The sequence below is a fragment of the Juglans microcarpa x Juglans regia genome, chromosome 7S (genome assembly GCF_004785595.1).
Source record: "Juglans microcarpa x Juglans regia isolate MS1-56 chromosome 7S, Jm3101_v1.0, whole genome shotgun sequence".
Lineage (NCBI taxonomy): Eukaryota > Viridiplantae > Streptophyta > Magnoliopsida > Fagales > Juglandaceae > Juglans > Juglans microcarpa x Juglans regia.
Genome location: NC_054607.1, coordinates 18,068,845 through 18,131,581, shown reverse-complemented (window position 1 = coordinate 18,131,581; position 62,737 = coordinate 18,068,845). Strand labels below are relative to the sequence as shown.

The window sequence follows — 62,737 nt, the reverse complement described above, 5'->3', positions numbered from 1 at the left end:
ACACCTTGGCCCTTTGAGTAAGAAAAACAAGTATTCGTGACGGATTATTTGCGACGAGAATGACTATTTACGATAAAAACAAACTCATTTTGTCAGGAAATACATAGTCATTTTCACATGAAATAGATTATCACAAACAAACAGTTTTCTTATAGTAACGTTTTTCATTCTTTTGTTGCACCTTAAAAACCATCACATGTTACCTCACTACAAGAAAAACGAGTTTTTGTGATCAATTTATTGCAACCAAAAGACTATTCGCAACCAATTTTAGTTGTAAATAGTCATTTCGCTAGAATTAACTGGTCACAAAAACCTGTTTTTCTTGTAGTGCCTGTCATGTGGTGCTAATTGGAATACATAAATATGTTTTTATTTTTTTATTTTCATTCTCATCAATCACATATATAGTTGTGGAACGATGTATGCATAGATGATTAAATTCCAAATCAAATCATTTTTGCCAATGACCTTTGGACCAAATATGGCACTAGCCCTGGTTTCTGGGAGAGCCAGGGTTCAACCTCCCTCCTCGTTGTACCAAAATAAAAAATAAAAAATCATCTTTGTTTTGCTTGTATATATATGGTACTAGTTTGTTTACGAAAATGGTCTTATTCTTTGGTGTGTATGCACATCATGTGAATGGGTTGTCAAGCTTGTGTATGTGTATGCAAATAATTAGTATTTGCGAGGAAATCTCTCAATAGAATGAATGACTTGTGTGGGCCTTTGGCAAAAAGATTGATGATTTGTTTGCGACAAAAATTGAGACACTTTGCGGTGATAATTAATAGTCGCTGCAAAAAAGCTTACTTACGACCACTTCCAAAAATCGCCAGAATTGAGACGGGGTTATTTTCAGGTATCTTTTCACCGCAAATGCATGGATTGTCGCTGCGATATGATTTTTGTCGCCGCAAAAAGCATATATAATATATGTTGTAGTGTTCACACAATCTACCATAAAAATCGCCTGGTCGATCTTCATGACGATCTACTTGAATATTAATTCTTATGTGTTGTTTTCCCGTTTCCAACGACATATCGATCATGCCCCAGTACCTCTTGATGATCATGGTGCGTTTTGGGCCAGTTTCACCATCAAAATTAGTTGTCTCCGCTGCAAACCCGCCCTTTAATTTCTGACAATCTCCCGATGTCTGATGATCCTGATCTTTTTCTAGTTATTATTCTTCTTTTTCCCTCCTTTTTATTATTCTTTATTTCTTATTTTTCTGTAGGCGCTGTTTTTGTTATAATTGTTTCATGAACTGCATGCATCGACCTATCATGTATTTTCATCATCATGAATTTTTTATCGATCATGATCAGTATTTCTTTTCTTGCATTATAAGAATCCAATTAAACGTCGACGTACGTAATAATTTATTTTTATATGTATTGATGATGAATCCCAACATACCCCATAATACAGGAAAAGACAGTTTTGGACATATCTGATACCATTTGCAAAGTCAAAAGGACGTCAAAGGTTTATGCCTTCCAAAATCTAATAACTATATAATATATATATAGAAGTAGTAGTACAGCAACCTGATCAAATCTAGAAGGCCAACGAAGGAGCAAAAAAATCGTAGATGAATGAAGGAGATCGATAGAATATCGTTGGTCATTGTCATCCTTGTAATAGCAACAACGGCACTGGTTGGTCATTGTCTGCCTTGTGAAAGTTGGGAAACGTCCTTGGTTTCCTACGATCACGACCAACAAAACCCTAGTGTCACGAACCATGGTCGAGTGCATGAAAGGGATCGAGTATTCCTATATATGGGGTCTCTAAGTGGGGAAGAAAATGGTGCCTTTTAGCGGAAAAAAATGAAAAGAAAAAGAGAGAACCAAAGCAGATGTATATCATGCATCGACAAAAATGGCAAGGAGTTAAGACGTCAACTTGAGAGTACAGCTTGGGAAGGTACATCAATCATACAAATGGATTTTCCTATATATATATATATATATATATATATATTTGCATGCTTTTTCCTGTCACATGCATGGATTATTGGTGGCCCTCCAATATCAGTGCTGCATGTAGCATAGTAGATATTTTCTATGTTGCACTGTTGATCGTAATAAACTTCGATCAGAACAACAGTTATAGCTAGCTGTTTTACTGACATTACACAACCACCCATAAAGCATTTTGATAAAACTTATAATAGCTATGTGTGTCTAGACATCTCCCAATTAAAGAGGGCTTAGATAACAGATGTTCCAACGTACGTCGTCTAATAGCCAGAAATTTAAAGACATTATCCACAGGTCTAGATCAAGTTATAATGATTACTAATTTGAGCACTTGCTGGCATGCATGCATGAGTTGCAGATCAGTACCATGGGAAAAACAGCAAAGATATTGTGAAAACATTACAAGAAATTAGGTCTTTTTCAACGTTCAAAATTATCGTAAATACATATAATAATCGTTACATTTGATCATTTCCGACGATTTATAAATCGTCGCAAGTTTGACGAAATCCTAAAGCTATTTTTGATCTATTTCGGCGATTTTAAAAAATCTTCACAAAAAACTACTATTTGCGACGATTTTAATCTGTCGCAAATTCCTAAAAAATCGACAGAAATGGTCTTCCCATTTACCATTAAAATCGCTGAGAAAAATTATTTCCGGCGATATGTATCGTCACAAAAAGCCATATAAATCACTGCAAATAACTCATTATTTTTTCTAGCGATTTTAAATTATCGTCGCTATTAAGTATTTCCAACGGGTAAGTTTCGCCGCAAAAGAATATTTCCGGCGAGTTAATGTAGCCGCAAATATATTTTAGCTATGCAAAAATATTTCCGGCGAATTTGACTAGCCGGAAAAGGTGTTTCAGAAAATAAAAATAAAAAATTCACAAAACAATATAGAGAAAATATTATACACATCCAAGTTTTGCAGGCTTCACAATTTTAACACTATGGATTGCCCTGATATTCTTTTTACATACTCAAAAAAGATCCACAAAGTCTATAGTAACTTAAATAAAGAACCCAAGATCTATAGTAACTACACTAAGAACTGCACCAAAACTAATCTCAGACTTGTTGAAAGGGAAAAAACAAAGTTGAGCAAGATCATTGAACTTAACAACAAAGTACTCTAAAAATACACATTTACAGGGAGCACACTGCAAGGATTGAAGAGTATCACAAGAATGCCAAATAAAATTTGCCAATTAACAACAAAATTAATGTAATTTAGTTAACTTTTTGTAGATTTTATTTTCTTGTCTTGCTAACAATCACATTGCAATAAATCAGTAGATTTAATTCTCTGTTCTCTTAACATTTCAACATCTTACTTTTCATTTTCTCTTCCTTTATTCCATCCCTCCATCTCAACCTCAAGAGGTGACATGAGAAGTACTAAGTGAACTCAAATTTCAACCAAAACCAGCTCTAAGCAACCAAAAACAGAATCCACAAAAAATATTATGCACATCCAAATATGTTCTTGCTCAAAAAAGATATTGCACAAGTGGGAAGCACAAAACCAAACTTACAAATGATCTAAAAACTAATAACAAGTGTCACCAAGCAAGTAAAATATCTGAGTTGTAAAAAATGATATGTAAGAAACCAAACCAAATAACAAATAATTCATCAATGAGTTGTGGTCATGCTCCTCAGTTCAAGGTGTTTGGCGTTCCAGTTCAAAAAAGTAACAAAAAGTGAAGATAATGGAAGTTAAGTTTAGTGAGCTGGTGACTTATCTGGTTTCTATGTTAAGTGAAGATGATTTGGCTATTTTTGCAACGACAGTGTATTAGGTGTGGAAGAGAAAGAATGTATTTGTTTTTGAAGAGAATGATACTCACATTACACAACAATCTAAAATGGTTTAGGTCTCCATTTTTTTCCTATTCATAAAAAACTTTCCAATATTTTACATCCAAATATTCCCAACATTAACTCATACACACAGCTCTCAAAATATGACCCATACTAACAACCTTAGGATGTGACAAATTAAGCTATTGATTGTATCTTTGGTTGTCATATGTCACTGGCACGTACCTACTCCCAAGCTTTGTTATGGTCATTTTTATTAACACGTTATATTTACTAACACTGAAAAAAATATTTAGTCACAAATGAGAACCACTTTATAATACAACAGAACAATATTATGACATTAAAACCATCGATCGAAATATCACATCAGTATTATCCTGTTTAGGATGTGTAACATTCATTCAAATAATTATTTAACTGCAATTTAAAGTATCAAGAACTTCACCGCCATCCCAAGAAACATCAATGTATAGGCCAAACAGCAGATTTTGAATGGTAACAAAGCTTCAGAATTCTTGTTCAGGCCAAATGGTACTAATACAAACAAATGAAAGCAACAAGACATAATAACATCAGTAGCTCACCTGTAACTGGAGTACAAAGGAGAGATTAGGATGTTTAAGGTATTCCTGCACTATAAACAAGAAACAAGTCGATAAAAAATCATTCCTCAATTATAATTGGAGCTATTAAAGTTTTACAAAGTCGAAGGTGGGAAATGAATGACAACTGAAAAAGGATCAATGACATTAATAGTTTCAACCATAAAGTACCAAGGAAGAAAGGAAGATTGCTTACCGCTATTAAAATAAGAATACATAAATAAAAGAATATTTCTTCACAGCCTACGTACAGTGGTCAGTGTATTAATTATATATTGATGCATGCAGTTTTCTTTCCAATCTTGACAGCCTCTATATTATTTCATTTCTTTAGAGCTTTAAAATTATTGATTTTTTCTTTTTCATGAGGAAAGATCCAAAATACATGCAGTACTAAGACGTTTAATGCATTTTGACTTGATTCAAAACTAGACATTAATTCATACCGAACTTCAACATGACTGGATACAGCTTATCGACCGATGATGATATTATATATGTGGGGAAAATACAAGTTAAAACAGATCTATGCAATTTGTCTAGACACATGATCCAGAAATTATTAGACTTCTTTAATATATATCGAACTGATCAAGCATTAATGCTATTATGCTACGTACTAATTAATTAGTTCTATTTGCATGCATGCAGCTTGCTTCATTTCAGAAACCAACCGCTAAAAGTACTTGATCACAAAACTTAATTAAGGAAGGTCCAAGCTGTCATATTTGGATAGATCTATATATACACTATCATATATAATAATTAATTAGTCAATGCATTATATATATATATATATAATTGAAATCATTATCTATATAAAGGATATGAATTCGTTCATCCCAAAAAACATGAGATGATTTCATAATTCATTCACCACGTTCCTATACGTAATTAGGAATATCACACAAATTAAGGGTGCAGTACAAAAACTATTATACATAATTTTTGCTATACAAAAGAATATTATACAAGAAAAATGATGTATACAATTTCTAGAGGCTGGTTCACGCAAGTACTTTATAAAAAAGTGAATCTCATCATGAAAAAGTGTTAAAAACTTACTTTTTCTTGATAGAATCTACATTTTTACCAAGAATTTTGTACAAGACTTGTACATTTAGAACTTATAACTAGCATTACTCTCATTATAAAAAAAATTAACTGTAAGCTAGCTTTAGATGCCACATTTCTCTCACATCTTTCTCATTCATTCAAATGTTGACAGTCTTCCATTCAATACAGTTTCAAACCACCACTTTTTTAGACACCACCAAAGCATGCACATGATCATAAGGACCCAAAATTTAGATAAACAGGAATTCACCGACTTCTCAATATGATAGAGGGAAGAAATAACAATTCAAATGCATCCCGCATGCAAAATTCAAGAAAAATAATATCAACAAAAGAATACAATAATCCATTAACCTTGGTGCAGAGGAAGAGAAATGCAATTATTAACATTTATCAAACAATAACTATCCCACCTTCTAAACACAGATCAAATGTCAACTTTCAAGTCAGTCTCAGTTATTCCAAGATTTAAAGAAAATCTTAAAACACAAAGGACAAGCTTAAGAGACCATCTGAATCAGAGCAACCTAAGAACTAATAAGAATTTCTTCTTGGATACACATATATTTCTATAGTACAGGTACAAAACACAAAACCCAATCTTTGAATAAACTAAACCAAGAAATCAAGCAAAGATAAAAGGAATGAAAAGAACCCATATGTGAAAACCGAAGGCAATATCAGGGGTGGTCGTGGTGGTAGCTTGGCGTGGAGTGGTGGCTCAGGAGGAGCATGACGGCGCTGAGGAGAGCTGGTGGTCGTGGGTTGCGAACAGAGCAAGGGAGAGAGGGAGGGCCTCGGGCTGCTCGGCTAGGCGTGGAGGAAAAGGGGGCTCCATCGGAGAACTGTCGACGGTGCCAAGGTGTGGGTGGTGGAGAACGGCGCCCCCAGCGGCGACGAAATAGAGAAATCCGAGAGAGAGAGGTGAGGCCAGGTTCCGGGAAAAGGCAAGAGATCGGCATGGGGGCTAGGGGAAAAGGAGGGAGTGGCTGTCGAGGTGAGGTGGTAGTGGCGTGGTGCGGTCGTCGATGACGGGCTGTGCGTGGCGGAGGCTTAAAGGAGAAGAGGGATTCGGGAGAGGGGGGGAGATGGCTCGAGGGAAACAAATGAGGGGAAAACCTAACGCGAGGCTTATAAATTTTATGTGTCTTTAGCGGCGATTTTCATTCGCCGCTAATAAGCTCTAATTGCCGCATATTTTGTTATGGCGACAATGTTCGCCGCAAACATCATTAATTACAGTAAGTTTTCTAATCAACGGAACATTAACACCGCTACAGTTAAAAATTATTTTTTGCGGCAACTCTAAAGATGAAAAAGTCACCGCAAAACGTAAAGTCTAAATTGTATACCTCCATTTCCCAACTTCGCACTGGAGATTGAGCGTCGCCTTGAAAATCGCTGGAAATAACATATATTTGCAGTGATTTCTTTAGCGACGATTTTAAAATCGTTGAAAAATACTTGATTTCTTGTAGTGAAATTTGGTACTATGTAGATCACAGCTTGCGTATACACACATTGTTGGAGTATAGCCTCTCAAATTGACAGCATGGAATTAAAGTCCAACGAAGAAAAGCTAAAGGCATAAGAGAAGAAGACTTAGAAGCCGTTATTTCTGTTATAGAGTTATTATGTAGTATAAATAGCAAAGACCTTCCTGTATTATATTATCAAGTATTTTTCATTTTGTTCAATTCAGATTACACAAGCTCTCGAGTTCTTCCAACTTTCTTCTCCGTTTTCAGTTTTCTTCTTCTATTCATTGAATTCTCAACACACATGTCATGCATATTAGAATAAAGGAAGAGGAAGAATAAGGCATTAAGAATTCCATTTGTATTTCTACAGTTGTAGATTATATTGTATTGGTTTTGCTTTCATAGACACACGCAGATGTGTATATACACTCGAGAAGGGAATGCAGAGAATAAAAATACTCATTACACAATCTGTTAATAACAGAACGCACTAATTGTTGAAGAAAATTGTGCAGATACAGTAATCTGAAAAAAATGCCACTTTGAGGCGTGTAGAACACTATCTTTAAAGTGATAATTGCCTCCACTCGAAAGAGTTTGCTACCGGGTTACAAGCAATTCACCTCTAGGATACAATAAAGTCACCAACTGCAGATAGCAATTTTGAAGTTTTTCCTTCAGAGTTTCTCTACAAAATTGTGTAAGTGACTGAAGATATGAGAGAATGAATGAATAAATTCGTGGGTCTCATCCCCTATTTATAGAGAATGAAGTGACACCATGTGAAATGTGACAACTCTTAACTCGTGACTTTTCAACTAGCAGTTATTGGTTTAAAGGTTATGATGTTTCACTTAAAGACCAAAGGATATGTGCCTAGCCTAGTGGTCAGTAGGCACCTCCCTTGAGAAGGGAGGGCATTGATTTGAGTCTCCAGAAGTGCATTTTCAATTAAATTGATTTTTGAAACATTGCACCCTATCAAAGTACCTATTCGGCCCATGTGCAAACACCCAAGTGTTGTGACTCTTTGGCTTACGTGCAAGGCTTGGCCGGCCCAAGCATTGTGTCTGTCCAAGTCCAACATTTCACAAAATTATAAATCAAATTGCACTTGTGTTTCAAACTCCTACTCTTTAATTTGAAACAACACACCATTACCAACCAATGCATCTCTTTGAGATAATGGTTCACGTAAATAAAGAATAACCCATATTCAATGAACTCACATATTTAATATTACAATCTATAATAAATATAACAGCTGTCACTAACATAATGTGATATTCTTGAATCTTGTTGCTGTGGTGGAGCTTTCCAGGTCACCAACTGAGCCATTGTGCTTGCGAGGTGGATTTGTGTAGGTCACGTTGATAATGCATGTGTGACCTTAAGTAATGCCAAAACTATTCATTGGCATTTCCCTACTGATCTTCATGAACCCTAACATCGCAAAGGAAGCTGATCAGAGGTCGTTAATGCATGTGAAACAGGATCACACCTTTAATGTTGAGACAGGCAGAGGGGGCTAGAGCGCCTAGTACTCTGTGTGTGTGTATATATATATATATAGTTATATATATAGCACCTGAAAGAGTCGTGCGTAGCCAGCTAACATAATTAAACTATCTTAATTCCATCCCTAGAATTAGTGAATAAATATATACATGCGCAATGTTAGAAGTAATATATCTTAAATGATTAAACTTTCATTTTCCATTTATAATTAGTTTAATCTTTTGGAATAACTTCATGCTTTAATTAGCTTCTGCGAGTACTATATATATATATATATTGATATAATAAATTCACGAGACCATGAAAATATTGTAACGAAGATAAGGTCAGTATGGGGCTATAGATCATAGAGGACGTGGGACCTTTAATATTTAACGTGACTCTTGGATCAGGATCATATATAGGATATTGAATATATCTGATCATTGATATATTGGACAGATGCATGTACTACTGTGCATTTTACGTCGAAGTGCCTTTAAGAAAACAACAAGCTGGAGAAGCTAAAGCAGTAGGGTCAAGCGCCTGTAGTACTGTACCCCAAAAATGATCATAGTTTGAGGACCCCAATAACAACAAAGTAATTAAGATGATCATCAAGAAGTTTTAATGCAGTGCATGATGCTTGTCCCCACTATGAAAATATCTGCTATATATTTACCCGGAAGGACTAGTAGTACTCTAGCTATAATATATATATATATATATATATATATATATATATATATATATATTGATCATGTCACATGCCATTAATGGTGGTCGATCTAGAATCACATGGCAACAGCCTCAACTATGGCGGATCCATGTTGGCACCTTGTCGTAGTACTACTCTTTACCTTATTAGTCGATTAGATCAATAGCACTTTGGTCGGAGTTGTACGTACGTGACATTTTAACTTATAATAATAATAAAAATACTAAGAAATACCACATGCATGAAGTCATCATGACTCATATATGAAGATGCACGAGTCTCAGTACCCGGTATACCGTCATTAATATAAAATATTGGTGGCATGCATACATGCATGCATGCATGCATGAGAAGATCGATGGAGTCAACGCATGCATTTCTTGTCTTTCACCGGTAGCTGAGGATGTTCTGCATTAATTGCCGGTTTCTGCATATATACATAGAACATGCTATTGAAGTAGTTAGATTAATTATAATGTGGTTGAGAACATAACATCTTGCCAAAAAAACTGTTCGATCTTCAACTGCACATGGAAGAATAATAGGGAGAAATTAAAGAGGCATTGAAGTTAAAAAGACAAGAAGAAGAAGAAGAAGATTTATATTATATATATATCTGCAGTGTTGGAGAAGGGAATCATATTATATATATATATATATATGTATAATATATATGATTGGAATATATATATATATATATATGTAGTAAAGTTGGTAACTCCAATCGCTGATTAATTATGGACAAACCATCTACTTGAAATAATTAGTCATTTAAATATTAATCCATTCCTCTCATCTAATACATCATGAGCAGCTTAGATCTAATTGCACCAGCTGTAAAAAGATGAGTTGATCAGTATATCTCTAATCTCTAATCATTATATATCTCTAATTCCTAGAAAGCTAAAAGCCCCACAACTTTTATATATGTTAATAATTATCAACTTTATGGACAATTAAACTCCGGTTTGGATTGAAAACTCATCTCATCTCATTATTATAATTTTATCAAATTTACACATAAAATATAATAAACAATTCAACTTTTTCAAATTTCAAAACAATAATAATATTAAAAAATAATATTCTAATAATATTTTATTAAATTTATCTAAAACTATCTCAATTAAAGTATAGTGCATGAATTTCATTAGTTGGGTTCCTTTTGGTTCCAATACAGAATAAATCTTTTTTCACATTAATCAAGATTATCATTATCAATTAAGGTTGAATATTTGCCCCCATGATGATTGAAACATGATAAGAAGATCCTAATTGGATTTCTATATTCATAATTATCATTATTTTAGTAGTAATTAAGGCTAGAAATCATTGCTGTTTTTATGATCTTTAATAGTATGGTTGTGTCCTTAACCTACTCCCATTCATCATGCTCATGATCAGTCTATTTAAGAGTTCTTTTAAATCATAACATATTTTATATAAATAAAGATAAAAAGAAAAAAATTTAGCAACTCTCAGTATAATTAAAGGAATGAATGGATTTCTTAATTACTAATGGGTTTCTCGAGAAGTTAGATTAGATGAGAAATTATCATCTCATCTTAAAATATCTCATAATTTTCTTCTCAAATATTAGTTAAATATAAAACATGACTTTTCAATTTCATATTTTCAATTTTTTGAATCTAATCATTACAACTTTCTCAAACTTTCGAATAAAATAAAAAAATAATACAAATTTTTCAAATTTAAAAAAAAAATATATTTAAACAATTTTTTAATATTATAATATTTTTATTCAACTTTTTCTTTCTACTTTCTTAAAATTTAATAAAATATCTTAACTCAAACTATTTCACTATTATTTATAAATTATTTTATTACTATTTATAATTTTTTTTTATCTCACCTCATTATCCAAATATGTCTTTAATCTAAATTGTTTATCGTAGAAGTTACTTCGCAAATTAATGGATGTGTCCAAATTAAAGTAACTTTTTTACTCCAGCAAATAAAGTGCCAAAAGTCACCTACAACCTAATTATCACTGTTTACATGCTGTGTGCATAGAAATACCACACTATAATGAATGATAGAGTTACCTGATCCTAAAGCAACCCTTTTCACCTACCCTACTCTTCCCACGTCCCAAAACCCACTTTTGGTGTAATTCTTTTGATCTACTCTTTCCAGCGACCTTTTCACATCTGAAATTGAATCCCCAACCTAATTCACCAATTACCACTATATCTAGACCTTGATGCTAATGATTTTCTGAAAAATTAATGGTTGATATCCTAAATACACTTTGGGTGGATATATTTTTTAAGTTTGTTGGACTATTCAAATTTATAATCAATAAATCAACCAGATAGTAAATAATCAACACATCAATTTTGGCAATGAAGTAGAAACTGATCATTTGAAAAATATCTTCAAAATCTAAAACCATTTCGAGTGTAAGTCATCATCTAAAATTTACTATATAAATTAAGTTTGTCACAATATATATAGAAATACTAACAAGACCGTTGAAGTAATTAAATTTGACTTGTAACACCAGGAATATCCACTTGATCTCTTCACCTTGGCAGTTGCAGACTATTGACCTTTCTATAATTTCATCACGATTTTTGCATTAATGATAACACCGAAAATCCTTCCGATCAATGAACACGTTCACACCAATAGACTCGACGATATTCTAACACAATTGCAATATGATGGAGGTTTATTTATCAAGAGAGAATCGAACTTCAATGCGCAATGAATCATCTTAGAGCTTTCTCTCAAGAATATAATGAATATTGCAATTCTAGCCTCTCTCCACGACCATGCATATTATTTTATATATATTTACGGCTTGAGTAGACCACTTAAAAAGTCTATATCCTAATAAAAAGGGAATCTTGACATTTTTACTCGGGTTAAGTGTTGAGTGAACTATTTGCCCAATTTTTTGGTCGTGATATTTTTGAACTCTTTTGACCCTCTAAATATTAGAATTCAAAGATCATTGTGAAACATGAATTTGTAGATAATTGAATTAGCTTTCTCATGACGCTATCAAGTTAATCCCATATGGAAATCAAAGTGATGACCGATTTATTCCAGCTAAGTCGATCTCATTGGATCTTGCGAGTTTGTCATTTTTGCACTTTTTGTTTCGATTGCAACCTAAACGTTACTCAACTATTTACAACTCAATTGAATTAATTTTTTTCATAAGAACGTGCGAACATATTAATTTTACACTAACAATTTCTATAATTTTTTTTTTCTTTTTCTGTAGGTCAAAGGAACATTGTTTTGTAGAAAGTATAAATAAATTTGTGTTTTATTTCATAACCTAAAATACAACTCTAATGAGTTTATATTCTTTTTTAATGTATAAATTTTAATTTATAATTTAAATTATATTACAATTTAGGTAAATTTTAGACCCAAAAATAATTTATAGACTCAATGAGTCATTGGATTGAGCGGGGTGCGGTTTCAACCCCACTCCTAGTACCGGGGCAGGCGGCCCGCTCCCGCTGCCCACCTCTAGTTTTAGCATATGCAAACTCTTCATCCTATGTTTGAAAAAAAAAATATAGATTATAGATTTATCTATTTTCTTAAGAGTAGTGCTAAAACTATAAAATGATTCCATAAAAGTAAATTTACAAACTGATATAGTTTAATATAATACATTAGAACTTATTTACAATAAAAATAGTTTTACAATTTAATATACCACTTTAAACTACGTCAATTTGTAAACTTATTTTTGTGAAATTTTTTATGACAAACATTTCTCTATTTTTTTTTTAAAGGAATACGTCTAACAACTATACAAATTATTTCTTTCTCATTTTATATTGAATAAGATAATTTATATATATAAATTATATAACTACAGTTTTTTTTAATTCCTTTTGCTTAAAAGTTTTCATATGATTAAAAAACGATTATGACAATAATGCAACACCAAATATATTACAGCTTAATTATTATTACATATTAAAATATTAATATTTTTTATTTTTAATACAAAATTTCTGTACTTGCAACAGTTTAAAAATAAATAAAATAATAATTTTTTTATATTCAGTTGTAAACAAAGTGTAATATAGCTGTCAACAAAATTTCGGAACTTGCTTCGTTTGGTTATTTAACTATTTTTAACTTATCTCAACTCATCGTTACAATTGTTTTAAATTTTAATATAAAATATAATAAACAATTCAACTTTTTCAAATCTTAAAATAATAATAATATTAAAAAATAATATTCTAACAATATTTTATCAACTCAACTCAACTAAACTCAACTCACTTCAATATCTAAACACATTCTAAATATAATGTTACTGTTTAGAAAGCTATCTCGATTCGCGAAGAAATTTCCGAGAAAGTGAAATCCGCCACGTGTCGGTACCTCGTCCGCCCCAAAGTTTGTAGACGTTGGCGTTACGGCAATCTATATATATTATATTTATATTCAGAAATAAGTCGCAGCTAGCTCTCCCTCTTCCCTCCCTCCTCTTCCTCTTCCCTCTCTCTCTCTCTCTCTCTGTAACTTTTCCTTATTCTCTCTCCGTAACTTTCTTCACAGCTAGGGTTCCTTTTCCTTTACTTCAAAATCATTTCTGGATTGAACTTCTCTGGTACGTCTCTTTTATCTTTCATACTCTATCTTGCGCTTTAATTTTTCGGAAACGAGTCTTGTGTACTTCAAATGCCGTGTTTTGGTCTCTCTCTCTCAATGCGATATGTCTCGGCTTTTTTTTTTTTTTTTTGAGTCATTTGAATGATCTATTCTGCAGAATTTATTATGTTAGTCGGTTTTCGTCTTCCCTCTGCTTGGTTTCCGGGAAAGGTGGAGAGAGCAATGGAAAATATCAGTTTGAATCTTTCTTTTGGGATTCTGAAAGTAGCAATGTCCCGGTGGAGCCATTTGAGTGGGCCAAATAGTTTTTTCTGTCCCAATTTCGTGGAGTTTGGTCTATCTGGAATTCCAAATTCTATATGCAGGATTTTATTTTATTTGATTTTCTCGGCAACCAAATAGAGTATGAGAAAGTAAATGAACCTTTGGGGATTCTTACAAACAGAGATTTATCTACCCGTGGAGTCATTGGAGTGGCAAAAATAGCTTTTTCAGGCTCAATTCGGCGTTGGTTGATCTATCAGGGATTCTAAATTCTAGAAATCTGATATGCAGGATTTTATCATATTTGATTTTCTTGGAAACCAAACAGAGTATTGAGAAATTGAATGGTTAGTTGCAGTGGTTTTTGACTATTGGAATTCAGCTAACTGCTTGCTAAATCTTTGTTTTTAAGGTATTGAAATTGGAAAAAAATATATTATAAGTTTGTTTGATGATTTTGAATTCAAGGCTAGATTAGGATTGAGTATAGTGGAGGTGACTGGTTTTTAATTGCTGCAGAGAAAAGCATAGGACTCAGTTGCCCCTGGGATTCATGCTGGGTGCAATTCCGATTGTGATGAAAATGATGGCCTTGACACTGATGCGGATGCGATGATCAGATTTTAATGGAAACGATCCAATTTTACTTCCTTGGAATAAATGCGTTTTTTATGCATTTCAAGCTAACAGGTTGATTGCTTGTAGTGTCAGATTAGAAGAATGGCTATTGCTGGCCTACACAACGTTACTGTGCTCGACTCTTCTTTCCTTAGGGTATCTCATTCTCAAGCATCAGGGCAGCAAGTTGATGAAGGGAGAGTCAGTTCCCAGGCATCCTCGTTATTGCAGATGTGGCGGGAGCTTGAGGATGAGCATGTGGCGAGTCGCTTCCCGCAAGAAAGAGTTGTCCCACGGAGGAGTGATAGGTTGATTGCTGACCACTCAAAGGGTCAAGGTTCGGATACTGATAGTAATGAACATGGGGGTGGTTGGGAGGTCACAAGTCTGACTGAGAGCGAGTATGGAGCATGGTCTCAAATTCAAATTGGCTCACCAAATGAAAATATTGATTCAAGCAATTTTAACTGTGAACATTCTTCAGATTTTGGGGAAGTTGAAAGGGAGAGGGTGAGACAGATTTTTCGGGAATGGATGAACAGTGGTGTGAGGGAACATCCGTCAAATGTTTCTCATATTAACAACAGCCCAAGGGCAGAGTGGCTGGGTGAAACAGAGCAGGAGAGAGTGAGAATCATAAGGGAGTGGGTACAAATGAATAGCCGGCAGAGAGGTGCTTTTAGTGACATTAGAGAAGAGCAAGCTGCTGATATCAGTACTCAGATTGAGCAAATTCGTGATGGATTGGTTGTTCACCAGAATGAAGGCCGGACTGAGCATAGCAGGAGGGGCATTCGGAGATTATGTGGCAGACAAGCTTTGCTTGATATGATAAAGAAGGCTGAGAGGGAAAGGCAAACTGAGCTTCAAGGCTTGTTGCATTGTCGCACTGTATCACAATTTGCTCACAGAAACCGTATTCAGGTTAATGGCTGAAAAGTTTCTATAAATTTTGCAATTTCTGTCTTTTCCTTGGTTTTTGACTTTTCTGCTCTTTCTACTTTTGCGCATAAACTTAGTCAACTGTTTTTTAAGTATAAACTTTGTCAACTGTTGTCCCATGAAATTGGTATAAAATATGTAAGATATGGGGACTTGGAAAATATCAGTGAAGACTAGATTTTGATCCTAGAAGTTTTTTTTTATTTTTTATTATTCATTTATTGTATTGGAAAGTCCTAGAGTGGAGGGAGGATATCCACGCTTTAATATAAAGATATTCACATATCGACTAGACAAACTTGTAAAATGTTCCAGTTAAGAGTTCCCAACCTTGGATACAGCAAATCAGTTCTGCGGGTCCTCATAAAATGAATGACAACGAGAGATATGAAAGCTGTTAATTTTATAGGTTTTCTTATAAGTAAAAATAAACTTTTGCTTTGTTTCCTTTGTATTAACTAAACTTCAATTTTCTCTTTTAACTTTGGTGACTAAAACAAAAAAGACTTCCTTAAATTATGTATTGTACTTTGCATAAGAGAAAGGTACTGTTCTTTACTATTAAACCAATAGCTATTGCCTTTTCAAAATTGTAGGTTTGCCATCATTGAGAACAGAGAGAATCTTCTGTCTAATTTGTAATATTCACAAGGAAAGAAAATGCAATTAAATGTGTACTGTTCTTGTCAAATGAGTTGCCTTTGAATCAGTCCTCAATGGCTCTGCAGTTTCTGGTGGAGAGAGGAGGGGGGGGGGGGGGGGGGGGGGGGGGGGGGTCGTGAATTGAAGTATCAGTTGTTGCTGTGAATCTCAAATTTAAGTGTTAACATCTTTGAGGGAAATATTAATCCATGATGTGGATATTTCTGTTTAATATGATATTACCTATAGAAAAAATCTGTTTAATGTGGTATTGCTGAAGGACATATTAATCTACGTTTCTTTGACGGATATTGATGTGTATTTTATGTATTCATAAAACAAAAGCTCTGCTATATTTACCAATATCTTAGTTATTAGAAGATCATGGATAATTACTATTTTTTAGTTTTTCTTTTGTCATATTAGTGGGCCAACTTGATTTGTTGATGCTTGCAAAAGGCTAGTTTGCATTGAGGTTTGTTCATTGTTATAGAGTTGCATTTAACCTTTCTGTTCCTTTGCCTGTTTATGGTGCAATTCTGTTATATTGCTTTTGTGATGCTGGAATTTACAGCATTGGAAAATTTGCATACAAAATGTAACACAACCATTTGATTCATTTTTTGCAGTCGTTACTTAGAGGTAGGTTTTTGCGAAATGACCAATTGGTTGAGAATGAGAGACCTGCTTCCCTGGCAGAAACTGAGCTAGGTTTGTTGAGGCAAAGACATACTGTATCTGGTCTGAGGTACCACTTCTTTATACCATGATCATATCAAAGAGCTCGGTCAATTGTTTTTATGTGATATATTGTTTTTTTGCTACTATATTGTGTCAATGTTAACTTCCGTTGAAACATTAAAAAAATGGCTGCAGACTGCTAGAAGTTTATATTGATAATATTCTTGTTTACACGCCAGGATGCAAATTCCATGCAGGTACTAGCTCTGGAAATTTGTTTATACTTTAGTTGTTGACCAGGTGTTAACATTCGCTTCCAGCTCAGTGGCACTGCCATTTAATCCTTGCCTTAAGAGCATAAACCACTATCACTCTTTTTTTGATGACCTCTGGAAGATAATTATGCTAGATTCTGTACGAACTCTCTCTTAAAATCAAACATGAGTTTCTCCCTGTGTACTTGGGCTTTTGCCTATTCTTATGAATAAAATCTCTTGATTACCGATCAAAAAAAAAAAAAAAAAAAAAAAAAAGAAATCAAACGTGAGTTTACGACGCTTCACTTGCACAGGAGAGGAGTTTACCTAGAAAAGCATTTGCCTGACTTCTTTCCTTTATTCCTTGTGTTTAGGGTGGTAATCAAATTAATCCAAGTTATGTGTGTGAAGTATAAAGTATCTCTCTTTCATAAATTCATTTGAAAGTTCCCCTGTAAAAATAGAATCATTAAATTTTATGTAGTGCATATTTTAGGCACATGCTGCAGGTTCCATTCCCATAAAAACTGTTAATTCTTGTTTCTGCTGGGGACTTTATCCGACATTTCTTAAGATTTTAGACTTCTTTGCTAATAAATATACTTTTTGATTAATCACCAATAAATAGTTGCATATAAATGCTTAACAAAGCATGATTGCAGCGGAGACTCTTGTTGTGGCTTTCAAAAGTCCTGCATGATCGGGGGTCTTCCTCAAGTTTTATAGTTTATATTAGGAACATAGATTTTCTTACGTCTTGCAATAATACTGGGACCTGTATTTGCACAATAGCCTGGTAAAGTTGAACTAGTGGCATTGTTGATGTAGATGAATTTTGTCTCTTATTCCCTTCCATTATATAATTAGATATGCCGTGCATGGATTTTCACTGGATCCCAGTAAATGATTTGATATGAGAGGACAAGGTAAGGCACACTATGTTTCTGGTCATATTTGTATTTTGAAAATGGCACTGAGCAGTCCCTATTAAACAATTGAGATTAGATAAGATGACATAAGTGCCATTCTTACTTTGTCTTTTTCTTTCTATATTAGAAGATTAATGCTAGATACAATCATGGAGTGCGCAAGTGCTGCGTAATTTTTTTGAAAAAGAGTGGGGTCCATCATTAAAAAATTAATTTTTTTTTACGTAGGTCCCATATTTACTCAATTTTTTTTACAAAGATTGCGCAGCGCTTGTGCACTCTACGACCTGCAAATATCATTTCTCATATTAGAATTCTACATTAAGGGCTTGCTTGAACACTTAGAATATCTCAGATTATATGTGAATAATAGTGAAATGGTTTGTGAATAGTAGTAAAATGATTTGAGTTAAAATATTTTATTGGGTTTTGTGAAATGAGAGAGAAAAAATTGAATAAAAATATTATAAAGTTAAAAAATTGTTTTGAGTATAATTTTAATATTATTTGTGTTTTGAAAATTGAAAAAGTTGTATTGTTTTTTGTGTTTTGTTTGGGAGCTTAGGAAAGTTGTAATGATTAGATGAAAAACTTTAAGATTTAAAATTAAAATGTGTTTTGTATTTGAGTGATGTTTGAGAAGGAAATATCTGAGAATACCTGAGATCACTTGTGTTCCCAAACTAGCCCTAACTCTTTTATGTGCTGGCAGTTGCCTTTTGAGCTTCAAAATTGAGACAAGTTACTGAGTGATAGCAATTATCAGTTTTATGTAGAACTTTGGGCGTCTAACTGTAGTCAGACTTTATAACGGCTTTTAATTTCCCAAATATATGACTCATACTATGGATAATATTGACTAGGCTTGTGGTAGAAAAAATTTTCTGAAGCCTCTTTTTTCAAATACGCTGCAACTTGTTGGTCCTTACAAATAAGTACTCTCTATGGAGTTTGATTTTTCTTTGAAGCTGTAATTTTAGTGGTTTTATTTGTGTTGTTTGCTTCATTTTCTTTTGGGAGACAAGCATGGCAGTAATATTATATTATTCAGCCCATCAGCGTGAGTCACTGAGTGTATATCTGGGTTTTTTGAGGGAAAATTTTTTATGAGTAATAAATCTTTATTGATAAGCCCAAAAGGCGTAATTCAGGTATACAGGGAACTTACAACTTACAAGAGAAACACCTTTTTAGAAGGTGAAAAGGGTGCTAAAAATGCAGGCAAGTTGAGACCCTTAAAATCAATAGTTACAGTCCAAAGGAAGAGTGTTGATAAAGAAGTTCTTGAGCTCCTCCATTTGCCCGCTAGCAGTCCTTGAAGTGCCTATTGTTTCTTTCATTCCAAATACACCAAGTAAGGCAAATAGGGACCGTTTTGCAATTTGGGGGCTTCCACCTAGTCTTATCCAAGAATAAAAAGGCTCATCAATTCTTTTACATGCTATTATCTTTGAATTACTGCCATATATTTTTAGTTCAATTCTGTTGATCATTTAGCCGATAGTCACCATATTAGAGTTTGTGTGGGGATTTGAACTAGATTTTCTCCTTTTTTTTTTAAGTAATAAAGATTTTGTCCTTTTGTAACGTATTGGCAACCTCCTTGCGAACTTTTAGGCATAACATACTCCATGGACCCTAATTCTAGCCTAGGCATATACAAGGGCATCAGGGTGTTGATCTGAGCTAAGTAGCTAGATGTTGATCCTTCAATTAATATCTTGTTTGGTTCTGATCAAATGGGCTCAAAATTTAACAAAGGGAAGCCAGTGTTTTCTTTTTAAATATTCAAGAACCTGGGTTCAAGTAATTGATTAATTTTAATTTAAGGCTACATGTATCAACATGTTTGAAGAACAGCTAATCCTTTCTGTTCTTGAAACAATTGTGCACCTTGTTGAAAGGATTTTTAAACACAAAATAGAGAGCGATAACGCAGATGTGATTGAATGGGATATTCATGTTCTCAGTGTCTGCCAATTTAGGGCTTGCATTCTTCTAGATGGTGAACCATACGTGTGCGATAAAGTTTAATATTTAGATATATATTTAATTTCTAGCTCTGCGCTGGACTTCTCTCTCGTGGTCTCATGGTTGCGGTAAGATTTTCTGACCTGGACTAGACTGCAAGTAACGTATTTAACTACTTATCTTGGATTTATGGCAAGTGTAGAATTCACTTTTTCTAAGGCAAAAGTATACGTGAGTAACTGTTAACATATTTTCAGATATCATTTAGTTTTATGTTATCACTTGCCAAGTGCTATTGTAGTGATTGTTCTCATACTACTACTGATAAAAAAAAAAAATTGTTCTCATACTATATGTATCTTGGTTTACCTTCCAGTCCATTTCGATTTTGATCTTAAGTCAACAATGATCTTATACAGAGTCATTGCATTCTTTATATCTTATGACTGTTGTCTTTTCTGGATCCTATTGTTACTATGCGACTTTATGCCGAATTGTGCTGAGAATTTTTAGCTTGTTAAATGTATTTTTTTTCCAATTATTTAGTAGGGATGGTTGTTTTACTTCTTTTCAATAACACTATAGAAGCCGTTTCTTGGAATCAGGGAAGAAATTTGCTCCAGATTGGACACTTCTGTATGTGGTCAAGTAAGCTGCAGCCAATCTGATACCTCATATGACAATGAAATTAATGGCAACAGAAACAATCAATCTCAAGCAAACAATGCACAGGACGTTCTAGATAAACCTAGTGAACAATCTGAAAGTAATTATGAGGAGAGTATTAACCACAGGTTGGCAGATATTCAGAATGATTTAGAAGATGGTGCTGTTGAAGGTATTGGATGGCAAGGATCTAGTGCTTCTGAAGAACAGATTTCAGAGAATGAAGAATTTATTTATAGGACAGATGGCACTGATCAAAGCTTGAGTGGAAACTTGCAAGAAAACACTGTTAGTGAGTCCAATGAGTCAGGAGAACATAGTCATATGCAAGAATCTGATACAGAAATTAACGGACAATCTGATCCAGTTATTGTGGGAAGTTTGACTCATGGGTTGTCTGATCATGGTTCTAATTTGGATATTAATTGGCAAGAATCTGCCGCACAGGCGGAACTGTTGCCCGAACAAAATATGGAAACTGAGGAAAGAGACTCACAACATTCAAATGCTGAATATCATGAATGGAGGGATGGAATTAGAGAAGACATGGATGAAAATCTGTTGGGAATTACTTCCAACTTCCAAGGGTTTGGGAATGAAGCTATAGAACAGGTTCAACTGCAAGAAGCCCCAGAAGTGTGGAACGAGGATAATGGTGTTCAAGGGGCTGTGCAACATTGGTTAGAAGGGACTTCTGATCGGGAAGCTGTTCCAGTTCGAGGGGTTGCTACATTTTATTTTCCTGATGATGAAAATGTTCACAATGTGGAACTGAGAGAACTGCTAAACAGGTATGATATTTGCTACAGAAGGGCTTGTGCACTGAAGTGCTTTTAGATAAGCTTGTTATTCATAGAGTTGTGGCTAATTTTTCAGGAGAAGAGTTTCCAATCTTCTTCACAGCGGGTTCCGTGAGAGTCTTGACCAAGTGTTACAATCATACGTGGAAAGACGGGAAAGTAATGCTCCTATTGACTGGGAACTGCCTGGAACATCATCTTCTCATGAATTAGATGAACCAGATCTGGAGCATCAGAGTCAGAATCAGAATGAAGGTCAGGGGGATACTGTTGAGAGCCCACTTCCATTACCTTCACGGGCAATACCTTCTCGTCCACTCTACTATCTGGAGTCATACCATGACAACTGGCCACAGCATGACATGCACCAGCGTTCAGGAATTGTACGTTCATTTTTTTTTTTTTTGGGATGAAGAAATTGTGTGTTCATTGTTCCATAATAATTATTTGAAATTGAATCCTTTCTAAAAGATATGTCCAACCTGGAAAAATAGATCATTGCATGAACCTCATTTTTTTAACTTTTTATTTCTTACGAAGCTTGAAAGTACCATCATATTGTCCTTTTTTCCTGTTGGTCACCTGAGTTGATATCTAAAGTGAAAAAATAGATGGACTTGTGGTATTTGACTAATTAATACCACAAGTTATCCACTATGGTTTCATAACTGTCGACTTAATTTAATTTGTAGTTCACATCATCCATTTGGTGCAGGAGTGGGAGATTGTTAGTGATTTACGGATTGACATGGCTAGGCTACAGCAGAGGATGAATAGCATGCAGAGGATGATGGAAGCCTGTATGGATATGCAACTTGAGTTGCAACGCTCAATACGACAAGAAGTCTCTGCTGCCCTGAATCGCTCGTCTCCTATAGAAGGTCTGTATGGAATATTAATCTAGTTGTTTTTATTTTCTTTATTTTGCTCCTTTTCTGTTCTTTTTTCCTTCTCCCAATTCATTCTCCTACTGTTCCCTACTCCCTGTAATACCCCAGATTGTTTGTGATTTTGAATAAGATGGTGAATGAGAGAATCCCATATTTTCTTGGGAAGAAGAAGGAATTTTAAGAAACTCCGATTATAACGTTAATTAATCATTTTGGAGTATGGGCCCAGATGTGGCTTGGGCTACCTTTGGGTCGTTATAAATGGTATCAACGTTGATCCCAACCAGAAGTATAAGACTTCAGCTGTGCCCCCTATGATAGAATTGGTCTGAACGATGAGTAGTTAAGGGGAGAGATTGTAATACCCCAGATTTTGTGTATGATCGTGTAAACGAAGGTGGTGAATGAGATCTTACATTGCTTGGGAAGAAGTTTTTGCCCTTTATAATGAATTTCAAGGGATTTCAATTGTAACCTTGACTAGTTCTTTTGGATTAGGGGTTCAACTGCAGCTTGGGCCTTCTTTGAGTCATTACACCCCCCTCCAAAATAAGATATTCTTCACTTTCTCAAGGAGCAGTAGTTCATGTAGTGCTCTAGAGTGAGATTTATTGATTTGTACTTTCTTTGGGTGCAATTACCACTGTAGACGTTTTAGCTTAGAGATTGGATTCATTGACGATGTCTCTTAATGAGCTTTAGGAATTACAATAATTTCTTTTCAGATTTTTTCCTTCCATTTTTATATGGTTCTTTTAGCTATGTTGCTGAAATTTATCTAGCGCTAGCAGCCGGTTGCAGTGTCTGTCTTGATTGTCTGTCACTTGACCGCATTAATTGTCATGGGGTTGTTGCAGGAGGGTCTGAGGATGGTCTTCTAGAACATGAACCTCAATGGGATTGTGTGAGGAAAGGAATCTGCTGTATATGCTGTGATAGCAACATTGATTCTTTACTCTACAGGTAAATTTAAGTAGATCTGTATACAAAGCTGAGGTGGATTTACATAGAATGGCAGGATAATATATACTTGGTACTGCTGCTCATATATAAATAAATAAGCTTATGCTGTTTTTCCTTTAATTTCTCTGTTACAGATGTGGACACATGTGCACTTGTTCAAAATGTGCACGTAAGATGGTTCAAAGCAGTGGAAAATGTCCAATGTGTCGGGCACCGGTAGTTGAGGTGATCCGTGCTTACTCTATATTATGATTGGAAGAGTTATTAAGAAAGAAAATGTGGATTAAACACCAAAACCCTTTTTTTTTTTGTATTTTTTGTAAATTATTTCTTGTTTTTTTCTGGCTGGGTTATTGCCATATATGTACGCAACCATGATAAAAGTAATTGGAGTGGAAATTACAATTCTACTAAGGACACTACAAAGATTACTGTATTTTCTTACGGAGTAAATTCTTGACAAAAGATCGGTTTTTCGTGGGAAAAACCTTTTACCCACCAAATCTGTCCGTGGGAGTCTCGTGGCGTATAATTCGCCGTAAAAAGCATTATTATCCACGATAACTCTAACTCGTGGATAATATCAGTGTTTCTACACAGAACCTTTCGTGGCCAAAACTTCTATTTACGTGGCAAAAGGAAATTTAAGTTCTATGAATCTCGTGGTAAAACGACCAAGTCCCACGAGTACTACCGGTGCGTAGAACTATTACCCACCGATTGTATTTTGTCGGAAATAAGGATGTGTTAAATATGCATGACAGTTTACCATGAAATATGATGGTGGGTAAAAGGGTCAAGTACCACGAGTAGAATCGGTGGGAAAAACTATTACCCACCCTTACCGCTTGTGGGAAATAAGTTCGTGTTAAATTTTCATGCTAGTTTACTCATGAAATGTGATGGTGGGTAAAAGGATCAAGTCCCACGAGTAAAATCGGTGGGTAAAACTATTATCCACCCTTACCGCTTGTGGGAAATAAGTTCGTGTTAAATTTTCATGCTAGTTTACCCATAAAATGTGATGGTGGGTAAAAGGATCAAGTCCCACGAGTATAAACTGTGGGTAAACTATTACCCACCCTTACCGTTTGTGGGAAATAAGGATGTGTTAAATATGCATGATAGCTTACCCATAAAATGTGATAGTGGGAAAAACTTACTTTCCATGAAGGGATAATGTGGAAAATACTTTTGTATTAATGATGCAATACTTTTCCCCACCAAAACTAACTCGTAGGGAATGTATAATCACCATGAGGTCGTGGCGTGGCAATTGTGTTATTTGCCATGGAGGAATCCTGTCGCAATAACATTGGGTTTTTTGCCATGATTGCTACCTCTTGGGAAAAAGTTTGAAAACCAACAAGCTGGGACCGTAGACAATAATTAAAATTTGTCTAAATTTTTGCCTGAAATTTGGAAATTATAATTAATTAATATACCCAATTTATTCACTCTAGTTGAGATACATGGCAAAATTAAAAGTGAATACACTCACAGTCATATAAAATATCAGGTACTGTTCATATATATATATATATAAGTTAATTCACCACTTGAATACTGTCCATTTAAGGAAATGGAAATACATCAATGTTCACTGTGTGGGAGGGACAAGACAGGGTCATCAGCTTGATTGTTACAACTATTGTATATATAGCCCATAAAACAACTATATGAACTTGTCTACATATATCCATTTGATGAACTTTTCTCCAAATTAAATCTCCCCATATCTCCATTGCACTCATCCACATGTACCAATGCAGCCTCTATATCAGGATCAGATTCCCGTATATTGTGAATAAAGAAGACCTGTCCAACAGATAGCATACATGATGTTATCATCACATCAACCTCTTGCCTCAACCAAAAAACCATTACATGTACACTACAAGGAATTAGTTCCTGACAGTGATCTGAGTAAGAATCCCTTAATATACTGTTAGCATCTACAATATTAAACCCACGGATTAACCATTGTAAAATCCTCTAGCAAGCTGGCAATAGTATATATACTTGCAGCAATATATAAATTGTCCAACATGATCTATAAAAATAATAAGTATGCCAATTCTTATTATTTCCCTAGCTGGAACCTAATATATCAATAGCACATTCTGTTTTCACCTCCTTCATTATTAGTATACAATAATGAAGTCTTCCACATTAGATGGCATATATAAATATATATATATATATATATATATATCTCAGTATGCTCTATATTGTTGACAAAAAATCCAAATTATGACTCTGTATATAGAACAAAAACATAAATACTTGATCATACTCAAAATATTATTGCGAAAAGAATTCAAGTATGTTTATCATACAATGGTTCTAGGGATATTAGCCCATTTTCAACTTGAGGTTTGGTTTTCAATCTCAAATTAGAACAACAAATCATTGATTATCACATTTCAAAATAGAGAGGCTGACTTAAAGCTAGATAAATGCCTATGGTCATTGTAGAATGACCAAACTGCATTTACGAGTGCTAAACAAGATCATAAAAAAATCAAGAGGTATTGCTGTACGAACACCATTTGGCTGGGCAGAAATTGTTGACCACATGTTTAGCCAATATATGAACAATATATTATATATTGTCACCAGCATCAATCATGTATGAAATATGACATAAAAGTACTTCATATGTGAACAATGAAGTTGCATGACAGCTTCAATATATAATATGAAGCAACCACATCCCATTCCAAAAACTATACATTATTACATACTAGCAGTATTCCATGTAGCAAGGCCATCATGGAATTCACCTCTGTTTTCCTGTACACGTGGAAGACCAGACTTGCTTCTCTTCCAATCCTCATTTTAAATATTGAAAGCAAATCCCTCTTAAGTTCATGACTTTATAATTTTTTTCCTTTCTTGTTTCGATTACCTATATATAACTCGAAAATGTATATTGCTGTAAAATTGACATACTATACACACCATGTTAAAAAGGGAACTGCGTCAAGTACTTTTACTACAAAAATTGACTCTTATCTTCCACCAACATCAGAACCACCTATTAATTAAGAATTACTTATTCTTTCAATACACCAGTCAATACCAAAATCCAATCTACTTTAAACAAATATGTGGTACATTCCCAATTTCCATATGCTAACATCATGCACTAAGTGGTCCAGTACTAATAAACAGTAGCACAGATAAATTAAGCATATACCATTAGTACTGGATCTGGAGCTCCTATCCAGTTCTATTTTTCACTTCTCTTTGTGAACTGTCGAGGTCATGTTCAACTGTGATGCAAGGGTTGTCATATACTTACAGAACTGTGCACTGTTGGAACCATTCAGTATATGCAGCTACCTACATGCATGCAGCAATATCCCTGTATAAAAAAACAAAACTTGATCATTGTCAACCCATCCCACACATAAAAAAATATATTTAATCCTACAAATCATAATTATCATTGTATATGAGAAGATACTCACTGATATTGTTGGGTAAAAACCATTACCTGATGCATACCATCACGAAACGTTTGCATGCAGCAACTTCCATTACATTACCAGGTTATGATGGCAAAAAAAAAAGCCTACTTATATAACCACCTCCCACACTTTATATCAAAACACCCCAACCTGCCCACAATCTCCTTCTTAACCATTGACATTTAACTAACTGCCATTTCCATAGGGGGAAAAAAAACACAAAAGTCCCCAACACTCAAAAAATCCCAACCATATGAGAGATGCCTAAGCATCTCCTGGAGCCTCTTCTTGAGACTCTCTATTTGACTCCAACTGTGAGTTTATCATGTTTAGTTGTTTTTCATGCTCAGAAAACTGTTTGCGCAGATCAGCCATATCACCCAAAATTGACTCTAGTTGAGTCTTGTAAATGTTTGCAAAAGTCTTGTTTCTTACATTCTCCTCGGCCAATCGTTTAAATGCCTTATTTTTTTGCATAAAAGGGGAGGGCTCAGGAATGACTGAGTGGCCCTGCCCTTGTGCATAGCCAGATTTATACCCTAAGACCTCTTTGAAAACATCAGCAGCAACATCAGTATCCTGAGCCTCTTCAGTCTCTTTCTCATTCAACCTCTCTACCATCAGATTCTGAAATTTCATAAAGAAAAACATCAGTGCATGCAGGTCAGCCATGCATGTTCGAAGTAAATAATTAGAAATCATCCAGTTTTGTATCAGCTAACTCACATAATTGTGTTCACTTGCTGCATTGATGAATTTCCCCTTCTCCTTAGACCAATGTGTTTCTTTGTAAAAGGCAATCATATTCGGTGCCTCCTCACCCTTCATTTACAATTTATGTTAATTAAGGTTCAAAAGTATTGTATGGACAGAAAATCATTTAAAACACTTACTTTATTTACTATATATCTTACATTCTCTTCCATAATCCTGACAAAAGATTTCCTCCCACCAGTATGTTTGACCTTCTGTTTTTTCCTATTATTTGTGTTTCTACGAGACTGCTCCTGAAAGAATTCCAGAGATTTATAGTCATGCACTTACACACCAGAAACAATGCCTCAAGAAAACACACAATATATATAGATGACACCTAAAAGAGGAAAAATAAACACACAATATCCATGTTTTCCCAACATGAATATAACACTATCCATAGTAACCTTAAATTTCCCGCTAGCCCACCTATCACATAGCCACTCCCAAACATGTGGTTCCACCGACGATCTTCGACCAGCTACTGCCTCCTCATGCGATGCATATTTAAGGTAATGCTTGTGTAGTTCATAATGGTACGCATTGTACCTATCAGCGAGTGTGTTTACTACAGCCTCTCGATGATTGTCTTTTGACCAATCCAAGATAAAATCACCCTGCAAAGCATTGTACAAGTTCACATACATGTTGTCACTCCAAAAATCACATGCATAATCATAAATAAAAATCATTTATATATATATAAAACCCCTACTCTAACACGATTGATGAGCTCATGCTTCTCCTTGTTGTCTACCACACTCCAACTAGCATGCCGCATTTCAGCATGTACTCTTATAATCCAGCTCACTCAACTACTGAATATAGTGGCATTTTCACATGATGGACCCCTATGCCCATCCTTTATGTTTAAAGGGATCTTACCAAACTTTCTCAACCTTTCAAATGATGTACCCTTCGCAGGCCCTCGGCCTCGTTTTTTAATGGGTGGAACTGTATTAACGACATTAATAAACTTGTTAATGTTATAGAATCATGGCTAAGGATTCTAAACAGAAAAACTAGTCAAAATTACCAAAGCTGAACATCATACTAGCTACCTGCCAAGTCTGTGATGTTATCCCCCTCATTGTCATCATGTTGTACATCATGATTGGACTCTTCTACACCCACCTCTGGTACTGCTTCAGTTGAGGCATCAACTATGGGATCTTCCTCATCTCTTAGGCTCCTTGTTGGAGGCACCAACTCTGGAACTTCGTCAATAGGGCTTGATGTGACAATTAGTGGACGTCTGTGTTGAAGACCCCGACCTCTTTTGCCTCTAATCACCATTGTTGTATTTCCTGTAATTACAATACAACAACCAACATGGAACCCATAACATAACCACGTATGACTAGTTATCAACACTAGTCCTAGTTGTGTTAGCGTTTTCATAAGTACTATCTACTCCTAATTCCCCATCAACATCATTATGTAAGTTAACATCACTGTGTGAATGTGTGTGAAAATATACATGGCTTCCTCAGGTTACAAAAGATATTGAAAATTCAACATAAAGTCACGTGTTCACCAAAAACCCATAACATTCTTTCAAATTTTCCAGAGCTCTAACACACCTCATGTCATCTATTTTGAATAATTGGTAATGACATGCCATCTTAGGAGTAGATGGCATAAATATACCTAATGTTCATTATTCACCAATTAATACGCACTTATCACATGCAAATCCATTGAACACTCTTACTTCAACTTATGCTCAACCCAATCCATGCACATTGTATAATCACAATATTCATAACATTCTGGCTTCTTCATCAAATGAAGTGAATTTTAAAAACTTTGGAGTTATCACAATCTGTTCTCTTGTTAAAATCAGATGACTTATCACATTTAAAGGATGTGAAAACATAAATATCTAATCTGTTTGTCCTCCACTTTGAGACAAAAACCTAAAGTAAAAATGAGAGAGACTGCAACACACCATCCAGAGGGTATGATGCTGCTCCCTGGGTTCACATACACTTAGCAACTTGGTTGAAGTGCATAGAAGGTACTTCTATGTTAACAATGACAACTTTCTGTAAATTATATGTACTATCTTCTTCTAATTATTCCTTATATGCAAACCCCAGTATACATTATTACATACCTCAATATCTGTCAAAATTCATACCATTATGAAAAATTAGTCTTTACAGTCAATATTCAGAAAATTTAGCAAAGTATATGCCTCTGGAAATTTTCCAGATTTTTGCCATTGTTATATCACACAGAAATACCATGAAGAGAGTGTCTTTGCTCATTGAAGTCAAGAATATTATTCTAGGGTTACAAAAAAGCTGTACCTTTTATTGTCTGAGTTGGTTAGTTCTTCAGCCAAATAGGTGAACAAGTGTGGTGGGACTCCAGTATGTTCAGAAACTGTGGTGTGCGTACTTGGAGTTTGGTCTTCTGATTCAGAACCCTGGATTCTAAATCTCCTTGCTTAATCAGTCAGTCTTAATCTGGAACCCAGAGCAGTCGACATGAACTGGCCTTTAGAACCCACGAAATACTGATGTACAACTCCTGTCACTTCCGAGGTCATAGACTGGCACCAGTTCACCCACTCTCCAGGCTTTAAAATCGCGCCTCTTCCAAATATTACTTTCCCGCGTATGCCTCTGAAACCAAGCATGTATGTGGTCATATCTCACCTTTTCTGCGATGCACATGGGTCATCAGAGGTCTTGTTAGGGGCTGGAAAAAACTGTGAATTGTATATTAACATTAAAGCACAAGAACTACTTTAATTTGATATTGTGAGAAATGAAGACAGCTGGCGTTATTTGGTACACATGTTAGTATATGATAGAAAGCACCATGCAATTAAAAAATATGAAAACATTCCTATAAAATGCACGTTGATATGAATTGGTGTTCTCTGCCCAACATATATCTTTGTGTCCAAACTATAGTCTGGGCCAACTTTGAATTAAGTATTTTAAAACTTTTAGAAACAAGAACTACTTTAATTTGATAATGTGAGAAATGGAGACAGCTGGCGTTATTTGGCCCACATGTTAGTATATGATGGAAAGCACCATGCAATTAAAAATTATGAAAACATTCCTATAAAATGCACGTTGATATAAATTGGTGTTCTCTGCCCAACATATATCTTTGTGTCCAAACTATGGGCTGGGCCAACTGTGAATTAAGTATTTTAACCCTCATATCACTAGAACTACTTAATTTGATAATGTAAGAAATGAAGACAACTGGCATTATTTGGTACACATGTTAGTATATGATAGAAAGCAAAATGCAATTAAAAAATCAATTGATGGGGAGGCCTTTTACTCATTCATCTACATTAGCTTTTTAATCGTGTTACAGTTACAATAAAAGGATTTTGTTGATGTCTTAGTGTGTAAAGTATAAAACGCTAGTATATATGTTATATTGAATAAATTACACTAGACTTTTATTAAATTCATAAACACAAGCTACTTATGTCTACGAAAAACATTTATAATTTTTTCTCATTATAGATTATATAAATAGTCTTTTTGTGTGGCAAAACGATTATCGGTGAATTAGATTTGTACCCCAAACATATATGGCTTCAAGGGGTTCTTCCAATTTTGATTACCTGGGAAGATTCTTGGCAGGATTTTGTTAATTTTAGTACATGCCAAGCAACGAACACAATTGCAGAGTTGTTATGCTTTACTTGATGGGTTACGATGGTGTCATTCGCTTGGGTTTAGAGAGTTATTTGTGTATGCTGATTCGAATGTCGTCGTTGGTGGCCTCTTACCTGTCCCGATCACCTTCCTTTTAACATGTCCCGTTCATCACCTTTTATGCAATTATGAGTGGAAAATAAAGAAAAAAAACCATCTACTCAAAATAAACTTTTTCATGCAACGAATACACACTTCCAATTCTTTATTTGATCTAAGCATGTACATTTCCAGATATTTATATTCCAAATCCACCTTATACTTGGCTTTTGCTTTGACAAAGTTGGTGAATATATAATTTCCTAAATAGCATAGGCATCAAACCTTCCATACATCAAGTACAATATGAAAAGTGTATCACCATTGCTTTAATACTTGAACTTTCCATGTATAAAACTTTCCATATCAAAAGCCTTATCCATGAATGTGTCTTTGCTTTGATACTATAGAAACAGAGTTAGACATTCTATATTCCCATTGAGTGGCTGCATCTCTCTTAATTACAGAAACGTATAGGTCATCATAGAAGCCCAATGTAGCAATAAAAATGGTATTACATGGCTGACATCAATTCCCCACAAAGTACAAATTGTGTATGGAAGTAGATTAAACTTCAATGTCACTCTTTATTTTTCAAGTTAAACATTAAAATTTGAGTATATATGTGAGAATTCGTAAGGTTGGCAACAAACTGTTTATATATGGCAATCAGTAAATTTTGAGTATTTCCCCTGTTCATTGGGTGACATACACATTGGCCACCTCTGTTTGCACCTGGAAAGCAAATAGACCTATACTCACATTTAAATATCCCATCATCGAGATACCCATACCATTTTAAGTGGTAAGTTTAGACACTTCATATGTATTTAAATGCTTCCTCAAACCATGTGTCATTCATGTCGTATCCATTCATTTAACACTCTGGCTTCACAATTTGTGCAACCATTGGGTCTGAAAAATGGTGGTAAGGACAGTTTGAAATTTAGCTTACCACCACTTGCTGCATTTGCAATGGTGTGGATTTGTAATTAACGTTAAGCAACTGTCCTCCAACCCAAACAATTGTTTCTATGTACCAGAATGGTGAATATTTTCAGGAGCTATTCTATTTCTTTGAGCTAGATGTGACAACTAAATCTTTCCATGTAAACCATAATATTGAGAATTGTCTACATTGGATTCATGTAAGAATTTGAGAAGATACTAGATGGTCTACGAAAAATCCACACCAATATCTAAAAAAAAAAAAAATTACCATGTCTGATTCGACCATGTATATTTTAGACCCAAAGCACAATATTATACTATTCACAATTTGAATAGTGACTCCATTTTGTAATTTTCCTAGTGCTTTCAATTTGTTAATGAGTGAATAAACTACTTGTATGGACTGTTCGATGTGGTCCATCTCCCCATACCTTACTGTATTTAACTGCCATTCATGACTAGATTTCAAGCAAACTAACATTCAGCTAAAGCACCAAACAATTGTACGCATCTGTCTTCCCTTGTCAGTATTATAAAGTTGCATCATTAGTCCATTCTTTTGTTGTATCATATTCAGTTTTTTCCAACTACCAGCACTATCATCTGTATCTTACTAAATTCATTACTTGAATTTAGGTGGTCTTATGTGATTGGATGATAGGTTGTAGTGACTGATACATTTAGTTGTATAAATCATGTGTATTGGGCTGCTCCCCTTTTACTCGTGTAAAAGACATTAATTGTTAAAAGAATGTGATGGTTGGAATTTTTAATAATTTAAATTCAGTTAAGTTCGTTGGGTTTCTAAAATGCAAGGCTTTTGTATCTTGGAAACATTCTGAATATCAAAAGGAACAGTGGTAGTTGAGAACCAATTTTCAGCATTGCAAGTCAAAGTAAAGAAAGCATACAGACAGTGGCCACGTTATATCAAAATAATGCCTTCACACATGCTTTCTTGAAGTGTGGAGATGATCTCCCAATGAGTAAAGTCACGCGCTGTCTGCAAATAGATGAAAACAGAAACCAAGTCAGTCAGCAATATAAATCCCAGAGTAAATATATACCCTCTTAATGGTGAATTAATAGTACTATAACTGAATGACTAAAAAACATATCATGTATATGAAATCCTCATGCATCTAATTGCATGTATGGTGGAATTGAAAGTCGGGCACAACATTTAATAAGCGAAATAGTTATGTAGAAGTGATTAACATTATATATAATTAGAGAAACCATTATCATTAAAATAGGATAAGAACAACCATCAGAAACAATCTCTATAATAATGAAAATGAGGTTTTTATTCAGTACCATCGCCATCCCCCTCATCTATGTTCTCCATCCAAAACACGCTGTTAATGTTTTCATCATTAGTGAAGGCCTCATCGGCACTTTCTTCAGCCAATTGCTCTGGTGACAATGTTGATGGATCAACGGGCAAGTGGTCTTCATTTACTCGGGTCAATGGATTGAGCATGCCTGGGTTAGTTTCATTAACATTACCATAGTTCCTAACATCAGTGTCACTATCGTCTTCTGTTTCAACAACGTGCAATTCATCATCAAGTTCATGCAAGTCCGAGGTCTTGTGGGGAATATTGTAAATATTCCTATTTGTTATCTTGTGTACCGCGTGCCAACTTCCCCTCAAAGTCGGGTCTTTTATGTAAAACATTTGCAACGCTTGGCATGCTAGAGCGAAAGGCTCATCTTTATACCATTGCCTAGAAGTGTTGACACTCGTGAAGTGATCCCCAATGTGTATCCCCCTTCTTGTGTCGCCAATGTCACACCAATCACATTTAAACAAAAAATACTTACGCCAACCCATATAGCGTAATTCTATGATGTCCTGCAACACACCGTAGAAGTCAATTGGCAATCCTTCATGGTCGGCATGAACAACAACCCCACTGTTTTGGGTGCAGCGACGCCCTTCGAGATCATTCGTGTGAAACCGAATTCCATTCATTATACAGCCAGCATATGATGCAACTAGTGGATCTGGACCACATGCTAATGCATATATGTCATCGGTCACCTCAAGGGGAGTCTTCGCATGCAACTCGGCAATCTAACATGGATATTTGACAAAGGAGAACATTAAGGAAGAAATTCGAAGGTTCTATAAAGGGATATGTTTATAAGTGAAAAAGGGAAATCTTACGCGTGTTCTGAACCACGTTGGGAATTGACTTTGGTGCCTACGCTCAATGTTATTGGGGTCCTCTTCTTTCATTTTGTTATAGTGGTCACTACAAAAACTATATGCATTAATAAGTTATCCAATCACAATAAAACAAAATAAAATGCTGAATTGGATATAGAGGGTGCACTTACTCTATATAGTCCTCAATCTCTGCGCAATTATTAAGGACGTACCACTCGGCCTTGGAAAAAAGTGCATCGGGTAATTTTTCCATTCTTGCTGCCCCTAACGGGCGCACCTTTTGGGAGAAAACCGATAAACTTGCCTCTCAAGAGGTTTGCCCAACCAAGTCAATGTTCCGTTCCTCTCGGTTGTATCTAGTCTCGATATCATTAAGGTACATAGAGCAAAACGTCAGGCACTCGACATGAACATATACCTCAGCAATTGAGCCTTCTGGACGGGCTCTGTTGCGGACATATCGCTTGAACTTACCCAGATACCTCTCGAAAGGGTACATCCACCTGTACTGAATAGGTCCTGCTAGCAATGCCTCATCTGGCAGATGAATGGCAAGATGCACCATGATATCGAAAAATGCAGGTGGGAATATCATTTCTAATTTGCAAAGAATGATGGGGATATTAGCTTGAAGCCGTTCCAACACTGTTATGTCTAGTGTTCGTGAACATAATTCTTTGAAAAATGAGCAGAACTCGATTAAAGCTCCCCTAATATCGGGTCGTAGGTACCCACCAATAACAACTGGCAATAAATATTGCATAAAGATATGACAATCATGGCTCTTCATCCCCATGATTTTTCCTTCAGTAATGTTGACACACCGGGCAATATTTGAGGCAAAACCATCCAGAAATTTGACTTCTGAAAGACGTGCACAAAAACTCTTTCGCTTAGTTACATTTAACATATAACATGCAAGACTCATAGAAGTATGATTACCATCATGCTGTAAATGTAATTCTTTTCTTAGTCCAAGATCTTCCAAATCCCTACGCGCATTGGTAGTGTCCTTACTTTTGCCTTCAATATTCATCAAGGTTCCTAGGATTGAATCACAAATAGTTTTTTCAATATGCATGACGTCCAAGTTATGTCGCAATCCCAAATCTAACCAGTAAGGAAGCTCAAAGAAGATACATTTTTTTGTCCAATTAAGTTCATTGGGCATACGTTTCCTCTTCTTTGTTGATTTACCAACCTGCACGTTTGAGACCTCATGTAATTGCTCCATTAAAGCTTGTCCCGCTTTCATTTTAGGTTGGAGACGGTGTTCCTCCTTACCATTAAAAGCATTTTTTTTCCTTCTCCAACTGTGATCTGGCACCAACCACCGACGATGACCCATATAACAATGTTTTCGACCATGCACATGCCATAGTGAATCTATTTCTAAGTTACATGTAGGGAATGCCATCTTACCCTTTGTGCTCCAGCCTGAAAGATTTGCATATGCAGGAAAGTCATTGATGGTCCAGAGCAACGTTGCCCTTAACTGAAACGATTCTCGTTTGTATGAATCATATGTACGAATTCCCTCTTCCCATAATTCTGTCAACTCATCTATTAGGGGACGCAGGAACACGTCAATATCATTTCCCAGTGCCTTTGGTCCAGGGATTAACAATGACATCATCAAATATGGATCTTTCATGCATGACCAAGGGGGCAAGTTGTAAGGCACAAGTAGCACTGGCCAAATGCTGTACGGTTTGCTCATGTTATTGAATGGGTTGAACCCATCACTCGCTAGACCAAGTCTGACATTACGAGGATCTTGGGCAAACCAATCATATTTGTTATCGAAGTCTTTCCATACCCTAGAATTAGCCAGATGTCTCATGAAGTTGGGATCATCAACACGCTCTTCTACATGCCATCTCATGGCTTGGGCAGTCTTCTTTGATATAAACAGCCTTTGCAACCGTGGCTTCAAAGGAAAATAGCGGAGGACTTTTTGGGGTATTCTTTGTTGGTTAGTTGTGTTTGAGGCCCACCTAGATGCATTACATATAGGGCACTGATCTTTATCAGCATGATCCTTCCAAAACAAGGCACAATCATTTGGGCATACATGTATCTTTGTGTAACTAAAGCCCAAACCACGTTGTAAGTGGCGAGCCTCGTTATATGAGGCAGGAAACTGAGCATCAGGAAATGCTGCTTGCAAAAGCTCTATAACCATGTCAAATGACTTCACAGTCCAACCACCAACTGTCTTTATGTGAAGCAACTTGACTATGAATGATAGTTTTGAGAACTCTGTGCAGGTTGGATAAAGTGGCTTTCTTGCATTGTCTAGCAGCTCGTCAAAGTTAGGGTGTATTGGAGTACCAGAGGTGTGTCGTGAAGGCCCTGCGTCTGAGTGCAATTCTGTTCTACCAGAATTATCCATAAAGGACCCAACACAGATGTCATCTAAAATCTCGTCTACATCATCAATGTAGTCATTGTAGTTATAGGCATCATCACCATCTTCGTTAGAAAATGTGGCGTCTGGCAAAGTTTCCTCCTCGCCATGGAATATCTATTCCGTATAAGATGTATCAATACCTACAATGAACAAGTGATCCTCAACCATAGCAATATGATGGAAAGTTCGATTTCGGCATCTCCTACATGGACACCTGATGCATTCTCTACCCGGTGCATGGGCCTTCGCTATATCTATGAATTGTTTAACGCCATTTGCGTATTCATTGGAACGTAATCTATCTTCAATATGCATCCAAGCCTTATCCATCTGGTTGAGTTACATGGAATTGTACACATTAATAAGGATATGAGGAAATTCTTGGTAGACTATTAACTGTATGAAAGTTTGTAATGGGTTATCACGAAACTAGTTGAAGGTCCTCACCAGAGTATGAAAGGTAAAAAACTATTTCAAGGGCGGCATCTAGGCCAGCTGGGTAAGTAGTGTTATGATTGCAGGGTGTCTCTTGATGATATGCCCAAAAGTCTAGTTCCAGCTATTTATATATAATTTTGAATTGAACTATGGTCAATTAATTCTTATATGGAAAAAAAAAGACCCTTTGTCAATGAATTCAACAATTACTATCTACTTTCCTAGTAATTTCCATACACCATATATATATATATATATGGTCCTAGTAAAAAAGACCCTATGTATGAGCAACACAAAGAAATTAAGAGAATATATACGAGCAACACTATTCTTAAGAGAATTAAGAACAGATTCTGCTTTATACATGATATTATTGGTCATTTCTAGGTACATATATATATATATATGTATATATATTAGTGCAAAGTTACAATGAGTTCAAAAAAACTGCATGCAGCAAGCTGTAAATATGAAGTGTACATTTATATAAATTATAATTATTAATAATGCATCAAGAGATTTATATTCCCAAGCGGATTCCCAAGGGTTGGGAACCATGCATTAAAGTCTAGAGGGACCAGCTTGGTAGAGGTTTTCGTTGCATTAATTAAAATTACAACCTCAACAAAACACTAAAGTAATTTACACAGCAAACTGTATTCTGTCCAAGCTTGATGTATTGAGAACAACACTACTTTAATTATTCAACACATTCACATGATATATCGTGTGAATGTGAGTTTGGAAGAGAGGGTCATCAGAATTTCAACACTCAAGCTACTTGGGGATAGGTAGTGGTAATTTTAGTTGCCGCAAAATGTGTTTCATGAAAAAAAAAAAATGCCTCAAAAAGAATACAGAAAAAATATAATACACATCCAAATTATATGTTCTGGCTCAAAAAAGAATATGTTAAAGTATCAAAAGAAACAAAAGAAAAGAATGAACTAACCCTCTTAGCTTTTCCCAACTTGCGCCTTTCTGGTAGGATTTCCACCTAATCCTGTGCCTGAAACTAGTACTTCAGTCTCTGTTTCTTGCCCAATCTGCAAGACATCAATTATCATATTAAAAAAATGGCAAATATCTATAAGTCATTCTCCCAATATGAAGCTAGCACAAAAAGCTCCCACTGGGACTAATTCTTTTGAGAGATTGCACAAATATGGCTAGACACATCCTCAGGTCATCCTAAAATGGACCGATCCAGCCTGTCTTGTGAATCCAGTTCAAAGGAAGGAGTCATCCTCATCGAAGAGTTCTTCAAATGGATTAAGAGCCAACTTAATAACTCCATGTGGCTCAAGGTGCACACAATGCATATTCACTTGAAGATGTGTGAAGAAAAATAAGAAAAACAAAATGATGTACGTGGATCATTTTTTAATTTACTACGAAAAATGGATGTTATTCCAGAAATTTTATCTCATAACTTATCACTTATGACCGTGGATTCTTAGAAAATGTTGTCCTAGTAAAAATTACATACAGAACATATTGAAAATGAAGAAGTTACGAGGAGTACTAGATATAAGATCCAAGAAAATCACTAGTTGTGTTCATGCAAGATAATGATTCTTCACTTTCAACCACCAAAATGAAGCAAATCCCACCCCCGTACATATTCATCAAGTGCAATATAATTGCATGACAAAAACCATCAGTAGAAAATGGCACTAGCAACCAGGGAATCAAAATTAAGAATTATAAATATCGATTGAGAAGGCGAAGAAAAAACAGTAATACACGGCCATAAACACACAAAGCATGATGGAAGTAAACAAAACAAGTAAAAAGGTGACTCCCTACTTCAAAACATTATACCTTTTGTGACCTGAATGGCAAAAATCAATTGACACTTTGGTTTATGAGTTAAAGAGTTCCTACCATTTGAAGTAGAAAGGAAATCAGTAGGGGCAAAACCATATATACTCTGTTTTCCCAATCAATATTGAGACAATGCATTGTCATCATCTTAAGTAAATTTTGCTTATAGAAAAAGATCATGACTTTAAAAATGCAATGCAAGTTATTATATTAAAATTCATGAGCAAAGAGACTATGGCTAGCATCCCAATATGCTAGCCATACCATCCACACTAGAAACAAAGGGGTGCTACTCCAATAGAAATGAAGACATTAGAAACACCTTAGTAGAAAATATAAATATAAATATTTTGACATTGTATAATCACTATGTGCATTTCTCTTCCAGTGAATTAGCAAACTAGCATCACATTGTAATCTCACAAACTATGATAGCATGCATGCTGCATAGTCTTTCACTGTTTGCTATATTTTATTTATATACCAATCATTTAAAAGATTATATATATTTTCCTCATTTTTCCTTACATTAAATACAAATCATGATCAAATATTTGTAAACATATTGACTTTTCATACATTTTGGCAAACTGAGATACCAATTTTTTCAGTTTACATTTATCCCAATTTTCCATGGGCAGAAATAAGCCCAGAACATGTCTGCATACGCAGGTGTGCATAGAAGATGATAATCCATAGACAGTTGCAAATATGACATACAACAATGACAGCATATAACAGTTAAATAGATTCATACCCAGGGCATTGGTCAATGATTTAAAAAAATCATTTAAAAATGCAATGCAGGTCATTAGATTGCAATTTAGTATAGCTTAATATCATGTGTTATGAAATAATTACTATTGTTATTTTTAAGTGATTACTATTGTTAGCTAGTGAGATGCTATCACTTAGAGCTCAAAACTGGCCAGCAAATTGTTAATTACCATAATTCCGAAATCTTGATCACAACATGAAGTTTTGAGTTGCCAGAGATAGGAAGATTAGAGTCAACATTGGCTAGTGGATTAAACCTTGTAAAAGTGACGTGATACTACTTTTCATGGACCAATATAATTACCATTCTAGTTCTATATCATAACCGAGAGCACTAACCGACCACACCAATCATAAATGCTTTTTGATAGAGGTTTGTAGGAAGTTATGAATCTAAGAGCAGCTCTTTCATGGACCAATCGAATTACAATTATATTCCATAACATAACTGAAGTTGCATTGAGATAGGTGAATAGGGGCCATTCCTGAATGCTTGAGAACAGTTTACACCTACAGTCCCGGAGAATGTTTCTTAGACAGTAATGAAGAACCTTTAGGAAAAAACCGGTACACTCTAAACTCAAATGTATAAGCAAGATAGACAATGTTCACTTTTTATATAAGCCCTATTTTTCCTATCCAAAAATCAATGCCAAAGCCATATATCCATGCACTTAGATGTTTTGATATTGCAGACCCCTAAAAGATTTACAGAAAGGTCTCTTATTTGCCTTGGTCAACATTCATAAACATTAAAGGACACTTCATGAGAAAGCTATCTTTTTTCACTAAACCTTCTCATGGAGTTTCTTTGATTACTTTACATAGTATGATTAATTAGTTTAAACAAATTTTAATAATCATGTTGATAATGGCAAATATGGTTGCCAAAGTTCTCAGGAACCCCTGATATACAGCAGCCCAATTTCAAGTGAGCACCCTAATTTCTAAAGCCTAACTTTAACTAATGATTCTCACACATGGAGCAAACGGTATACCTTTCTTCTCTACTAGCAACTAAAATTACTACGTTGATATCAGAAGCTGAATGCTCCAAGTTATTTTTTGACATTACTTTTTGGCAAGTAATACTTGACATGTTACTACAGACCACTTGGAGTCATTCTAGTACATGCATGAAAAGGTATGTGAATAACGTTGTTTCATGGCACTTGTGTTTTGGAATTCTGCTAGGGATCGAGCTAGTTAGCTAGCTAGGTTGATATATATGTCTCTCTCACAAAGATGAAGACCGGCCACATGCTTCGGCACGTTCATGGGAAGTCTTCAGATTTTTCTAGTGTTTGAGTCATGAAGTTATATCACACAAAATTCATTATCTGCTGGTTTTGTCAATTCCTTGTGCTAAACTCCAGTTTTGTTTTTTCCCACCTCATAAATCCCTCTTTACACTTTCTTATCCCTCTGTAGAGAAGTTTTAAAACCCAACCCAACCCTTTATACATAAATACTACGCTTTATGTTAATTTAGTAATCTCCAATGTTTCCCCAAGGATAACACTTTATTCTTCTGATCTGACGGCTTGGTTACTTGCGTTAATTATAATTGCATGCTAAAAAACTTGGAGATTTTATTTCTACTCGTTTCTAGCCATACTTCCAGAATCTCCTCAAGGTTTTAGACCAGCATACCATTCGTCTCTGAGGCTAACAGTGGTGGTGTTGTGGTTAAAATACATCATGATTCTACTTATTCTTTGCATCATGAATCATGATGCATTTAAAGGTGATGATGTTTGTATTTCCTACATAGAGTTGGTTATACTCAACCAACTCTCACTCTCCAATAAATACATATATTAAGTACCTTTGAAATGAATAAGGTTTGAAAACCTTATTCATTCATATATTACTACTTTATTGAAACTTGCGGATTTCACTATATGGACACCTTTGTTTTATCATTGCGAAGGTATTTGTACAAGACTTTATTGGTTTAACATTAAGGGCTAGCATTTCATTCTTTCTATTATTGTATGTTGTCCAGTCTGTTTTGCTATTTGATAGCATATTTACTGGAAGCCTTGTAGCAACTGCATGCAATATACTGTATAAACACCAGGCATGCCAGATAGAGAACACTCACTGAATTGCAGAGACTAAACACCAACATCAGAATTTATATATACTGGATGAAATAATGTCTTATTTCATCTTCATCCTTAAAATTGCAGAGAAGTTTATCTCCTAACTCCCTCCTTCATAATACATGAACAAATTAGTAAGTCTATAAATACTGAAATTTATAGCTAATTAGACCATATTTACAAGTTATGTACACTTCTCTAAAACCCAGAAATATATATATATATATACATGTATATAGAATCAGAGAGAGAGAGAGATTACTAGCTTACCCATAGGCACGGATTCCAGGTTTAGACAGAAAAACAAAGGTATGAGCACAGATTACAGGTGGACTTTATTCTTATAAGCCACAACCATTTTGCAGCAGTACATGTTTCCACTACCATACCACAGCCACAGAAAACCAAGAGGTAGAGAAAACAGTAGGAAGAACATAGTCAACGAGATAGAGACAAAGTCCATTGAAATGATAGTTGGTCTAATAAATTTCTAATCAGAAACTATGATTAATAAGCAACTGTAAGTGACATGTAAGTTTTGGTTTTGGTGGGTGGGGTAGCTCAAAATATAACTTTGAGATAAATTTTTCTAATTACATGAAAAGCATGTTCAACTACTTTTTTTTATCTTCTTCTTCCTCAACCCAATCTATTATTATTTTGCAAACTTATAAATTTACAGTTTAAGCCAAGATACTGATGATTTTTGGAGCGCGTCCTGCTTTTTCTGGATTAACATTTGCTCTCCCAAGGATCGACAATGCTGTCCCTATATATCATCAGTTTGTCCTCCTACTGTTAATTCTATTTTGGTACCTTTCCAGTTTCCATTATTCAATATATAACACCATCCTCGTAAGATTAATAATTTCTAAAAAGGCTTTAGAGCTCTGCTTTGCAGGCTTTTGTACGTTATATGGCTACTTGATGAGAACATGCATAAGTGCGAATTAACCTGATCAGTAGCAACGCTAATAATTGTTATCATGCATGAGAACGTAAATCGAGTTGTAGTGCATAATTATGTTTGTGATTCACAGTAACTATCATGCAGATAAATGAGTTTGATAATTAATGAAGATCATCATCCTGGCTAGAGCTATGGTTTGGCCTTTGACCACTAACATATTTTCCTTCTTTTTGTTAAAATGAAATTTGGGAGCACACATTCAAATTCCTAGCATACTCGCACATCAGGTTATATATGCATCCAATCAATTTAAGCTATTTTACAAACAACAAATGAGCATACTTTGAAGGGGTAAAAATTCATAACTCAATAATCTTTAGCACATAACGTTCTAAATTTAAAGGCAAAAACATGAATGTAGGAGTTAAAAGAGTTGGATTCACAAGGGATCAGAACCTAATTAATGGGATGCAAGTATTTAAGAAATATTATGTATATTCATGGCTAAACAAAGACAATGAAAAACTGTGAAGAAGAAACCGGGCTCATGAACCAGAGATACACACACGTAGAAGAGGTAGCAATAGGCGAGAGATTTACCAAGGGGAGAGGGAGAGACAGAGATATGAGAAGAGAAATCATCAATAGGCAAATATTTGACAGAGGGATGCACCTTTACTGGAGTTGACAGTAATCAATGCCCAGATCGTGAGTGGCGGCAACTGGCGGCAGTGAAGTTGAACGGGGCGACAACTGTCGAAGTGAGTGGACGTCGAAGGGCGGCGACGCAAGGAAACCACCGTCGATGCAAGGAAACTACCGTCAGCAGTGAGGTTGCAAGGTGAAGGCAAAATCGCTAGGTTATTCTAATTGAGGGCTCGGCGAGTATATCTAACGAAGCAATGCACACCTTCTGTGGAAAAAAGCTCTTGTATTGGGGCACAAAAGTAGAAATTTCCAAAACCTTTTAACACGAACGAAATCTCGTCGCTATAAATAGGTTTTCTCCACGGTTTTTCACTCGACGCACGAAATCTCGTAATATATGGCAAAAGTTATTGCGACGGGAGAGTTTTGTGCTATAAGTCCACTATTTCCCACCAGCAGTAGTCATGGAGGAAGAAATCGTGGGAAAATCCTAAATTTCTTGTAGTGGGAACCTTTTGGAAGGTGATATTTGTCGTACGTTGATTGGTGGACCAAATTACTTTTATCATTTTTCTAGACAATACCATGTGATTTGTGGTCAAAGGATGGTCTTGGAATGAGGCGTATATAGAGTTTGGTATTTTGGATTCGTTTGTGTATAGGAATTCTCGTAGATTAGGGCTGAGCAAAAATCCGACAATCCGACTCCGCTCCGAGTCCGCTCCGACTCCGACAAGTCGGAGTCGGAGTCGGAGTTTTTTCCCTATTGGAAGTCGGAGTCGGAGTCGGAGTCGGAGTCATTGAAGAACCGACTCCGACTCCGCTCCGATCCGCCTCCGACAATCCGCCTCCGCCTCCGACTTGGTCCTCCGACTCCGCCTCCGATTTTATACATATTTTATAAAAAATATGTGTTTTTCTATATATTAATCATTTAACTTTTATACAACTATATCTTATATAGTTAGTTAAACTCAATAATATACTAGTTAAATAATATATTTATACTATAATATATAGACTAAATTGACTAATAAATAATAATAGTTTAGTATATGACTATATGTAAATATTATACTATTACAAATTTATAATATTACTACCATGTTACATGTAAGTTGTAACACTAAATTACTAATGTATAAATATAATAACATGTAATACTAATGTATATATAATATACTATAAACACTAAGATGCATAATAACATCAACATGTAATACTAATGGATAAACACTAATCTATAAATTTAGAATAACATATAATACTAATGAATAATAACTAAAGTATTATTCATATAAATTTTATATAACAATATCTTGTATTAATTATATTTTTTGACTTAATAAATTCTCAACATATTCCTTTTGATAAATATATTAGTAATACTAATATACATTAGTATATTAATTAGATTTATGGTCTAATACTAATACTATTAGTAATCCACTTTAACTAATACTAATATTTATACTAATACTATTATAGACTATAGTTATAACTTATAGTATTATACCTACACTAAATCACGGATTCACTATAACTTATACTAATATAGTTATGTTAAATCACTATAACTAAAACTAATGTAGTTATACTAATCATTATAACTATATATAGTATTAATATCACTATTAGTATAATATATAGTATTAATAATAACTAATACTAATATAACTATTAGTATAACTAATGTCACTACTAGTATAACTAATACTAATATTAATATACTAATACTATTAGTGTATTACTAATATTTATATATATTAATATATATATCAAGTATAAGAGATTAGAGATTTAATATATATAATATTAAATCACTAACATACTAATAGTATGATACTATAGTATTAGTAATTATACTATAAGATATAGTAATAGACTAATAGTATAATATATTAATACTATATTATATATAAAATAGTAATACTATATTTTGAATCTTCATTTCATATACGGTGCTTTTTTTTTTTAATATTCATATATAATAATATATATCATATATATAATATAATTAAAAATAGATTCATAGTAATTATAATAGTATACTATAGTAACTATACGGTGCTTTTTTTTTAATCTTCATTTCATATACGGTGCCTTTGTTTATTGTAGTGATTAGTTGGATGTGGATATGGAATCATGGACGATGGGAGTACATGTAAAAATATGACTTTCTTTTTATTTTTTGAATGTATGTTAGTATGTTACTTGTTTTATTTAGTTGTATTTTTTATTATAATAAAAAGTTTAATAAGTTTGGATTGTAATTTTGAGAAAATTGAAATTTGAAATACCACAATTTTTTTTAAAGTGGGTCAAATATGAAGTTCAAAAAAAATTTAAAAAAAAAGTCAAAAAATCCGACTCCGATCCGACAAGTCGGAGTCGGATCGGAGTCGGATTCTCTACATGTCGGAGTCGGAGTCGGAGGTCGGATTCGACCTCCGACAAAGTCGGAGTCGGAGTCGGAGGTTGGGCCCTCCGACTCCGAAACTGTCGGTGCTCAGCCCTATCGTAGATTATATCATGTATGACTGTATATGTTGAGATCTGAAGGACCCTGTCCCCAATGAATTATGTAGGACTCTGTATGTTGCATTTGCACTTTCCCTCTTGCTTTTTATAATAAAACTTGCTGCTGAGTTTTAGAGACTCGCACTATAAATTAATATATAGTTTTGAAAGGCAAAAACTAATGATATTTGAAAGGTAAAACTATAATATCCAAAAATCTTTAGGAAGTGTTAAAAGGTAAATGTAAAAAACAAAAGGCATCTATCTATCTATTTATCTATTAAAAAACATTGATTGCTTAAAAGATGTTGTAACCAGGGGGACTGAAATTGAATGATCACACAAGTACCCACCCTCTCTATTTACATATTTGTGGGCCAATGACGTTGTAGTCTTGATGGCATGAATGATAGAAAAATGATAGGGTTATTATTTTTTTATTATTTTTTTTGTATTTGATTTTTTTTTAATTTTTAATTTTATTAAATAATTAAAGAAGTGATTATTAATAAAATTATATATATTTTTTTAATTTTTTTTAATAATTAAGAATGTTGAAAAAATACTTGAAAGAAAACGATATAACCTCTTTAGTCGGGTAATAGATGAGTGCCAAATTCCTTTACGCACAAGATAACAAAAAAAGAAAAAAAATACATATTTTGTGGTTTTCAGTGGTGTTAATTTGTGGACACCTCTATATTCTGCACCGATCACGGCCTAATCCTTCAACCCTATCAAATAATTGAGTAGATAGGCAGGCAGGCAGGCAATCATGTATCGTAAGAAGATTGCCCCTTGGCGTGCAGCTGCAGCAGCACTCGGAGTGAAAGTACACGTGCTTACAAAACGACAATCTTCTAGACTAGCTACATCTTTCTCTTCTACGTACAATAGGGGTGGGGGGAGGCTGACATTTGGATATCTTTAAGAAAAATTCTAGAACGCACGATAGTTTTAAAACACGAAAGGGCACGCAAATGTCCAATTTATCCTCCTTTAAGACACAAGCTCATGTATTTTTAGACCATCTTGGGTGCGTTTTCAACCATCCTCACCCACGAGCATCAGTCACATTTTTCTTCTATGAGCATCAGATCCTTATTGGCCATCATTGCTATTCTGCATTTCATTTCAAATTCTTTAAGCTGCAGAATACCTAAAGTATACACATCCAAATGAAGTTAAAATAGATATTGAGTTGAGATAGAATAATTTTAAATGAAAGTTAAAAATTAAATAAAATATTGTTAGAATATTATTTTTTAATATTATTATTATTTTAAATTTAAAAAAATTGAATTATTTATTATATTTTATATAAAAATTTGAGAAAGTTATAATGATGAGATGAGTGAGATGAGATGAGATGAAATAAAATAAAATAAAACACTTTCACTGTCCAAACATGTTTTACATACCTTAGTGCAGGAGAAATTTTTATTTTTATTTGTTTTCGAGAACATGGGCGGAGGATGAAAGAGCTGTACAGTAGAGGGAGAAATGCCAGAAATTGTAAAGAAGCTTCCATTTTACTTTTTCTTGTTTTGTTTTGTTTTTTCTTTTCTTTACTTATCCGACTTGGCACCATTCGTGCAATTCGTGCACTACAAGGGGCTTCCCGGTAACAGCACTCTATGTTTAATTAAGGGTACATTTAGACGTTGGAGTGAGTTTATCTCTTTATAAATAATAATGAGTTAAAATAGTTAAATGAGTTTTGTGGGACTCACTAAAAATAAATTTGTGTGTTTAAATGTTAAAATGTATTTAGATATATTTATGAGAAGTTATAAAATAAATGAGTCTCACATTAAATTTCACTATTCATTTGACATGGTCTAAGCAACTGCAGGCGCCAAAACTTGCAAAAATAAATTTTTCCTAACAAGCTACACTTGGAGCCAGGCCAACCAAGTAGAAAAAGTGATAAACAATTGAGTTGGGCACCACGAGAGATGGAAAAGTTATACACAATGGAGAAAAAAGTAAACTGGTAGAGATGAATAAGTAAAATCGGAAGTTGTTTGTTAGTTGTGTCCTACAAATGAGTTCAATTTTGGATTCTATTCAACTTGTGTAAAAACTTAAGTTAATTGGATGTTCAACTCAGTCTAAAAATGAAGTGCATTAGACTGAGTTGTGCATCCAAACGAGACATAATTAAGTGTATGCATGAAATATAAATGCGCACAAATTGCACAATAAGTTATGCTCAGCTAATTCCGAAAAAAAGTTCTAGCTGATCTGCTCTCCTAATTCGGACCATAGATTTTATTAACTTTGAGCAGTACTGTTAGAGACTCCCTATCAAATACTATCAAGATCACCTAATTTCCTTGGTTTTGATACTAGAAACTTATTCCTTGTTGAGTTACTTAGGAAGTTGGGTATAAAATGTGTTAATTAGCATGTAATATTCAATAATTATATAGCACTGCCCTATGATGATCAGAGAATAAAAGCTTATCATGCAAATTAATAAAGAGAAAAGAGACATATATTGAAACTTGCCATGCATGCAGCTTTGAGATGACATAAATATGGCTGCAGACAAAGTCATGACAAGGCTCAAGATCAGAGTAAAATGACAATTAAAATGCTGACAATTAGGAAAAGACATAATAAAAGAGAGGGGAGTTGGACAAAAGGTAGGGGTACTACTACTAAAGATCAGGAGACACTTAGCAATTTGTATCATCATCTTCTTCTTATAAATTCGACCTCGATTTTCCTATTTTTATCATTGAAATAGGGAGAAGATCAAAATGAGATCACCAAACTAGTATATATTCTCTTGTAGAAACCTAAAAAATAATGGATTTTTCCATCTCAAAATTGGTGGATGTATAAATTTTAAGCCGAACCATGTAAAAATAAATATAAATAAATTGTGGACGAGCATTTCAAGTATCTCATGAACCACAGTCAAAAACTATCATGGATCATTCGATCTTGCTGTTGTCATCTGACGAAAAAGATATATATATCTACAGACATCTATCATCTGACTTGAACTAAGAGATCAATGTATCAACTTAAACTAAGGAGTAATGTTTGTACCAGGCTACAGTAGCTTGCATGGTTTGGACCGCGCGTTTGGATGGTGAGGAATCAGCAATTAATAAAAGATGTACGCTGGCAAATTCAGTTGGATGAAGACATGCCAATATATATATATATACAGTCAAACATGCAGCATGCATCATGCAATTAACGTACGACGTCTCTACCTATGTATGAACTCCAATCGACATGCAACAATATTGCTTGGACGACACGATCATGACCACCAGTAACAGTAATACCACTACAAGATCATCGAACACCTATATATACTCTTGACATGGCCCATATTGGACACGCACGTACATGACATGACACATATATATGCGCACATCCGAACCATGATTTATTTCCATTCATGTTGCTGCAGCCACATGCTAGTGTATTTTTTAAATCCTAATACAAAGCGCAGCCAGCCATGCATTCAACTGCATGCTCCATCCATTCAGCAGATACATGCATGTACCTACGCGTACGTGATTTCTTTCTATATATATGTGCATTATACGTACGTAATTCCTAATTGCTGTCTGTAATTGTAAAATATTCACCAAAGAAAATCAACTCATTTAATATTCTCTTTAACAATGTTTGTAAACCACCACACTTCTCTCGGCGGGTGGAGTATTTCATTTATATAGATGTATACAAATAAGAGTATAGTTTGAATACAAAGAGATAAAATAGGAAAGATAATTACAAAAGAAAAACCGTATCTCTTATAATCAAGGAGGATAAGATGAAAATCAATAACTGATTTATTGGAATTCTCTACACTCTTTTAACTTTTTTATGATCGAATTAAATCGTTACATCATCTATCCAATTTAAAGATAGGTAAAATTATATGAATTTCCAAAAAATAGCTACTGTTATATGGTACAAAAGCTTTAACATGTCAGCAGCAGGCCGTATTCGATCCTTAAAAACTGTCGTAAAAAAAAACTAAATTTAAAAACTGTATGTTCTTGGCAACATGCTAATTGGTTCTGACCCAAAACTCGAACAGCTGCTACTATTCCTCAAACCAAAAGTACCATGTGATTCTATGTCCGCCGCCACTCTGATCACCTCTACACACGTGTCTTGGTTTCCGGCCGTCGATCTTGTAATCGCCGAGTTGCTCTGGCTCACACCCTTGTCATCGAATAACCGAATGGACCGGCAGACCGGGCACGTCACGTGAGAATATAGCCATCTGTCGATGCAGTGGGGATGAAACACGTGTTTACAAAACGGTATCTCCTTGATCGCCTCGTTCTCCTCGAACTCTCCCAGACAGATGGCGCAGTCCTTTATCTCGTACATCTCCTTCCCGCCGCCGTAACAGTACACCGGCAGAGCCTGTATCGTCCCCGGCTCCACTCCCGGTCTCCGGTTCGACCAAGTTGGAAGATCCGAGCGGGGAGAAAAGATCCAAGTTCTTTCCAGGCGAAGTCGGCGCTGCCAGCGACGAGAAAACTCGTCGGTTATACGGTTCACGCAGATTGAAAAGAAGACCAAAAGGAAGAGCGCAAAGACAAGAACGGCGAGCGCTACGAGAACCTGTGACGACTGGTACTGCTCCGGTGTTATCCCTGGTACTGGTGGCGGTGATAATGGATCAGTTTTTGTAGAGGGCTTGAGAGGAGGGACTAAAAAGACGAGAACTTTGCGGCTGCGGGCTTCCATTCTTCACGTATATATATATAGAACATATACTTACTGGGAAAGTTGTGTATCTGAAGAGCTAGCTTATAAGTTTGCAGAGTGCTGTAGATCATGGAGAGGTTGGAGATGGGGTTTTGGTTTGGGGGAGCAGTGATTACCAATATAGGGTTTTCAGAGAATTAGGTGAAAGTGAGGAGGAGGAAGGAGATTCGGGAGAGACGATAGGTAAAGAATAATCTCTGGATTTTACTTAAATAGACGGAAGATAGAGATGGTGTCCTTTTCCTAGTTGGACAAGGTCTCAGGTGTGTCAACCAACCCAGGTTTCTAATTCCCGTTGACATTATCTTCCTAGCCTGACCAATTTATAATTAATATTATTCCTTGCTTTTTCTTCTTTTGAAAAATAAAATAAAATAATCTCCTAGTTTTTCATATTTTAATTAAGTTGCGAAGTTGTGATGATGATTAAAATAATTATCTGCCAGAATATTGAAAAGGAAAAATTATTAATTCTGAAACGGCTCTTCTTCTCAAGTTTCTCTAACTATTATATATATATATATATATATATTTAAATGTAGAGTACTGCTACATCTACAAATAAATTATACAAAAATAATTTTATAAATTGATGTGGCTTCTTGTGATTCGTTAGATTTACTTTACAATTAAAATAATTTTATAATCTGATGAACTATATCAAGCCACATCAATTTGTGAGATTATTTTTATATAAACTTTTTGTAGTTAGAGTATTTTCCTTAAATGTATATTTACTACTGCATATATATATATATATTTAAATGTTATTTACTATGCAGTCTTTTTTATTCCTGCTTAGTTAAAAAATAATATTTTTTATTTAATTATGATAACACTACTTTAATTATCTTCTTATATATTTTTTGAGTACGTTATGCTATATTTTATGTACGCTTCTATATATCTCCACCGAAAATCTCGGTATTCCACCGAAGATGCAAATTACACTTTACTTTTTTTTATAAATGTTTTTCAAATTCATTTAAACATTTTGAAAAAAAAAATCACAAATTTATTAAAAAATATTTTTTATTAATCATTAAGTAGAAAAAACACACAATTCGGTAGACATAATCGGTATAACTTCTCGGTAGCTTTATCATTTTCCATATTTTATACTCCATTCATTATATGATGGTGTGACATTGCCTATAAACCATATTTTAAAAAAATAATTTGATAGTTGATGAGCAGTATCACATTAGACGATAATATGGGTTAAGAGTAGAATGAATCATTCAGTATAGATTTTAGTATTTATCTATTTCTATTTTTCTTTACTTTCTATAACTATTTTCTTTTATTCAAACACTTTTTTATATAAATGGTAATATTCCTTTACAAGTCTAGATTCAATTAAAGGTACATAGAATTAATTTTAGATAATATCTTATAAATTAATGATTCTTACCTAAATATATATATATATATATATATACATATATATACACACGCGTTTTTAACTTTTTTATCTTTCCTCATGCACGTACGTCGTACTTCTCTCCAAATTAATGATCTATTCATGTATAAACTGATACAGGAATTCATTTAAAATGGAATAGTACCAATTAATTAATCAACTTAATTTCGTAAAAAATCTAGTTGATTAATTAAGACATAAATTTATAATGGCGGTTCAATATATTGGAAATTAATTATTATTATTTTTTTAATTTAACACTCCTTTTTAGAACTTAATTTATACATGTTATTTTGAAATTTTAGTTTCCTAGTTATATTAATTATTTATGCCATGCATGCATGCTTGAGGCTTGTTGCTAGCTGTGTCCATATATGTTCATATGAGAGTTAAATTTGGAAGGGCAAATATCCAATTACCATAAATGGAAATGGTTGACCAATACAGAAAGAGACATTATTTATATATTATAGGCCATACATATTCCTAGCTAGCTACGTTAGATTAATGACTACATAATATTAACAACATGGTAATGATATCTTTCCTTTCCTTTACTTCAGTTTTACTATTTAACTATTTTTTTTTTCAATTTTCTCTTTGAATTTGAATTAAAAGTTTTAAAACATGACTCTCTTTCATAATGTAGAAGAAAATAAAATAAATTAACCAACATAATCATGTAATTTAATTAAAAATAAATTTAATTTTATAAAAATTGACATTCTTTTGCTCTTTAAGTCAATTTTTATAAAATTGAAATTATTTTTAATTAAAATACATGATTATGTTGGTTGATTGAATTTATTTTTTTCTACATTATACAAAAAGGTCATGCTTTGAAATTTTTAATGCAGATTCAAATAGCGAAAAAAAAATAATTAGATAATAAAATAATAATAAATGAGGTGTAAGGACATCATTATCCTTATATATATCCAAATTTTTTGCAATGCATGCACCCATGCATGAGATCAGGCGCCGATGGGCCTAATTTTACTACACTTGCATATGTCCTTTGATGCACCTGCTTGATCTTCACCTTGAGAGAAATATTTTAGCTACAAAAGTAATTTTACAAACTGATGAAATTTGATATGGTTTGTCAGATTATAAATATTGAGAGTAAAATCCCTTAGCCCAAAAGGCATATCAGGCTCAGCTCAAAGGGCCACCATCAAGAAGCAAAAGGAAAAAAAAAGATGGGAACAAGGAAAAACAAGTGTCAGAGGAAGGAGAATAAGGTGATGAGAAAGAGATAAAATGGAGAAAGGAGTGGAATCAATCTGACTTAGGAAACTACTACTAACAGGGGCAGGAATAAAAATGATCTTCTTCCAGACAGTTAAGGGGGGTGGAGAACACAGAGGTCATCTTGAACCTAAAAAAGAGAGCTCTAGAATATTATATTCTCCAGAAAATAGGTCTTTGACCTCCATTGTACATATTAGAGAAATGAGAGACTATGAGAGACTGTAAAATAATCATATTATAGTGGATTTGCCCTCCAAATAACATGTGGATGTAAGACCTTGTGCTGAATCACATAAATATGTGTGTGACGTTGTTCCAAATGTATTTTTCCTAGTGTAGAAGTGCCAATTTGCATTAAGGATAAATCTAGGATCGTATTTCACATGGGCAAAAGAGTATTAAAACAATCTTGAAAATGCTATGTAAAAATCTTTTGGTTTATGTATAAAGAAAGGGGAGGAGGTGCTATGTGAATTCTTTTTAAACTTTTTATGGATATATAAAAACAGAGTGTATGTAATCTAATTAGAAAAGCAAGCTATAAACATATATACATTTGAGTCCAAATCAAAATGATGAAATATCAAGTCCATTCCTACTACTTAATATGTAAAGAATCTTGAAAATAAGATAAACAAAGTATGAAACTAAATATAGCAAAATGAAGTCAGAAAATACTTAAGATTTCAAAAGAAAAGAAATTCTAAGAAGCAATTTATCAAACACTTGAGCTATGGATGGGCCTCTTTAGATTCAGTTCTTGATTAATTTTCCGTAATGTTGATTCTCAACTATCAATCCAGTCAAGAAATTGATAATCGGAAGATGGAGAGTTCACATTCAGATTTGCACCATTTCTTTAAAATCTTCACTACATTGCCAGCCATACACCCATAATAACATCTAACCGAAAGGAGCCTTGATAAATTTTCAAGTCTTTGTTGTGCTTTACGTCTACAACAAAGCAAGAACAAGAGTTTCTATCTAGTTTTAAATCAAATTCAAGCTTGCAACAGAGTAAAAATAACGTTTAAACAAACAAAAATTTCATTAATCTAAGACCCAAAACAAGTCGGGCCACATCCCACAACTCAAGCTACAAAGTTAGCCTAGCATCCTCTTTTCAAAAATAAAACCCAGCAAAAGCAAAGCCATCCCTTCCTATAAGAAATTCATAGAAAAAGAAACAAAACCTCGATCTGGCTGCGATCTCCTTCTTTTCCTCCCAGGAAAAAACCCCCTTTAATTCCACCGCAATTTTCGTTTATATTCTAGGGACCACTTTTTCCTTCCAGCCGCAAATTCTGTATCACTCCCAGTGACCCATGCAATTTTAACACTTTATCAGTGTGTCTCCATCTCCATTTATATTCCTTGTGTTTATTTTCTATTTACTGCTATGGATGTACGTACGAGCATCGTACCACCACTTTGGACAGCAATCGTGGGCTGCAAATCATCCCATCTAGTCTTGGACTATCTCGGTAGACCGAGAATGACTCTTTCTCTCATTCCAACCTATTGTGCGATTTTCAACATTAACATTTAGCGTCTTCTGTGGGATTTCGATTATTCTCTACACTGAAAGTGGGGGAGAAGAAGGATTTTCTGGCGCACAAAATCATCCCCGAACAAGCAGATGAAGTTCTCATTAGTTACGTGTTCTCAACTTACAACTCTTATTTTCAAAAATACTACACTGAAAAATCAAGGAGTGAGGACCCCAAGCCTAGGCATGTACTGTGCAGTGAAGTGCATAGTGTGTGGGTAGAGGCCAAGCGTGCACTCTACACTTAAAGTGCATAGTGCACGTGGGAGCCTCCTAACTGTGCATATTTTCACAATTTGCATGGGTGCATGTTGCCGTGCACCTAGGATCCCATCCCCCGCTAATCATGGGACCCTTAAGGACGCCGGCAGTCACTATGTGGACCGCCCACCCATTGTGGGCCCGGTATAGGCCCTGACGGCCACTGTGTTGACCGTCGGTGATTTTTGTCGCTGCCAAGTTGTCCCATTGGCTACACAGGTGGTGCCCACCACAACAATAGGGGCACACAGTCAAGGCTCTCCAGCCCACCAATGGGGGGACCAGCAGAAGGGGTCGACAACCACCTATGGACCGCCAACGTTCTTTGCCTCTACCACGGTTGTCCTCGATCACCCAGGCTGTGTACACCACGGTCCCAACCACATAGATCGTGCACACTATAGACTGTGATCGCTAAATCACCGGCATCCTTTGCTGTTGTAGAGGCAGCCTCTAGCCATGGGCAATGTGGGCACTGTGCACGATGTGGGCAACGGGTGCATGTTGTTGCCCACTCGAAGGGGGCCCCTCTTCCAGTGTGCCCGCGAGCTGGCGGGCAACTACCACCTACCAACAGGACAGATGGTGTGGTGTTCCTCGGCCACCTCTCGCTCGGCCATAGCATGCCCAACCAGAGTTGCTCAGCCTCAGCATTGCTCGGCCTGGGCAATGCTTGGCTTGAGGTACCTTCCGTAGCCTGAGCTTGCTCGGTCAGATCTCCTCAATCACTACAGTTCTTTGGCCATAAAGGTGGGCAACCACTTGATTGGCTTAAGCTCACCCGACCACATCTCTCCTCAGTCTTAGTGGGTTGCACGACCACTCAAGACCTTTGGCCATAGAAAGGTTCTTGGCGCTGCGCGGGCAAGCCCATGCAATGTCCAAGGAAGCTAGCTCCTCGACCCCAGAATTCGCAAGCGAGTTTAGTGAAGCCAAGTGTCTGCCACCAACACTACTCAAGTATTCGCGATTGTATCTTCTTCTTTTTTTTCGGTTTCGAAGCAACGACCAATCTAAAAAAAAAAAAAAATATCAGCAATGGACAATGTTTAGGCAAACAGGAATTGGAAACAACGACTAAGTCACCCCGGTATGTCACTCACAAAATTTGCTATGTGAATTTCATTTTTACTAACAAAATTGGTTCCTATGGCGTGAAACACCAGCTACATAGCCCCTCTCAGACACCACTCGGACATCTTAAATATTTCTTCATCAAAATAAACTGCTCGGTATCGCAGGCACCTTAGATCTTCATCATTACCAAAGTATGGTTGCCCACAGGCATCGCCAGCGCACCTCAAACCTTCGTCATGCTCTAGCAAAGCGATTCAGGTCTGCAAATCTCACATTTATGATTTAGATTATCTATACTAACCGGTTTGTCCTTAGCGTGGCTAAGCATCTCCTTCAACAAAAGCCAAGTCACCGGACTAGCTGTGAATCAACAGGCAGAAAAAGTCACTTGGGTACCTGACCTCTCTCAACAGGCTAGTGACAGACCCATGTTGTACTAAGTGGGGGCCATGGCACCCCCAAAACTTTTTGAAATCATAAAATACCCCTAGATTTTATACATAATTCTACAAATATAGAAAATGCTCCCCCCCCCCCCCCCCACAAAAAAAAAAAAAAACAATTATAATCTCCATATGCTCTCTAAAATTTTTTAAAATTTTAGTATATCTAGAAATGTCTCTCCAATTTTTTTATAGTCCCACAATTTTGTTTTATTTATATATATTATCTATTTTCAAGGATGTGGCTTCTCCAAAATTAAAATTAAAACTAACTTTAGGAGAAATAATAAACTTATTAATATGGATCTCAAAGTTTTTTGTTATAGAATATTGGGTTTCTTAATATGGAATTCAAAGTGAAAATAGAAGAAAAATTATTTAAGGTCGATGATCTATATGAAAAATAGTTTGTGGTTAAGTTTTTATGATTTTTCAATCTCTTTTTAATTTACATAAGATAAATGATGTTTGCAGTTTTAGGATCATGTGCAAACTCTGCCTACTCCATTTGAAAAAGTAGGTAAATGTAGAACCCACATGAAAAAAAATTATTTTTTAATGGTGGATCCTACTTTTTTTTTTTCAAAGGGAGTGCTTAGAGCTTCCATACCCTAAGACTATATTTAACATTATTCTTTACATAAATGTGTTACACAGTAGAAAAGTTGGCCCCCACTCGACACAATTGCTGGTTATGCCACTGCAACAGGTGGTGACAAGTCACGTGGCTGCTCGACCATCTCAACAAGCAGTGAGAAGTCACGTGGCTATCCGACCTCTCTCGACAGGTGGGACAAGTCACTTGGTCGCTTGACCTCTCTCAACAGGCCGTGACAAGTCACGTGGCTGCCCGACCCCTCTCAACAGGCAAGGACAAATCACATGGCTGCCCAACCTCTCTCAACAGGTGGGACAAGTCACTTGGCTGCCCAAACTCTCTCAACAGGCGGTGACAAGTATGTGGCTGCCCGACCTCTCTCAATAGATGGTGACAAGTGACTGCTCGACCTCTCTCAACATGCGGGACAAGTACCTTGGCTGCCCAACCTCTCTCAAAGTGGCTGGACAAGTCACTTGGTTGCTCGACCTCTCTTGCGCACATAAAATTTGAGTCACTAGACTCGCACCTGGATAACAACACTAGCACAATATCTTCTCCAGCAAAAGCTGAGTGTATGCACTCGCCCCACAACCACCGCTAACTGGTTACCTCCGGGAATGAGCCTCTGAGCTCCATAAACCACCTCGCACGAGATACCTTTGGGAATGAGTTGACAGACTGGACAATTACCTGAGATGGACCAAAGGGGTCGACGGGCTTCCTGAACACTTAGTGTGGGTTACTACAAACAAACTCTATCATTAATACCAAAATGGAAACACCAACAACAATTCATGTCAAGGGGCGAAAATCTGCTAATGCCATTGAAAACAAAAACGATGGAAAGAATATACTCTTTGCTAACGATAAACAATCTCATGCAACCTATCAGGCTAACATTCATACAAGCAAACTCAAAGTCGAGTTTGTTGGCTCTTGGCAAATAGCGGTGATGATAGTCCCTTGACTGCTTCGACACTCATCCACAAGTTTAGCAAAGCCGAGTCTCTTGAGTCCCGATGAACAACAACGATGACAGCCCCTTGGCTGCTTCGACCCTCACCCATAGGTTTAGCAAAGTCGAGTCTCTTGACTCGCGGTGAACAACGGCGATGACAGTTCCTTGATTGCTTTGACCCTCGCCCATAGGTTCAGCAAAGTCGAGTCTCTTGACTCTCGGCGAACATCAACAATGATAGTCCCTTGACTGCTTCGAACCTCACCCACAGGTTTAGCAATGCCGAGTCTCTTGACTTGTAGTGAACAACAGTGATGATAGTCCCTTAATTTCTTTGACCCTCGCCCACAAGTTCAGCAAAGTCGAGTCTCTTAACTCATAGTGATGACAATCCCTTGACTGCTTCGACCCTCATCTACAGGTTCAACAAAGGTGAGTCCCTAAATTCACCATGAACTATGGGCGGTGATAGTCCCTTGACTGCCCGACCCTTGTCCTCCAAGTCGAGCTCAACGCTAGCAACTAACACGGTCAAGCATATATCTCGCCTACCTCACTAAGTCGAGCTCTGCGCTCGCATCTAGTGAGGTTGAGTACATCTCCCGCCTAAGGCGAGCTTCGCACTTGCATCTAAGACGGTTGAACACATCTCCTGCCTACCTCACCTAGCTGAGCTCCATACTAGCACCTAGTTTGGTTGAGTACATCTTCCGCCCAAGCCGAGCTCCGTGCTCGCATCTAATGCAGTCGAGCACATCTCCCGCCTACCTCACCAAGCTGAACTCCGCGCTCGCACCTAGTGCAGTCGAGTATATCTCCCACCCAAACTGTGCTCCATGCTCGTATTTAGCATGGTCGAGTACATCTCATGCCTAGTTTTGTGCTTGAAAGTTTTCATCACTTAACACAAACAAAATAGAAAATCAGGTACCTGCTCTCGGGATTTATTTTTCTATAGATTTCTACAGACTATCTCTGTCGCAATCTAACTTGAAGATTCTCAAGGTCTTCTTGTTGAGAAAGCCAGCCTTAAAAATCATGGGCATTTGTTAGGGAGTAAAATCCCCTTGGCCTAAAATGCATCCCTGGCCCAACTCGAAAGGGGCACCATCAAGAAGTAAGATGAGAAAGACAAGAAGGAGATAAGGAAAAACCAAGTGTCAGAGGGAGAAGAAAGAGGTGACATGAAAGAGAGAAAAAAGAGAAAGGAGTGGGATAAAGCGTACTTCCTCACCTACTACTGACAAAGGCAAGAATAAAAAGGACTTCTTCCAGACGGCTAAGGGGGGAAGAGAACACAGAGGTCATCTTGAACCTCAGAAAGAGAGCTCCAGAATATTATCTTCTCCAAAAAATAGGTCTCTATCCTCCATTGTTTATAGAGAAATGAGAGACTGTAAAATAACCATACTATAGTGGATTTACCCTACAAACGACCATTGGATGTTGACTTTGTACCTAACCACATAAATTTGTGTCTTCATCTTCATTTATATTCCTTGTATTTATTTTCTATTAATTGCTATGGATATACGTACAGACATTGTACCATCACTCTGAAACGCCCCATCTAGTCTTGGACTACCTTGGTGGGCCGGGAATGATTTTTTCTCCCATTACAGCTTGTGCGATTTTCGACATTAACAGTAAAGTAACATTTATATATTATAAAGTAAATATGACGGATCATATGAAATCACGTCAATTTATGAAATTACTTATATATAATCCTTACTCCTCGCACGCGTGCACACACATCTCCTATACTACGTCCTACTCTTATCTAGTAGTACCCCGACCCTTGTTTCTTCCTCCTTATGGTAGCTCTTCCCTTATTGGACTTTCCCTTCATTTTTCTTTGGTTTTCCTTTCTTGCTCTTTCTTTTTCCTTTTTTATTGTCAGGAAGTGGTACGCACGTACTGGCCGTGAGTTTCTATAATCCTTAGATCTCCAATTCCTTAATAATTTTTAAGTAGTAGTACTACATGAACTGCTAGCTAGCTGCTTAATTATTTGGTTATCATGATGATCTGGTGATTAGTCTTCGTTTAATCTTTGTTGATCATTGCGCGTACATGAACTAATTACTGCTTTTCTTGTTCTGATTATATATTCTTTGATCTTTTCGTTGGGGCTCTTGTTGAAATTTTTTATTTTATTTTTAATTTTTTTATTTAGTAATTTAAAAAGTATTTTTAATGACGTTATAAATTTTTTATTTTTTTAAAATATTTTAAAATATTAAAAAAAATACATGTAAAGCCTCCAATGAAAGCTCGTGGTTGTAGAGCCACCCTATTATATTATACTTGCAGTACCCGATCACTGTTTTATATATTTCCGATTAATTAGGGTGTGTTTGGGTAGTGAGAGTACTTGGAGGCTTTATTAATTAGGTGTGTTTGAGATACTCTCACTACTATTCTTTACTTTATTATTACTTTTCACCTACTTTTCTACTATTCATTACTTTTAACCTACTTTTTACTACTATTCAATATTTTATTATTACTTTTTAATTACTTTTTCACTACTATTCACAAACATTCTCAACACTTCTCAGGTATTATCACTACCCAAACCAAGCCTTAGTCTTCGACGCGGTACTGCAATTAATGGTTCTCTGGCTTTTGGGCCGGGCTAGCTGGAGTAATAATATTATTAAGAGCACCTTTCGATATTAAGAATATCTTTAATTACTAGTGAGAGTTCTGTTAAGAAATGAAAAGGTTGCAGATTTAATTGATCAAAACAAGGATGGTGGGACATGCAATTGCAGCTGGTATGGAAAGTCACAACAAAAGGAGACTTCAAGAAGTGTATATCATCTGTATAGGCTGTAACAACAAAATCAGATGAAGCAATCCTCAACTAAAGGGGATTAGAGAGAATTATGGAAACAAATATAATAGCTGCAAACAAAAATTCTGTCAAAGTTTTCATTTGACGTGCAATTACCGATGATTTACCAACAAAACATAACTTATACAAAAGAAATGTTACAGCTGATCCATTATGTCCATTTGTCAGAATGCAACTGAAAAACTTGCTCATATTCTTTGGTCATGCCCATTTGCACAAGATGTTTGGGAGTTAGGAAGTAGGAAAATACAGAAAGCTTCTATTACAAGTACAAACTTTGGTTCCTCTTTTCTTCACATGCTTCATAGAACAGATAAGGAGGAAATCAAATTATTTGCAGAAATAGCAAGGGCAATATGGCATAGGAGGAATAAATGGATTTTTGAATGTGGTTTCCTATCCCCATAAGCACTAATCAACAGAGTTAAGCAAGCACAACAGAATTTCAAACAGGCACAAGATCAGCAAGAAGGAATGCACAGGAGGATGCAACAACAGGCTAATATACAATGGATTGCACCACCATTTAACTGGCTCAAACTTAACTGGGATGTAGCTGTTAGAGAGGAAGAATACAAAATTAGAGTTGGAATGGTGATTTGAGACAGTGAGGCTGAAGTTTTAGCCACCTTAATGCAATCACTTACCTTCTGTTCACAGCCAGATATTGTAGAAGTTAGGGGATTACTCATAGCTACAAGAATATGTAAGGAATTGAACTTGCAAGATGTCATCTTCGAAGGGGACTCGAATAATGTAGTAATTGCTATGAGACAAAGCACAATGCAAAATGGGATACTAAGCTGTTTGGTGGAGGATACTAAGGCCACATTGCTAGATACAAACTAGAAAATTCAACACGTAAGAAGAGATGCTAACAGAGTGGCACATCAACTAGCCAAAAAAGCAGTTTCATTGACTCAAGAGACTTTTGATATAGGCTATGTAGATTGTTGTATTATGCCTCTTGTAATGACTGAAGGCCATAACACTGGTTGAAGTAATGAAGATATTTTCTTTAAAAAAAAAATGAATATCTTTAAATAATAATAAAATAATTTGTGTATATATAATAGATAAATGATTTGAATTAATGTGTTTTATTAAAAAATGATAAAGAAAATTTGAATAAAAATATAAAATTATTTGAATATAATTTTTAATATTATTTTTATTTTAACATTTGAAAAATTTTTCCTATAAAAAAAAGAAATGTGAAAAAGTTTGTATTATTTTTTATATTTTGTTTAGAAGTTTGGGAAATTTCTAATGATTAGATGAAAAATTTAAAGATTTGAAATTAAAAAATATTTTTTGTTTGTGTGATCATGTTTAGAAAGGAAATATTTGAGAATATCGAATACCTGAAA

The 62,737-nt window shown here is 35.2% G+C and overlaps 4 protein-coding genes across 14 annotated transcripts; 1 reads left to right on the top strand and 3 right to left on the bottom strand.

The window, feature by feature from the left end:
- Positions 1 to 13,668: 13,668 nt before the first annotated feature.
- LOC121241016 lies at positions 13,669 to 23,851 on the top strand. 3 transcript variants are annotated; one of them, XM_041138586.1, is made up of 9 exons: positions 13,669 to 13,818; positions 13,978 to 14,496; positions 14,604 to 15,626; positions 16,916 to 17,034; positions 20,730 to 21,581; positions 21,667 to 21,973; positions 22,306 to 22,471; positions 23,338 to 23,443; positions 23,578 to 23,851. In XM_041138586.1, the coding sequence occupies exons 3-9, from the start codon at positions 14,805 to 14,807 to the stop codon at positions 23,693 to 23,695; spliced, it is 2,490 nt and encodes an 829-aa protein (XP_040994520.1). In that variant the 5' UTR covers positions 13,669 to 13,818; positions 13,978 to 14,496; positions 14,604 to 14,804; the 3' UTR covers positions 23,696 to 23,851. The 3 variants fall into 3 exon arrangements, with proteins under 3 accessions (XP_040994520.1, XP_040994521.1, XP_040994519.1); XM_041138587.1 differs by lacking the exon at positions 13,978 to 14,496 and having other exon boundaries at positions 14,858 to 15,626; XM_041138585.1 differs by lacking the exon at positions 13,978 to 14,496.
- A 1,098-nt stretch (positions 23,852 to 24,949) lies between these two features.
- On the bottom strand, positions 24,950 to 43,974 carry LOC121241018. 8 transcript variants are annotated; one of them, XM_041138589.1, is made up of 12 exons: positions 43,686 to 43,974; positions 38,343 to 38,436; positions 33,275 to 33,366; positions 29,991 to 30,394; positions 28,737 to 28,982; positions 28,391 to 28,629; positions 28,083 to 28,292; positions 27,834 to 27,926; positions 27,646 to 27,741; positions 26,946 to 27,546; positions 26,646 to 26,813; positions 24,950 to 25,261 (listed from the first exon to the last, which is right to left on the bottom strand). In XM_041138589.1, the coding sequence occupies exons 6-10, from the start codon at positions 28,454 to 28,456 to the stop codon at positions 27,184 to 27,186; spliced, it is 828 nt and encodes a 275-aa protein (XP_040994523.1). In that variant the 5' UTR covers positions 28,457 to 28,629; positions 28,737 to 28,982; positions 29,991 to 30,394; positions 33,275 to 33,366; positions 38,343 to 38,436; positions 43,686 to 43,974; the 3' UTR covers positions 24,950 to 25,261; positions 26,646 to 26,813; positions 26,946 to 27,183. The 8 variants fall into 8 exon arrangements, with proteins under 8 accessions (XP_040994523.1, XP_040994524.1, XP_040994522.1 ...); XM_041138590.1 differs by lacking the exon at positions 43,686 to 43,974 and adding an exon at positions 39,215 to 39,354 and having other exon boundaries at positions 26,920 to 27,546; XM_041138588.1 differs by lacking the exon at positions 43,686 to 43,974 and adding an exon at positions 39,215 to 39,354.
- Positions 33,670 to 42,933, bottom strand: LOC121240884. Its single transcript, XM_041138408.1, has 4 exons — positions 42,919 to 42,933; positions 38,362 to 38,436; positions 34,958 to 37,066; positions 33,670 to 34,443 (listed from the first exon to the last, which is right to left on the bottom strand). Exons 1-4 carry the CDS (start codon positions 42,931 to 42,933, stop codon positions 33,670 to 33,672), a joined length of 2,973 nt encoding a protein of 990 aa, XP_040994342.1.
- Positions 43,975 to 50,067: 6,093 nt separating the features above from the next.
- LOC121241396 (RING-H2 finger protein ATL57-like) lies at positions 50,068 to 51,194 on the bottom strand. 2 transcript variants are annotated; one of them, XM_041139152.1, is made up of 3 exons: positions 50,959 to 51,194; positions 50,792 to 50,928; positions 50,068 to 50,689 (listed from the first exon to the last, which is right to left on the bottom strand). In XM_041139152.1, exons 2-3 carry the CDS (start codon positions 50,915 to 50,917, stop codon positions 50,198 to 50,200), a joined length of 618 nt encoding a protein of 205 aa, XP_040995086.1. In that variant the 5' UTR covers positions 50,918 to 50,928; positions 50,959 to 51,194; the 3' UTR covers positions 50,068 to 50,197. The 2 variants fall into 2 exon arrangements, with proteins under 2 accessions (XP_040995086.1, XP_040995085.1); XM_041139151.1 differs by having other exon boundaries at positions 50,068 to 50,928; positions 50,959 to 51,193.
- Positions 51,195 to 62,737: the final 11,543 nt, after the last annotated feature.

Excerpts from the sequence above, each read along its gene's own strand:
- LOC121241016 (XM_041138585.1), top strand. The coding sequence starts at position 14,805 with ATGGCTATTGCTGGCCTACACAACGTTACTGTGCTCGACTCTTCTTTC. Across the intron at positions 21,974-22,305 it reads TGCACCAGCGTTCAGGAATT|GAGTGGGAGATTGTTAGTGA; the intron begins GTACGTTCATTT and ends CATTTGGTGCAG. Across the intron at positions 22,472-23,337 it reads TCGCTCGTCTCCTATAGAAG|GAGGGTCTGAGGATGGTCTT; the intron begins GTCTGTATGGAA and ends GGGTTGTTGCAG.
- LOC121241018 (XM_041138589.1), bottom strand. The coding sequence starts at position 28,456 with ATGCGGCATGCTAGTTGGAGTGTGGTAGACAACAAGGAGAAGCATGAG. Across the intron at positions 27,927-28,082 it reads GGGCTAGCGGGAAATTTAAG|GAGCAGTCTCGTAGAAACAC; the intron begins GTTACTATGGAT and ends GAATTCTTTCAG. Across the intron at positions 27,742-27,833 it reads TCAGGATTATGGAAGAGAAT|GGTGAGGAGGCACCGAATAT; the intron begins GTAAGATATATA and ends TTGTAAATGAAG.
- LOC121240884 (XM_041138408.1), bottom strand. Across the intron at positions 37,067-38,361 it reads ATCCTACCAGAAAGGCGCAA|ATATTCCATGGCGAGGAGGA; the intron begins GTTGGGAAAAGC and ends TATACGGAATAG. Across the intron at positions 34,444-34,957 it reads CAGAAGGCTCAATTGCTGAG|ATTGCCGAGTTGCATGCGAA; the intron begins GTATATGTTCAT and ends TATCCATGTTAG.
- LOC121241396 (XM_041139151.1), bottom strand. The coding sequence starts at position 50,917 with ATGGAAGCCCGCAGCCGCAAAGTTCTCGTCTTTTTAGTCCCTCCTCTC.